Here is a 57,280-nt window from a genome sequence, read left to right as displayed (position 1 = left end):
ATAACATTATTGGTTGCCACTTTTAACAGATAATTGAGGCAGCCGTTTCTTAGCCTGACTACTCTCTCCCCCTGGAGAACCAGTGCGCTTCACTGCACCCTGCGACTCATCATCCATAGAAGATTCTGTACTCAACAAGTCCCATTCATCATCTGACAGGACCCCAAACTTATTTGTCAAAGGCAAAACCTCAGGACTGTGGGTAGCTGAACACTTTTTTTTCCTTCTTTTGCCCTTCTTTCTTTTCTCCTCCAACCATTCCACATCCCCCTTGGACAAATTGGAAATAACAGTTTCCCCACTCTCACCCTCCCCTTCACCCCCACTCTCCCTTACCTGATCTACCACCAGGCCAGCCTCTTCACCATTCTCCCCACTCCTCTGCACCCCATGGTCCCTAATAGAAGCCCTGCAATGTCTAGGGGAAGGGACTGGCACTGCACTTGATGCCCCTGCCTCAGCACCTCTTGCCGCCTCTGCAATTTTGGAAGACATAGACACAGAAGGATTGGACACATTCTTAGTAACCAATACCTTACATACAGACTGGGAAGACACTGACACACTGGGCATTGGCACAGACTGGGGCACCACAGACTGAGAAGACACTGACACACTGGGCATTGGCACAGACTGGGAAGAGACAGGCACACTGGGTATTGGTACAGTCTCGGAGGGAATCGCAGGCACCCTAGCTGCTGAGCTCTGAGCATCCTCCATGTCCAGACGGAAGAACTCTCTCATGAGCTCAGGCTGGTTGTGCATTGCCTCAGGACACTGGCTATAAGGATGCCCAACTGCATTGCACAAGTTGCACCTTATAATATTGCAATCTTTTGCCAAATGCCCTAAATCCTGACACAGAGAGCATTTCATTACTGGACAGGAGGATGCAAAGTGCCCTTTATCCCCACACTTATTACACAGCTTTGGCTGGCCTGGATAGAAGATGGTCAGTCTGTTCCCTCCCCAGGAAAGCTGAGGATGGCAGATGCTGGATGACATTATCAATGACTCTTAGTTTTAGCTGCACAGACCATCCCCCCGTCCATATTCCTCGATCATCCATAATTTTGTGTAAGGGGCTCAGGATGTCTCCATATCTCCTCAGCCATACAGATAAATCCCCTTGTGGTATGGACTCATTGCGCACAAGAATCGTCACCATTTTAATAAGTGGCTGCCGTGACACAACTTTGGGGATGAGCCCTTTCCAGTCCGGCAGGCTCCTACACACATGTTCATATTTCTCCCAAAATATGTCCAAAGACTCCGGACGGACAAAGGACAAATCGTACTCATAGGAGCCGGTCGGACTGATCAGGGCAAAGATATCTGCAGGTTTAAAGCCCATCTGCAGAATCTTATCAACCACAGCTCTCCTATATGGCGGAATACCTTTGCCTTCCCATCTGAGCTGTACCACATTCCTCCTTTTAAATAATGAGGAAGATAAAACATTTCCATGCTCCTTCCCTGCTTGCACCCCCCTCCCAAACCCTTCAGCAGCACCAGCATAGGTTTTCCTCCCAGAAACATCAGCAATTACAGCATTGTCTTTAGACACAACCACACCTGATGACAAGGAGCCTGAATCAACCCTTGCAGTCTTTGGAGCAGCAGAGACAAGACCCACCCCCTCCCCCTTCCCCTTCTCTGAGCACTCAGCTGCTTTCCTGGGTTCAATCACAGACTTGTCTACTGCAGACTCCAAAAAAGTTATAGTACTACTGCTCCCAGCATCTCCTCCACCATGCTCAGGAACAGCCACTGTATTTGGTCCAGGCAAAGCCTCTGCAATGTCCGTGGTGCTCCTCTCTGCAGACTCTTCAACCAGAAACACACAGTTTTTTCCAATTTTCCCACCACTTGCATTTAAAAGTGGAATTTTTTCAGCAGGTGCATCAGGTTGCACTGCATGCTGCACATTGTCTATGGGTGTGGGCTGACAGCCCATAGCACTACAACCCTCAGCAAGCACATTGTCATTAAAGTTCACATCACCACCTTGCACACACACTGTACCTGCTTGCTGTGTTACCTCTGCAGTGTCATGGCTGATGGTGGGATCAAACTTCCTCCTGGTTGTTGCAGGCTTAATGGTGAATTTTCCTCTCTCCACAGGTCTCTCTCTCATAGGGCGAGGAACGGTATCCATCTCCTCATCTGGGGAATCTGCAGAAAAATTGAACTTTCTTCCATCCAGAGGGGATTCCAGCTCAGCGACGAACTCCAACATGCCAGTACCCCCCTCAACCTCCTGCTCAGATGTTCCACATTGCTGCTGCAGAGGGAGGGAGACAGAGGCCTCCGCCATTGGGGGCTCAGCAGATGTGTGAGGTGTCGGAGAGCTGGGCTCATCCTCCGGGCCCACTTTCTCACTCTCTGCTGACTCTGTCGGTACCTGAATCTCCTCACTGACTGGGTCACTCTCCATGCTGGAAACGGCTCCTCTCCTCATACGGCTGAAACGCTCCTCATTCCTGTATTTCTCCTGAAGTGCTTCACAGCTTTCCTTCAGAGAGCTCACCAACTCTTTCTGCTTCCTCAAAGCTTGCTCCAAGTCCTTCAATTCAGGCCTCAGAGCCGGTCTCTTCTTACTGTACAGTTTGGCACAATACAACTTTTTCTTTTTAAATTCTACTTTCAAAGTTGCCAATTTCTCCTCCTCTTTCTCAATCCGCCTCAGCTTTTCAACGGTCCTTCGTCTAAAGGTAGGCAGGGATTCACCCCTCTTTGGGCCGAGCTCCATGTCTTCCATAGTCTCAGGCCCATCCAGGGGGCTCCCGCCAGGGTCCTCCCCAGGATCCAGCATCCTTCCTGGGGCAGAGAAGCAACTCTAGCCCCTGGCTTCTGGAAGCACACGAGCTAAGGAACCAGCAACCTCACACCTCGCTGTCAGGGAGTGGAATGGCAGTTTCCCACCATCCCTGTGCTGAGTTCCCAGGTCTGTACACCCGCTGTGCCCATTATGAGGGGTTAATTTTGTTTATTGAAAAATCTTACAAACAACAACTTATATACAATAAAAGCATAATAAATAAATTAATAAATAACATATTTACAAAATAATTGAATATATCAAAAATATATTTTATCTGAAAATCTAGGGGAGTGAAGAAAGGACAGAAAGAAAAGCCGCAAACCCCGAGATCAACAGACAGCAGCTACAGAGTCCTGATATTCCTCCACGCCTTTATCCAGGCCTCCTGCTGCCACCTGTCTTTCTCAAGACCCCGAATCTTCCCAACCTCACCCAGAATGTTCTGCACCACCACCTCAACAGGGAGGATTTTACTCTGTAAGGATACCTGGCACCGTGCACTCCATGTGAAATAACGGACTACTAGACTAACTAAAAAAAGTGTTTCCAAATCATAATCCCGGAGAGTCTGGAATGCCCCATACACCCACTCTGCATAACTCATATGGGGGAGGAAGGGTACACTCAGAGCCCTCCCTACCCTCTTGTACACCTCTATATTAAAAGGGCACTGAAGCGGAAAATGATCCATGGACTCCACCGCTCCTCCACACTCTACTCTCGGGCAGCCCCGATCACTCACATAAAGAAACTTCAGGTTGCCCTTCACATATAGTTTTCCATGGAAAGCGAGCCAAGCCTGATCCCTAAACTTCATTGGGATTCTCTCCAAATTAATCAAACGCAAACCCTCCCCCAAAACCAGGCTTGGGCAATCCCTTAAGGCCAGTGGTTTGCAAAAAACAGAGCTCATGATCCGCTTCTCAAGAAGTTTCCTTGGAAGAGATCTGATCTCCCCTGCCGTTACTTGCCACTGCCGAAGTATTTTCAAACACGGGACAACATAAGACGGGAGCTTATCATGCTTGACCCTCAGGCTTTTCACTGGCCCACCATTTTCCCAGTTTCGCAGAAAGGGCCTAAACCAGGACTGGAAAATACCCACCCACCCAGGCGGTCTCTCTGCCAACACGTTACCCAGGTTGTACTTTACAAACATTAGAGAGAAAAAGACTACAGGGTTGATCATTCCTAGAACACCCTCCCACCTAGGAAGATAAGTCTCATTCCTTTTGACAAGGTTTATTCTGTTCCCCCATAACAGCTGGAAGAAACCACTATAGATCCTGGTATAGAGAGACACTGGCAAAATGCAGACAAAATTACGAATTAGAATCAGGTAACCTTTGATCAGATCAACTTTTTCCCTTAAGGAAAACCGCTAACTTTTCCAGCTCGCCACCTTGACATTGGAATTCTCCAGCCTGATCACCCAATTTGCATGACCATAATCACATGGGCCAAATTCAATGCCTAGAACTCTAATTTTTTGTTGGGGCTCTGGAAAAACATCTGGGAGAACAAAGCTCTCACCTTCCACGCCCATCCAGAAAGCTTCACACTTGTCCTGGTTGACCTATGAACCTGATGCTTCCGCATACTGCCTTGTTGCTTCCCCAGTCCCAGAGACAAAAAACGAAACTTCATCAGCATAAGCCACAACCTTAAAAGGAGGCTCACCAGCGATGCCTAAAGGTACCCCACACAATGGTCCACTCTCTAGCCTTTTAATTAAGGGGTTGATTGCAAACGCATGTAGCAGAGGACTCAAAGGACACCCCTGACGCACACCTGAGCCAACCACAAAGGGCTGCCCAACCCAACCATTAACCAGAGGAAAGCTTTCAGCCCCTTTGTACAAAATCTTGAGCCAATCAATGAAACCCCCCTCCAGGCCATACTTGCCAAGAAGGAGCCATAGGTACTCATGATTAACCCTATCAAAGGCCTTAGCCTGATCCAATGTCAGCAGATATTTACCCCAACCAGCAGCCCTACAACGCTCCAAGGCCTCCCGGACAGCTAACAGAGCTGAGAAAGTGCTTCTACCCTGGACCGAGCAGTGCTGGTGATGGGATAACAAATCGCCTGCCACTGATGATAATCGCCAGAAACAAATGTTTGGCAGTATCTTTCTATCGACATTAAGAAGGCTAATGGGGCGCCAATTCTCAATCATTGAAGGATCTTTGCCCTTTGACAGAAGAATCACCGCAGATTGCCTCATGGAGGGAGGGAGAGAACCCTCATGCAAACAGCCATTAAAAACCTCTGCAAGGTGTGAAGCCAGGATCGTCTTAAAACATTTATAAAATTTGGCTGTCAAACCATCTGGCCCTGGCGTTTTCCTGATGGCTAGTTTATCAATAGCCTGGATCACCTCATCTGCAGTGATTTCATCTGTCAAATTCATCAAAGGAACAATATTTTCCAGACCTGGTGTAGAGTCCAGAAAACTCAACATCCCTGTCCGATCAAGGTTCTTTCCTCCCAGGATATCAGCATAGTATGACCTGACGACCTCCAGGATCCCTGACCTAGACTTCGTCAGAGAGCCCGTACTGTCCTTCAGGCCATTGACCGTCTTAACTGCTACGCTCTGTTTACAGTTCTGGTAAGGGTGAGGCGAATGGTATTTTCCATAGTCTCCTCAGGAGGAGCTTCACCTCAGAGATCGCCCCAGAATCTTCTCCATTCGAAACAAGGCGGTCAAGTTTCCTCCGCAAACGCTGGTAGGTGATATACTTATCTTGCTGTCTCTTTCTCCCTATGGCCTTGAAAAGCCTAACAGTCCGCTGTTTTATAAGCTCCCACCATTCTGACTTACTGTTGCAAAAGTCTAGGATAGTTACCTGTGCCTGAAAAAATTCCTCAAAGAATTGTCTTACTTCCTCGTCATCCAGGAGGGCCGAATTCAATCTCCAGATACCCCTCCCCCTAGGTGGCACGCCTGAGGCATTCAGAGTCACAGAAAGAATACAGTGATCGGAAAACTCCACTGCCCGACACACAGGTGCCGAAAAAGTAGAGTCCTCCTTTAAAAAAAACCTATCTATCCTACTCTGACTATTACCTCACTGAAAAGTGAACCCCGTGCTGTCTGGGCATCGCTTAATGTGCACATCTACCAGACCTGCTTCCCTAACCATTGCATTCAGGAAAAGGCTGTCATAGCCCAGCTTATCTCTGAATCCTCTCCTGTCTTTAGGCCTAGTAATGGTGTTGAAGTCACCTCCAAAGATAACATGCTGAGCCGTAAAAAGGCTTAATCTTTGTAAAGAGGCATTTCCTGTCCCATTTCGTCTGGGGACCATAGATGTTAATCAGGCGCAGGTCCTGCCCCCTCACAGAGACATCCAAAATCATGCATCTCCCAATCTCTACCTCAATTACCCGTCGGCACGTTACCATACCGAAAAAATGGACTGCAACCCCACTGTAAGACCCGGTTCACACTTCTGCGTGTGCCGGGTTCGCATGTCATGTCGGAGCGCACTGCTCCGACATGACATGCGATCAGCTGTGCGGTGCGAGTTTAGCCATACAGTTTGTATGGCTAAATTCGCACCGCACCCGCAGCAAAGACGCACAGGAGGCATTTTTGCTGCCGCATCAGGATCGGATCGCACAGCGGTTCACACTTGTGCGATCCCATCCTGTGCGAACTGCACGATCGCACTGCGATATGCGATCAAACTGGGGGTGTCATTAAGATTACATTGACACCCCCAGCGGATCGCATATGGCAGTGTGAACTGCCGGGGGTGCGTGTGCGATGCGGGAACAGGCTGCGAATTCGCAGCCTTCCCGCATCGCAATAGTGTGAAACGAGCCTAAGGCTCGGCTGCAAAAGACCAAAAGGAGGGACCACGCTTCCACTCCTTCTTTGCCAGATGTATATCAGCCAGACTACTCAGATGGGTCTCTTGCAAAAACAAAATGTCAGCATCAAACTCGCTGAGCAAAAATAAGGCCATATGACGAGCACTCACTAATTTTAAGCTGGCAACATTAATGGTTGCCACTTATAACAGAGTGGGAACTGCCATTAGGATAATTGAGGCAGCCATTTCTTAGCCTGACTACTCTCTCTCCCTGGAGAACCAGTGCGCTTCAATGCACCCTGCGACTCATCATCCATAGCTGTACTCAACGAGTCCCATTCATCCTCATCATCTGACAGGACTCCAAACTTATTTGTCAAAGGCAAAACCTTAGGACTTTGGGTAACTTAACATTTTTTTCCTTCTTTTGCCCTTCTTCCTTTTCTCCTCCAACCAATTCACATCATCTTTGGACAAACTGGAAATAACAGTTTCCTCACTCTTACCCTTCCCTTCACCCCCACTCTCCCTTACCTTATCTGCCACCAGCCCAGCCTCTTCCCCATTCTCCCCACTCCTCTGCACCCCATGGTCCCTAATAGAAGCCCTGCAATGTCGAGGGGGAGGGGGGCTGGCACTGCACTTGATGCCCCTGCATCAGCGCCTCTTGCCGCCTCTGCAATTTTGGAGGACATAGACACAGAAGGATTAGACACATTCTCGGTAACCAATACCTTAGATACAGACTGGGAAGACACTGACACACTAGGCAAACGCACAGACTGAGACGCCACAGACTTGGAAGATACTGACACACTGGGAATTGGCACAGGCTGGGGCATCACAGAGTGGGAAGACACAGGCACGCTAGGCAAATGCACAGACTGGGGCACCACAGACTGGGAAGACACAGGCACACTGGGCATTGGCACAGACTCAGAGGGAATCGCAGGCACCCTAGCTGCTGAGCTCTGAGCATCCTCCATGTCCAGACGGAAGAACTCTCTCATGAGCTCAGGCTGGTTGTGCATTGCCTCAGGACACTGACTATAAGGATGCCCCACCGCATTGCACAAGTTGCACCTTATAATATTGCAATCCTTTGCCAAATGCCCTAAATCCTGACACAGAGAGCATTTCATTACTGGACAGGAGGATACAAAGTGCCCTTTTTCCCCACACTTATTGCAAAGCTTTGGCTGGCCTGGATAGAATATGGTCAGTCTGTCCCTCCCAAGGAAAGCTGAGGATGGCAGATGCTTGATGACATTGTCAATGAGTCTCAGTTTCAGCTGCACAGACCATCCCCCCGTCCGTATTCCCCGATCATCCATAATTTTCTGTAAGAGGCTCAGGATATCTCCATATCTCCTTAGCCATACAGATAAGTGCCCTTGTAGTATAGATTCATTGCGCACAAGAATTGTCACCATTTTAATGAGTGGCTGGCGTGATACAACCTTGGGGATGAGCCCTTTCCAGTCCGGCAGGCTCCTACACACATGTTCATATTTTTCCCAAAATATGTCCAAAGACTCAGGACGGATAAAGGACAAATCGTACTCATAGGAGACAGTCGGACTGATCAGGGCGAAGATATCTTCGGGTCTAAACCCCATCTGCAAAATCCTGTCCACCACAGTTCTCCTATATGGAGGAATACCCTCACCCTCCCATTGAAGCTGCACAACATTCCTCCTTTTAAATAGTGAGGAAGATAAAACATTTCGATGCTCCTTCCCTGCTTGCTCCCTCCTCCCAGATCCTGCAGCAGCACCAGCATAGGTTTTCCTCCCAGAAACACCACCAGCAATTACAGTATTGTTTTTAGACACAACTACACCTGCTGACAAGGAGCCTGAAACAACCTTTGCAGTCTTTGGAGCAGCAGAGAAAAGACCCACCCCCTCCCCCTGATCTGAGGACTCAGCTGCTTTCCTGGGTTCAATCACAGTCTTGTCTACTGCAGACTCAAAAAAAAGTTTCTTTTTAAATTCAGCTTTTAAAGCTGACAATTTCTCCTGTTTCTCAATCCGCGTCAGCTTGTCTACAATTCTCCTAGTCTAAAGGCAGACAGGGAGTCATCTCTCCTTGGGCCAGACCCAATGTCTTCCACAGACTGAGGCCTAGTCTCAGGCCTATCTATGGGGCCCCTGCCGGGGTCCTCCCCAGGATCCTGCATCCCTCCTGGGGCAGAGAAGCAACTCTAGCCCTCGGCTTCTGGAAGCACATGAGCAAAGGAACCAGCAACCTCACTGTCAAGGAGTGGAATGGCAGTTTCCCACCATCCCTGCATTGAGTTCCCGGGTCTGTACACTTGCTTTGCCCATTATAAGAAGTACCCACCATCCCTGTGCTGAGTTCCCAGGTCTGTACACCTGCTGTGCCCAATATGAGGGGATCCCACCATCCCTGTGCTGAGTTCCCGTGTCTGTACACCCGCTGTGCCCATTATGAGGGGTTAATTTTGTTTATTGAAAAATCTTACAAACAACAACTTATATACAATAAAACCATAATAAATAAATTAATAAATAACATATTTACAAAATAATTAAATATAACGATACAAAACCAAAAACCAAACAAGAACATAATAAATAAACCAAATTGCGCACAGCATAAACCCTGCGAGAGAGCCAGACTAAGGAACATCACCGTCACCATGCATGGAGCCTTTTATCAAAAATATATTTTATCTGAAAATCTAGGGGAGTGAAGCAAGGACAGAAGAAAAGCCACACACCCCGAGATCAACAGGCAGCAGCTACAGAGTCCTGATATTCCTCCACGCCTTTATCCAGGCCCCCTGCTGCCACCTGTCTTTCTCAAGAGGGGTTCCCACCATCCCTGCACTGAGTTCCTGGTCCCAGGAGCCCAACAGACATTTCTACCATGGGGTCATTGTGGACCTGTATATACCCGTATACAAGGTGGCCAAGACTAGGGTTGGAAATGCAAAAAAATTAGGATGACAGGTAGAGATGAAGCTAGAGGATGAGAATGATGGGTGGAGATAAAGCTGGAGGATGATGGGTGGAGATGAAGCTGGAGAATAATGGGGTTGAGATGAAGCCAGAGAATGAGGATGATTTGTTGAAGATAAAGCCAAAGGATGAGGATGGTGGGTAGAGATGAAGCCAGGGGATGATGAATGGAGATGAAGGCAGAGAATAAGGATGATGGGTGGTGATGAAGCCAGATGATGAGGATGATGGGGTGGACATGAAGCCAAAGGATGAGGATGATGGGTGGTGATGAAGCCAGATGATGAGGATGATGGGGTGGACATGAAGCCAAAGGATGAGGATGATGGGTGGAGATGAAGCCAGAGGATGAGGATGATGGGTGGAGATGAAGCCAGAGGATGATTACTAGAGGAAACCTGGCAAAAAAATGCAAGGAGCCATTTACAGAGCAGGAGGTGTCTGGGCCAATTATCAAGAATAAGGTTACAGAGGACGGCTCATCCCAACCGAGAGGCAGCTGCCTGCAGGGGGGAGATGAGACACCTCTACAGGTAGAGACACGAGTCACCCGCAGGTGCTGCACACATTAGAAACCTCCCACTGACACCAACACACTCAGTCGCTTCACAGAGGACGCCGCACTCACTGGAGGTCCGACTTCCAAGTATACAGAGAAGATTGGAGGTCCATCATTGCTATATACAGAGAAGGTGGGGGATCTGTCATCGCTATATACAGATAATTTTGGGGTCTGTCATTGCAATATAATAAGGAGTTGGGGGTTTATCATCGAAGTATACAAAGTTGGAAGTCCATCGTCGTAGTATACAGAGAAAGTTGGAGGTCCATCGTCGCAGTATACAGAGAAGATTGGAGGTCCATCATCTCATTATACAAAGATTGGAGGTCCATCGTCGCAGTATACAGAGAAGATTGGAGGTCCATCATCTCATTATACAAAGATTGGAGGTCCATCATCTCATTATACAAAGATTGGAGGTCCATCATCTCATTATACAAAGATTGGAGGTCCATCATCGCAGTATACTGAGAAGGTTGAGGGTCTATCATCAAAGCACACAGAGAAGGTTGGAGGTCTGGCATCGCAGTATACAGAAAAGGTTGGAGGTCCATCATTGCTGTATACAGAGAAGTTGGGGATCTGTCATTGCAGTATATTAAGAAGTTGAGGGTCTATCATTACAGTATACAGAGAAGTTAGGGGGCTATCATCACTGTATACAGAGAAGTTAGGGGGCTATCACCACTGTATACAGAGAAGTTAGGGGGCTATCATCGCTGTGTACAGAGAAGTTAGGGGGCTATCATCGCTGTGTACAGAGAAGTTGGGGGGCTATCATCGCTGTATACAGAGAAGTTAGGGGGCTATCATCGCTGTATAAAGAGAAGTTAGGGGCTATCATCACTGTATACAGAGAAGTTAGGGGGCTATCATCACTGTATACAGAGAAGTTAGGGGGCTATCATCGCTGTATACAGAGAAGTTAGGGGGCTATCACCACTGTATACAGAGAAGTTAGGGGGCTATCATCGCTGTATACAGAGAAGTTAGGGGGCTATCATCACTGTATACAGAGAAGTTAGGGGGCTATCATCGCTGTGTACAGAGAAGTTAGGGGGCTATCATCGCTGTGTACAGAGAAGTTAGGGGGCTATCATCGCTGTGTACAGAGAAGTTAGGGGGCTATCATCGCTGTGTACAGAGAAGTTAGGGGGCTATCATCGCTGTGTACAGAGAAGTTAGGGGGCTATCATCGCTGTGTACAGAGAAGTTGGGGGGCTATCATCGCTGTATACAGAGAAGTTAGGGGGCTATCATCGCTGTATACAGAGAAGTTAGGGGGCTATCATCGCTGTGTACAGAGAAGTTAGGGGGCTATCATCGCTGTGTACAGAGAAGTTGGGGGGCTATCATCGCTGTGTACAGAGAAGTTAGGGGGCTATCATCGCTGTGTACAGAGAAGTTAGGGGGCTATCATCGCTGTGTACAGAGAAGTTGGGGGGCTATCATCGCTGTGTACAGAGAAGTTGGGGGCTATCATCGCTGTATACAGAGAAGTTAGGAGGCTATCATCGCTGTATACAGAGAAGTTAGGAGGCTATCATCGCTGTGTACAGAGAAGTTAGGGGGCTATCATCGCTGTGTACAGAGAAGTTAGGGGGCTATCATCGCTGTGTACAGAGAAGTTGGGGGGCTATCATCGCTGTGTACAGAGAAGTTAGGGGGCTATCATCGCTGTGTACAGAGAAGTTAGGGGGCTATCATCGCTGTGTACAGAGAAGTTGGGGGGCTATCATCGCTGTGTACAGAGAAGTTAGGGGGCTATCATCGCTGTATACAGAGAAGTTAGGAGGCTATCATCGCTGTATACAGAGAAGTTAGGGGGCTATCATCGCTGTGTACAGAGAAGTTGGGGGGCTATCATCGCTGTATACAGAGAAGTTAGGGGGCTATCATCGCTGTATACAGAGAAGTTAGGGGGCTATCATCGCTGTGTACAGAGAAGTTAGGGGGCTATCATCGCTGTATACAGAGAAGTTAGGGGGCTATCATCGCTGTATACAGAGAAGTTAGGGGGCTATCATCGCTGTGTACAGAGAAGTTAGGGGGCTATCATCACTGTATACAGAGAAGTTAGGGGGTCTTTCATCATTGTATACAAGGAAGGCTAGATATCTAACATTACCTATATAGAGTAGGCTACGAATCTCGAATTGGAGAACCCAGAAATGCCATCATGATGTCTGGACTGGGAGCTCCTAGACCTACCTGACCAGTTCTGCCTCAAAGAATAGATGCCTAGACCCTCCTAACTGGTTCTGCCCTAAAGAAGAGACAACTAGACCCTCCTGACCGGTTCTGCCCAGAGAGAGAGATATTTAGACCCTCCTGACTGGTTCTGCCCTGAAGAAGAGATACCTAGACCCTCCTTACTGGTTCTTTCCCAAAGAAGAGATACCTAGACCCTCCTGACCGGTTCTAGCCTGAAGAAGAGACACCTAGACCCTCCTGACCGTTTCTAGCCTGAAGAAGAGACACCTAGACCCTCCTGACCGTTTCTAGCCTGAAGAAGAGATACCTAGACCCTCCTTACTGATTCTGCCCTGAAGAAGAGATACCTAGACCCTCCTTACTGATTCTGCCCTGAAGAAGAGATACCTAGACCTTCCTGACCGGTTCTGCCCTGAAGAAGAGACGCCTAGACCCTCCTGACCGTTTCTGCCCTGAAGAAGAAACGCCAAACCCTCCTGACTGGTCGAAGAACGAGGACCTAGTGGACCTTCTATGAGGAGGAAGTCCCTCCATACTCTTCAGGTGCGGTTACTGGTCCTCCTGTCCTGCAGACATTACTGCTCTGTCTTGTAGTAGTATTTTTATCTTTAATCCAGTTATTTTTCCATAGTCAGGTTCCCCTCGTCCTCAATGGAAGATGCTTCTCCTGCTCCTGGCTCTTGTCCTCTATGTGCGGGGTGAGGCCTCCCCCCCAGGTGTGTACCGAGGGTCTTTTTACCATGTAAAGGGTTAAGTTTGCTTGTATTTGCACCATTGTTTTCTTGCTCTCTCTCTTGATAGACACAGGTTGATCCCATGTCTTGTCCCTACATCACATTCCTGCCTGGGGCTCCTGACGTGTTGGGGCGGCTCCTGGGCCCCCTTTGAAGTGGGATTGATAGGAGGATGTTATGGGTCTCGGTGGGGGGAGGGTCGGGCCAGCTGTGCAGATGAGATCAGCCTTTGAAGTTTTCACTCTTTTGAAGTTAAAGCTAAGAAGAGTTATTACAGTGTCATCATAGTACATATGAGATGATAAAGCCTGGCCCGGGGAGCTGACAATCTAATCCCTATGGACCATCTTGTCATATTAGAACATTCGGAATGTTTCACGGTGAATGGGAGGGACTATCGGGGTTCCATGAACCGTGCCGGAGTGGAAAACGTCCCGTGTCTTTACTGGAACCAGACCGTCCAGCACCGCTTCAACACCCATTCCGACCCATCCGGAGAACTGGGACTCGGGGACCACAACTACTGCAGGTAAGTCCACCTGTGGGGGATGGGTTATGGTGGGGGGGCTCCAAAACCTTCTAAAAAAGGGCCAGTTTACTTTACTTCAGATTTTAGGCTGGTGGGCTGTGGCCAGGGGTAGAAGAAACCAACCCAGAATCAGTGGGAAGAATAGTGCCCCATCATTGGTGTCAGTGGGGGGGAATAGTCCCCCATCATTGGTATCAGTGGGAGGAATAGTGCCCCATCATTGGTGTCAGTGGGAGGAATAGTGCCCCGTCATTGGTGTCAGTGGGAGGAATAGTGTCCCATCATTGGTGTCAGTGGGAGGAATAGTGCCCCATCATTGGGGTCAGTGGGAGGAATAGTATCCCATCATTGGTGTCAGTGGGGGGAATAGTGCCCCGTCATTGGTGTCAGTGGGAGGAATAGTGCCCCATCATTGGTGTCAGTGGGAGGAATAGTGTCCCATCATTGGTGTCAGTGGGAGGAATAGTGCCCCATCATTGGGGTCAGTGGGAGGAATAGTATCCCATCATTGGTGTCAGTGGGGGGAATAGTGTCCCATCATTGGTGTCAGTGGGAGGAATAGTGCCCCATCATTGGTGTCAGTGGAAGGAATAGTGCCCCATCATTGGGGTCAGTGGGAGGAATAGTGTCCCATCATTGGTGTCAGTGGGGGGAATAGTGCCCATCATTGGTGTCAGTGGGAGGAATAGTGCCCCATCATTGGGGTCAGTGGGAGGAATAGTATCCCATCATTGGTGTCAGTGGGAGGAATAGTGCCCCATCATTGGGGTCAGTGGGAGGAATAGTGTCCCATCATTGGTGTCAGTGGGGGGAATAGTGCCCATCATTGGTGTCAGTGGGAGGAATAGTGCCCCATCATTGGTGTCAGTGGGAGGAATAGTGCCCCATCATTGGTGTCAGTGGGAGGAATAGTGCCCCGTCATTGGTGTCAGTGGGAGGAATCATGCATCCCCAATGGCCTCCATCTTCTCCCAACTCTTCAGATGTGGGTGTAGATTTGGAAGGAAAGGTCGGGACGGTCCAGGAAATAATGGGGTTTTCTTGCAGGAACCCAGACTCTGATGTCCAGCCTTGGTGCTACGTATCGGAGACGGAGGATGGACAGTACTGGAAGTTCTGCGATATCCCGACATGTCACAGTGAGTAGCGCGTTCCCCCGGGATAGATCGGCGGAATGTTGGGTATTTGTAGAACGTTCCCTGGTCCCCGGTGAACTCAGCACATGGCGGCATTGCCAATGTATCACCCGGGTGAGGGGCGGAGCCTGGCAAACAATGGCCATCATTGGTCACCTTTGTAGGAACTTTTCCCTCCAAGTCCCTGTCCTGTGTGAGGTGACGTGATTGGACAGCCACGCACTCCTACATGCTTGTCATCAATCGATCCTAGATGGAAACGATCGTGTAATCACCGGAGTACTTACCTGTACATACCTGTTCATTACCAGACCACTTTTCAGTGCTGTCATAGTTTGGCTGACAATTACTCACTCATGCCACACTGTGCCCAGATTTGTTTTATATCCTTTATTGGTGACAAAAAGAGCTTTTTTGGTCATATTTAGTAATAAAGGAAATACATTTGGGAAAAAAACAATGTTTTGTCCCCCATCGTATTTCTTGAGGCGCCCAAATGCCAGGACAGTAGAAACACCCCCAGAAGTGTTTAGGAGAAGGCAGGGGTCAGAGTGCAGGGGTCATACTACAGGGGTCAGAGTGCAGTGGTCATACTACAGGGGTCAGAGTGCAGTGGTCATACTACAGGGGTCATACTACAGGGGTCAGAGTGCAGTGGTCATACTACAGGGGTCAGAGTGCAGTGGTCATACTACAGGGGTCAGAGTGCAGTGGTCATACTACAGGGGTCAGAGTGCAGTGGTCATACTACAGGGGTCAGAGTGCAGTGGTCATACTACAGGGGTCATACTACAGGGGTCAGAGTGCAGTGGTCATACTACAGGGGTCATACTACAGGGGTCAGAGTGCAGTGGTCATACTACAGGGGTCATACTGCAGGGATCAAAGTGCAGGGGACAGACTGCAGGGGTCAGGTGAGCGGCCCATTCTTATGGTGGTAAGTAGTGAGCGCCCCCTTCTGGTGGTGGTCAGTGGTGAGCTCCCCCTTCTAGAGGAAGTCAGTGGTGAGTGCCCCATTCAGGTGGTGTTCAGTGGTGAGCGCCCCCTTCTGGTGGAGGTCAGTGGTGAGCGCCCCATTCAGGTGGTGGTCAGTGGTGAGCGCCCCCTTCTGGTGGAGGTCAGTGGTGAGCGCCCCCTACTGGTGGAGGTCAGTGGTGAGTGCCCCCTACTGGTGGAGGTCAGTGGTGAGCGCCCCCTACTGGTGGAGGTCAGTGGTGAGCGCCCTCTTCTAGTGGTGGTCAGTGGTGAGTGCCCCCTTCTGGTGGTAGTCAGTGGTGAGTGCCCCCTTCTGGCCGTGGCCAGCGGTAAATGCCCCCTTCTAGGAGTGGTCAATGGTGAGTGCCCCCTTCTGGTAGTAGTAAGTGGTGAGTGCCCCCTTCTGGCAGTGGTGAGTGCCCCCTTATGGTGGTGGTAAGTGGTGAGTGCTCCCTTATGGTGGTAGTAAGTGGTGAGTGCCCCCTTCTGGCAGTGGTGAGTGCCCCCTTATGGTGGTAGTAAGTGGGGAGTGCCCTCTTCTGGCAGTGGTGAGTGCTCCCTTATGGAGGTAATAGATACAATTGGAGGGGCAAAGTGGGACTTTAAAGGTGCAAATGATGGAGAAAAATCTGGATTTTCATAAAAAATATCACATTTTATTTCACATAGAGTACAAAGGACATAACAAAAAATACTTTTAAAATGGTAAAAGCACAAGAAAGCACTCGATTATGTCAACTCTACATGTTTCGCCATCTTCATAATAGCTTCTTCAGGAGTTTGATAGACATTTCTCGAGAGTGAACATTCTAAATTTACAAAAGAAAAAAGTGAAAATAACAAGACAAAAAAGCAACAAAAGGGCATTTATCAATGGTCCTATATTGAATGCCCAAAAATCTCATTTTAACATAATTGACATTTATACGTGAACAAAGTATATATTGTACCTTGAAAAAGCCTGGACCCTTAAATGCCGGGGATAGCAATGACGTGGATACAAGGACAGGAGTGAGTGAAAGGGAGGGGAGGCGGAGAAACCTGACCTCTAACGTTGACCCATAGAGGAGATGTGAGCCGAGCCAAAAATGATAAAAAGGAGACTGCGGCTGAAAAATGGGAAAAATTACATAAATTTCATAGACACATAGAGTATGAACGAGATATATTCAAATTTTGGATTCACAGTAAATTTACCCTTTACTTCAAAGTTTGAAGAGACAATAAACTTGAAGGGGCCTTTTTGATGATCATATAGGAATTAAAACAAGCCCCCTGTCAGACTAGGGGAGGATGATCCCATTAGGAAAAGGTTCAATATTTCCTAAAAAAATTTGAACAGAGAAATAAGGGAGAGGAAAAGGAATCTTTAGGTATACAATCCATAGGTAAAATACCTATGGTAACGCATGATAAAAAATATATGTGTACAAGATATTTACCCTTATAGTCCGGTGTTACAAAAGCATTGGCACAGATATAGCATAGGAAAATCCCATATAGGTTGCCTGAATGAAAAAGGCCCCCTCCGGTATTCACTCCAACAAGGAGCTAAAAGAGGAGAGAAAGGCAAAATTTATCCTTAAAAAGTTGGTGGATAGCAGTCAGAGTAAATGCTTGAAGTAGAAGAGAATCGCCATTACGGCATGTATCTCAGGGATGTGGTGCTCCCAACATTTCTCATCTCTGGCAATATATCCAAAAGAATTATGGTGGTAGTAAGTGGTGAGTGCCCCCTTCTGGCAGTGGTGAGTGCCCCCTTATGGTGGTGGTAAGTGGTGAGTGCCCCCTTATGGTGGTAGTAAGTGGTGAGTGCCCCCTTCTGGCAGTGGTGAGTGCCCCCTTATGGTGGTGGTAAGTGGTGCGTGCCCCCTTATGATGGCAACATCCCCACCACAGAGGTTCCCAGAAATGTAATGTTGGATATGTTTTGGTGAGGATCCGTCCTTCCATGTCCTCTTTATATTCTGGGTGCCGCCAAGTATTGGGTTTTTAGGAGGTGGCGCTGCTAGGCTGAATTAGCACGGGGTTACTCTGCTGTTTATACAGACATCGGTGCAACAACCTTTCTCATACATCATATTATGGAGCTGGTGATAGCAGATGCTGTGACAAAACCACCGCCAACGCCAAATTATGAAGTGGTTGTTGAGTGTGGGTGTTAGCATGCAGTTTATACAGACATCGGTGCAACAACCATTCTCATATATTACAATGTGATTTCTAGTTCTGCCACTAGGTGGTAGTGTTACTTCAGTGCTTGTATAATGCAATGTTCTTCCTATTTGAGCTTCATGGCTATGATGTAATTTCCTGTCCTGTGTCCTCCTAGAATTCTGTCAGGAATATGCCGGAAAGGTGTCGTAAAATGCTGCTTCCCAGGCTGCCATGGCTAACCCCTCGCTCGTAAAATACCCCTTCCCAGGCTGCCCCCTCCCTCGTAAAATGCCCATTCCCAGGCTGCCATGGCTGACCCCTCGCTTGTAAAATGCCCATTCCCAGGCTGCCATGGCTGATCCTTCCCTTGTAAAATGCCCCTTCCCAGGCTGCCATGGCTGACCCCTCCCTCGTAAAATGCCCCTTCCCGGGCTGCCATGGCTGACCCCTTCCTCGTAAAATGCCGATTCCCAGGCTGCCATGAGCAATAGATGTTACTTTCCTGGAGAAAATGCTCCAACACTCCCCGGCACTGACTGACATTTGGTCATGTGATCCATGCAGGATGGAGAAGTGCAGCTCACATTTCCTGACCCCCCCCCCCACATGATATTGGTCATACGAGCAGCACTTCCCCGGGAGGGGGTATTTCAGCGATTGCATGTCGGGGAGGAGGGGGAGGGGATGTCTGTGTATGAAGAAGCGGGGATGAGGATGACGGTGGAATTTCTCCCGCAGTGCCCGGATACATCGGATGCTTTACGGATTACGGGACTCCTCCGGCTCTCTCCGGGACCGGCGGGACCTCCGGAAAACTCACCATCCAAACCTGCATCCAGTTCTGCCGCGTACGGGGGTATCAGGTACTCTTCCCATAATACTCTGCAATCTGACCCCCCAATACACAATCCCCTCCTCCCCCCAATACACACCGCTGTCCCCTCAATACACTCCGCAGTCCCCCAAGTACACTCCGCAGTCCCCCAAGTACACTCCGCAGTCCCCCCCAATACACTCCGCAGTCCCCCCCATTACACTCCGCAGTCCCCCCAATACACTCCGCAGTCCCCCCTATACACTCCGCAATCCCCTCAAGTATACACCGCAGTCCCCCCAAGTACACACCGCATGTCTCCCCAAGTACACACCGCAGTCCCCCCAAGAACACACCGCAGTCCCCCCAATACACACCGCAGTCCTCCCCAATATACTCTGCAGTCCTCCCCAATACACACCGCAGTCCCCCCATACACTCTACAGTCCCCCCAATACACTCTGTTGTCCCCCCAATACACTCAACAGTCCCCCCTCAATACATTTTGCAGTCACCCCAATAAACCCCGCAATCCCCCCCAAGTACACACCGCAGTCCCCCCCCCTAAGTACACACCGCATGTCCCCCCAATACACTCTGCAGTCCCCCAATACACTCTGCTGTCCCCCCCAATACACTCAACAGTCCCCCCAATACACACCGCTGTCCCCCCCAATACATTTCGCAGTCACCCCAATACACTCCGCAGTCCCCCCCAAATGCACTCCACAGTCCCCCCAATACACACCGCAGTCCCCCCAATACACACCCCAATCCCCCCAATATACTCTGCAGTCCTCCCCAATATACTCTGCAGTCCCCCCAATACACTCTGCAGTCCCCCCCAATACACTCTGCAGTCCCCCCCAATACACTCCGCAGTCCCCTCAAGTACACACCGCAGTCCCCCCAATACACTCTGCAGTCCCATCAATACACTCCGCTGTCCCCCCCCCAATACACTCAACAGTCCCCCCCAATACACACCGCTGTACCCCCCAATACATTTTGCAGTCACCCCAATACACTCCGCAATCCCCCCAAGTACACACCGCAGTCCCCCCCCAAGTACACACCGCAGTCCACCCCCAATGCACTCCACAGTCCCCCCAATACACACCGCAGTCACCCAGTACACTCCGCAATCCCCAAGTACACACCGCAGTCCCCCCAATACACACCACAATGCCCCCAATATACTCTGCAGTCCTCCCCAATACACTCTGCAGTCCTCCCCCAATACACTCTGCAGTCCCCCCCCAATACACAACGCTGTCCCCCCAATACACTCCGCAATCCCCAATAAGTACACACCGCAGTCCCCCCAATACACAGTCCCCCCCTCCCCCCAATACACTCTGCAGTCCTCCCCATACACACCGCAGTCCCACCACCTTCCCAATACACACCGCAATCCTCCCTAATATACTCCGCAGTCCCACCCCCGCCCCAATACACACTGCAGTACCACCACCCCCCCCCAATACACACTGCAATACCACCCCCCCCCCAATACACACTGCAGTACCACCACCCCCTCCCCCCCAATACACACTGCAGTCCCCCCAACACACTCCGCAATCCCCCCAATACACTCTGCAGTCCCCCCAATACACTCCGCAGTCCCCCCAATACGCTCTGCAGTCCCCCTAATACACTACGCAGTCTCCCCCAATACACTACGCAGTCCCCCCAATACACATTACTGTCCCCCCAATACGCTCCGCAGTCCCCCCAATAAACATCACAGTCCCCCAAATACACTACGCAGTCTCCCCAATACACTACGCAGTCTCCCCCAATACACACCACAGTCCCCCCAATACACATTACAGTCCCCCCAATACGCTCCGCAGTCCCCCCAATACACATCACAGTCCCCCAAATACACTACGCAGTCTCCCCAATACACATCACAGTCCCCCCTAATACACTCCGCAGTCCCCCAATACACTCCGCTATCCCCACCAAGTACACTCCGCAGTCCCCCCAATACACAGTCCCCCCTCCCCAAATACACTCCCCAGTCCCCCCCAATAAACTCTGCAATCCCCAATAAGTACACACCGAAGTCCCCCCAATACACACCGCAGTCCCCCCAATACACTCTGCAGTCCTCCCCATACACACCGCAGTCCCACCACCTTCCCAATACACACCGCAATCCTCCCTAATATACTCCGCAGTCCCACCCCCGCCCCAATACACTCCACAGTCCCACCCTCCCCCCAATACACACTGCAGTCCCCCCAACACACTCCGCAATCCCCCCAATACACTCCGTAGTCCCCCCAATACACTCCACAGTCCCCCCCAATACACTCCGCAATCCCCCCCCCCCTCCAATACACACCGCAATCCCTCTAATACACTCCGCATTTCCACCCTCCCCCCATACACTTCACAGTCCCACTCCCCACAATACACACTGCAGTCCCACCCCCCCCCCCCAATACACTCCACAGTCCCCCCCCCCCCAATACACACCGCAATCCCTCTAATACACTCCGCATTTCCACCCTCCCCCCATATACTCCACAGTCCCGCTCCCCCCAATACACACAGCAGTCCCACCCCCCCCCCCAATCCACTCCACAGTCCCCCCCCCCCAATACACACCGCAATCCCTATGCTCTACGTGAATGGAGCCCTATGCGCTATGTGAATGGAGCCCTATTCTCTATGTGAATGAAGTCTTGTGCTCTGTGTGAATGGAGCCCTATGCTCTGTGTGAATGGAGCTCTATGCTCTATGTGAATGGAGCCCTATTCTCTATGTGAATGGAGCCCTATGCTCTGTGTGAATGGAGCCCTATGCTCTGTGTGAATGGAGCCTTATGCTCTGTGTGAATGGAGCCCTATGCTCTGTGTGAATGGAGCTCTATGCTCTATGTGAATGGAGCCCTATTCTCTATGTGAATGGAGCCCTATGCTCTGTGTGAATGGAGCCCTATGCTCTGTGTGAATGGAGCCCTATGCTCTGTGTGAATGGAGCCTTATGCTCTGTGTGAATGGAGCCCTATGCTCTATGTGAATGGAGCCCAATTCTCTGCGTGAATGGAGCCCTATGCTCTATGTGAATGGAGCCCTATTCTCTATGTGAATGGAGCCCTATGCTCTGTGTGAATGGAGCCCTATGCTCTATGTGAATGGAGCCCTATGCTCTGTGTGAATGGAGCCCTATGCTCTATGTGAATGGAGCCCTATGCTCTGTGTGAATGGAGCCCTATGCTCTCTGTGAATGGAGCCCTATTCTCTATGTGAATGGAGCCCTATGCTCTGTGTGAATGGAGCCCTATGCTCTGTGTGAATGGAGCCTTATGCTCTGTGTGAATGGAGCCCTATGCTCTATGTGAATGGAGCCCAATTCTCTGCGTGAATGGAGCCCTATGCTCTATGTGAATGGAGCCCTATGCTCTGTGTGAATGGAGCCCTATGCTCTGTGTGAATGGAGCCTTATGCTCTATGTGAATGGAGCCCTATGCTCTCTGTGAATGGAGCCCTATTCTCTATGTGAATGGAGCCCTATTCTCTATGTGAATGGAGCCTTATGCTCTATGTGAATGGAGCCCTATTCTCTATGTGAATGGAGCCCTATGCTCTATGTGAATGGAGCCCTATGCTCTGTGTGAATGGAGCCCTATTCTCTATGTGAATGGAGCCTTATGCTCTATGTGAATGGAGCCCTATGCTCTCTGTGAATGGAGCCCTATTCTCTATGTGAATGGAGCCCTATTCTCTATGTGAATGGAGCCTTATGCTCTGTGTGAATGGAGCCCTATTCTCTATGTGAATGGAGCCCTATGCTCTATGTGAATGGAGCCCTATGCTCTGTGTGAATGGAGCCCTATTCTCTATGTGAATGGAGCCTTATGCTCTATGTGAATGAAGCCCTATGCTCTGTGTGAATGGAGCCCTATGCTCTGTGTAAATGGAGCCCTATGCTCTGTGTGAATGGAGCCCTATGCTCTGTGTGAATGGAGCCCTATGCTCTGTGTGAATGGAGCCCTATGCTCTTTGTGAACGGAGCCTTATGCTCTATGTGAATGGAGCCCTATGCTCTATGTGAATGGAGCCCTATCCTCTGTGTGAATGGAGCCCTATGCTCTGTGTGAATGGAGCCTTATGCTCTGTGTGAATGGAGCCCTATGCTCTGTGTGAATGGAGCCCTATGCTCCGTGTGAATGGAGCCCTATGCTCTTTGTGAACGGAGCCCTATGCTCTGTGTGAATGGAGCCCTATGCTCCCTGTGAATGGAGCCCTATGCTCTATGTGAATGGAGCCCTATGCTCTGTGTGAATGGAGCCCTATGCTCTATGTGAATGGAGCCCTATGCTCTGTGTGAATGGAGCCCTATGCTCCGTGTGAATGGAGCCCTATGCTCTATGTGAATGGAGCCCTATGCTCTGTGTGAATGGAGCCCTATGCTCTTTGTGAACGGAGCCTTATGCTCTATGTGAATGGAGCCCTATGCTCTGTGTGAATGGAGCCCTATGCTCTGTGTGAATGGAGCCCTATGCTCTGTGTGAATGGAGCCCTATGCTCCGTGTGAATGGAGCCCTATGCTCTTTGTGAACGGAGCCCTATGCTCTGTGTGAATGGAGCCCTATGCTCTTTGTGAACGGAGCCTTATGCTCTATGTGAATGGAGCCCTATGCTCCGTGTGAATGGAGCCCTATGCTCTATGTGAATGGAGCCCTATGCTCTGTGTGAATGGAGCCCTATGCTCTTTGTGAACGGAGCCTTATGCTCTATGTGAATGGAGCCCTATGCTCTGTGTGAATGGAGCCCTATGCTCTGTGTGAATGGAGCCCTATGCTCTGTGTGAATGGAGCCCTATGCTCCGTGTGAATGGAGCCCTATGCTCTGTGTGAATGGAGCCCTATGCTCCGTGTGAATGGAGCCCTATGCTCTTTGTGAACGGAGCCCTATGCTCTTTGTGAACGGAGCCCTATGCTCTGTGTGAATGGAGCCCTATGCTCTGTGTGAATGGAGCCCTATGCTCCGTGTGAATGGAGCCCTATGCTCCGTGTGAATGGAGCCCTATGCTCCGTGTGAATGGAGCCCTATGCTCTGTGTGAATGGAGCCTCTTACCCATCTACAGACTGGCTGTGAGAAGTGGGCGGTTCCTGATATTGGGTCTTTGTGTCAGTATGCAGGTCTGGAGGCGGGCTACGCCTGTTTCTGCGGCGGTCCGTCCGATGTGGCCTCATTGCAGAGGGTTAGCAGCTCCCAGTGTGACCATACATGCTTTGGGAAGGCCAGCGAGGTGTGCGGTGGAGACGGGAATCTCAGTGTCTATAGCAGTAAGTATGGTGACATAGATTGGGGGTTCCATGCATATAGGGCCCGTATATAAACTATTTCCAGTTACTCCCGCCAATCTCTGCATGTTCCCATAGAGGTGAAGATAATCCATGGATTACAGAGAGATCTATTATTACGTGTCCAAAGAATATTCATCAGAATGTTGCAGATCATTTCAGGGATCACCATTCCCTTCACTCCCGGGTAAGAGTCGGGCCCCGATATGTGGGAGATCCTCTCTGTATGGATCACCACTCCCTTCACTCCCGGGTAAGAGTCGGCCCCCGATATGTGGGAGATCCTCTCTGTAGGGGTCACCACTCCCTTCACTCCTGGGTGAGAGTCGGCCCCTGATATGCGGTAAAACCTCTCTGTAGGGGTCACCACTCCCTTCACTCCCGGGTGAGAGTCAGCCCTTGATATGCGGTAAAACCTCTCTGTAGGGGTCACCACTCCCTTCACTCCCGGGTAAGAATCAGCCACAGATATGCAGGAGATCCTTTCTGTAGGAGTCACCATTCCCTTCACTCCTGGGTAAGAGTCGGCCCCCGATATGTGGGAGATCCTCTCTGTATGGATCACCACTCCCTTCACTCCCGGGTAAGAGTCGGCCCCCGATATGTGGGAGATCCTCTCTGTATGGATCACCACTCCCTTCACTCCCGGGTAAGAGTCGGCCCCCGATATGTGGGAGATCCTCTCTGTATGGATCACCACTCCCTTCACTCCCGGGTAAGAGTCGGCCCCCGATATGTGGGAGATCCTCTCTGTAGGGGTCACCACTCCCTTCACTCCTGGGTGAGAGTCGGCCCCTGATATGCGGTAAAACCTCTCTGTAGGGGTCACCACTCCCTTCACTCCCGGGTGAGAGTCAGCCCTTGATATGCGGTAAAACCTCTCTGTAGGGGTCACCACTCCCTTCACTCCCGGGTAAGAATCAGCCACAGATATGCAGGAGATCCTTTCTGTAGGAGTCACCATTCCCTTCACTCCTGGGTAAGAGTCGGCTCCTGATATGCAGGGGATCCTTTCTCTAGGGGTCACCATTCCCTTCACTCTCGGGTAAGAGTCGATCCCCGATATGTGGGAGATCCTCTCTGTAAGGGTCACCATTCCCTTCACTCCCTCCTAAGCGTCGGCCCTTGATATGTGGAAGATCCTCTCTGTAGGGGTCACCATTTCCTTCACTCCCGGGAAAGAATCAGCCCCTGATATGCGGGAGATCCTCTCTGTAGGAGTCACCATTTCCTTCACTCCCGGGTAAGAGTCGGCCCCTGATATGGGAGAGATCCTCTCTGTAGGGGTCACCTTTCCCTTCACTCCCGGGAAAGAATCAGCCCCTGATATGCGGGAGATCCTCTCTGTAGGAGTCACCATTTCCTTCACTCCCGGGTAAGAGTCGGCCCCTGATATGCGGTAAAACCTCTCTGTATGGGTCACCATTCCCTTCACTCCTGAGTAAGAGTTGGCCCCCGATATGTGGGAGAGCCTCTCTATATGGGTCACAATTCCCTTCACTCCCAGGTAAGAGTCGGCCACTGATATGCAGGAGATCCTTTCTCTAGGGGTCCTCATTCCCTTCACTCCTGGGTAAGAGTCGGCCCTTGCTATGCGGGAGATCCTCTCTGTAGGGGTCACCATTCCCTTCACTTTTGGGTAAGAGTCAGTCACTGATTTGTGGGAGATCCTCTCTGTAGGGGTCACCTTTCCCTTCACTCCTGGGTAACAGTCTGCTCCTGATATGCAGGAGATTCTTTCTGTAGGGGTCACCATTTCCTTCACCCCCGGGTGTGAGTCGGCCATTGATATGTGGGAGATCCTTTCTGTAGGGGTCACCATTCCCTTCACTTCAGGGTAAGAGTCGGCCACAGATATGCAGAAGATCCTCTCTGTAGGAGGTCACCATTCCCTTCACTCCAGGGTAAGAGTTGGCCCTTGATATGCGGGGATCCTCTCTGTAGGGTGTCACCATTTCCTTCACTCCAGGGTAAGAGTTGGCGCCCTTGATATGCGGGGATCCTCTCTGTAGGGGGTCACCATTCCATTCACTCCCAGGTAAGAGTCGGCCCTTGATATGCGGGGATCCTCTCTGTAGGGGTCACCATTCCCTTCACTCCAGGGTAAGAGTTGGCCCTTGATATGCGGGGATCCTCTCTGTAGGGTGTCACCATTCCATTCACTCCCAGGTAAGAGTCGGCCCTTGATATGCGGGGATCCTCTCTGTAGGAGGTCACCATTCCCTTCACTCCAGGGTAAGAGTTGGCCCTTGATATGCGGGGATCCTCTCTGTAGGGGGTCACCATTCCCTTCACTCCAGGGTAAGAGTTGGCCCTTGATATGCGGGGATCCTCTCTGTAGGGGGTCACCATTCCATTCACTCCCAGGTAAGAGTCGGCCCTTGATATGCGGGAGATCCTCTCTTTAGGCCTCCATGGTGTAACGTTCGTGTTGTGCTCTCTCTGCAGCGTGGATCGGGGCCTGCAGCGGGAACTTCTCTTCTCTCTCCGGAGTCCTGTACTCTCCGGATTATCCCGATGAATACAGTCCGGGCAGCTCCTGTTCCTGGGATATTTACACCCCAGGAGCCACCGCCATGGAAATAACCTTTCATCTCTTTCTTGTGGAAGATCCAAACGACGTTCTCCAGGTGCGAGATCAACAAACAGGAAGTCTTCTCATCCAAATCAAAGGAGGTCAAGATCCTCCCAACACCGTCACCTATCCAACCGGATCTCTCCACCTCACCTTCACATCTGATGGTGCACGCAACGGCCAGGGATTCGTCATTATTTACAAAGGTAAGACGAGGTGGGCGGGATCTCCTACCCATTACAGGGGGCTCAGGAGTGTGTCGGGGGTTACAGACATGCACAAATGGAATGATTTGTTTTTTTGTAATTCGTTTCTTCTTTTATTTTCGTTATTTTCAAATCAATTTGAAATTAGAATTTCAGAAGATGGCTAAATTTGTTCTATTCTATTTTATTATATTATTTTCTAGTCTATTCTGTTATAATCAATTCTTTTCTATTCTAATATTTTATTTTCTATTCTGTTATATTTTATTATATTCTACACTATTCTATTATATTCTGTTTTGTTCTATTCTTTTCTATTCTATTCTATTCTATTCTATGTTATTCTCTTCTTTTCTATTTCTTTTAGTTTTAGTCTATTCTTTTCTTTTTCTATTCTATTCTTTTATTTTATATTCTATTCTATTTTATTTTCTATTTTATTATATTCTTTTCTATTCTATTCTTTTTTATTCCATTCTGTTACATAGTTTGTGAGGTTGAAAAAAGACATCCGTCCATCCAGTTCAACCTATGATGTGTGTGTTTGCTGTTAACCGTACATTGTATACCCCTGTATGTTGTACATTGTATACCCCTGTATGTTGTACATTGTATACCCCTGTATGTTGTACATTGTATACCCCCTGTATGTTGTACATTGTATACCCCTGTATGTTGTACATTGTATACCCCTGTATGTTGTACATTGTATACCCCCTGTATGTTGTACATTGTATACCCCCTGTATGTTGTACATTGTATACCTCTGTATGTTGTACATTGTATACCCCTGTATGTTGTACATTGTATACCCCCTGTATGTTGTACATTGTATACCCCTGTATGTTGTACATTGTATACCCCTGTATGTTGTACATTGTTTACCCCCTGTATGTTGTACATTGTATACCCCCTGTATGTTGTACATTGTATACCCCTGTATGTTGTACATTGTATACCCCCTGTATGTTGTACATTGTATACCCCCTGTATGTTGTACATTGTATACCCCTGTATGTTGTACATTGTATACCCCTGTATGTTGTACATTGTATACCCCCTGTATGTTGTACATTGTATACCCCCTGTATGTTGTACATTGTATACCCCCTGTATGTTGTACATTGTATACCCCCTGTATGTTGTACATTCTATACCCCTGTATGTTGTACATTCTATACCCTTGTATGTTGTACATTGTATACCCCTGTATGTTGTACATTGTATACCCTTGTATGTTGTACATTGTATACCCCCTGTATGTTGTACATTCTATACCCCTGTATGTTGTACATTCTATACCCCTGTATGTTGTGGTCTTTAAGGTGCCCATCTAATAGTTTTTTGAAACTATCGATGCTCCCTGCTGATACGACTGCTTGTGGAAGAGAATTCCACATCCTTACTGCTCTGACAGTGAAGAACCCCCTGTGTATTTTAAGGTTAAACCGCTTTTCCTCTAGTTTTAGTGAGTGGCCACGTGTCTTATTTTATTCCCTTTCTCTGAATAGTTTGTTCCTTATGCTAGGGTCGTCAGTACAGTATTTGTACATTGATATCATATCCCCCCTCAATCGTCTCTTCTCCAGAGAGAAAAGGTTCAGTGCTTGTAGTCTTTCCTCATAGCTGATGTCCTCCATTCCCCTAATTATTTTTGTTGCCCTTCTCTGGACTTTCTCCAGTTCCAGCACATCCTTCCTGAGGACCGGTGCCCAGAACTGGACAGCATACTCCAGATGTGACCGGACCAGAGTCTTGTAGAGTGGGAGAATAATCTCTTTATTTCTGGAGTGAATCCCCTTTTTTATACATCCCAGTATTCTGTTGGCTTTGCTTGCAGCGGCTTGGCATTGCATGCAATTGCTGAGCCTGTTGTCTACCATTACCCCCAGGTCCTTTCCATCCTAGACTCACCCAGAGGTTCCCCCCTAGTGAGTAGCTTGCTTTCTGGTTTTTGACACCCAAGTGCATTACTTTACATTTTTCAACATTAAACCTCATCTGCCATGTAGTTGCCCCCCCCATAATTTTGTTCAGGTCTGCTTGTAAGGTTTCCACATCCTGCATAGAAGATATTGGCATGCTTAGTTTTGTATCATCCGCAAATACTGAGATTGTACTAGATATCCCCTCCTCTAGACAGGGCTGGATTAAGAGCATCATGGGCTTGGTGCTGAGGATTTTGAAGGGCCTTAAGGGCCGTGCCTTGCCATGCACCCAGAGGAGGAAGGGTGCAGCCATGCATGCCTAATTCAACATGGGATGCTGTCTCTGAAGCCCATAAACACATCCATGCATCGGCAACTGTCCCTCCTTGTCCGGCCTTCGTGCTGTGTGGGGAGGTTCTGAGGGAGCTGCCTGGGAAAGCGAGCATAGAAGCCAGACTTCTGTGTTTACAAGTGACAGAAGAGAGGTAACAGTGAATATGGCCAACCCGGGGCCTATATTAAGGTAGGGGCCTGGAGCTGCAGCTCCAATAGCCCCTAGGTTAATCTGGCCCTGCCTCTAGATCATTTATGAATAAATTAATCAGGATTGGCCCCAGGACAGAACCTTGGGGGACCCCACTTTCCATACCCACCCAATCTGAGTACTCCCCATTAATCACCACCCTCTGTACTCTCCCCTGGAGCCAGTTCTCTATCCAGGTACTCACCTTATGGTCCATACCTACCTTCCTTAGTTTGTACAGTAAGCGTTTGTGGGGAACGGTGTCAAAGGCCTTTGCGAAGTCCAGATACACCACATCCACAGGCCTTCCTTTATCTAGGTGGCAGCTCACTTCATCGTAGAAGGTTAATAGATTGGTTTGGCACGAACGATTTTTCAGGAATCCATGCTGATTGCTACTAATAATACAGTTTTCATTACTAAAGTCTTGTATGTGGTCCCTTAACATCCCCTCCAAAATTTTGCAGACTACAGATGTTAGGCTGACCGGCCTATAGTTACCCGGGATATATCTCGGCCCTTTTTTGAATATTGGTACCATGTTGGCTTTTTTCCAATCAGCTGGCACCATACCAGTCTGTAAACTATCCTTAAAATTCAGGAATAATGGTCTGGCAATCACCTGGCTGAGCTCTTTAAGAACCCTCGGGGGCAAGACATCCGGACCCAGTGTTCTGTTTTATTATACTCTATTCTACTCTGTTTTTTCTATTCTTATATATTCTATTCTTTTATATTCAATTCTATTCCATTCTGTTATATTCTATGCTATTAAGCAGCCTTAGTAGGAATCATCATCTTTTTTCACTTTTATACCTTACTGTATTCATTGCCATACGTTTGCATTATGAATTTCAATAATTAATTTTGTTATAATTTATTTTGGGTTCCTTAGATACAATTGAGTTATGTCCGGGATTCTTTTTTTTTAATTTGGACTAACATACAATTTTTCATACAAATGTCCCCTATATTGGATGTTATTGCAAATAAAAAAAGGATCACGGACAGAACTCAATTGTTTCTGTCGCTAGTGCAGTAATGCGACTACAATCAGCTCAAGTATTTTGGGTTCACTGAAATTTGTTACTATTGTGATTCAGAAATTCGGATTCGTCTGAATCTCCGAATAACGAAAATTGAATCCAAATTTTGATTTGTAACAAAATGAGCCACACATTGGGTTCCTTCATTCATAACCACTGAGGAGTCAGCATGACAGGTGCAGGTAGATGAGGATAGAAGAATACGCTGACCAACCCATTGCTCAGAAGAAGTCTTCACTGAGCTGCCTGACCTTCAATGAGGTGAGTGACCTTCCAGGCAGAGTTTTGTACCATCACCATACGTTGAGTCATGGTGGGCCAGGACCTTCTTCCTGCTGGTGGACCTTCTGCAGGTGACACTCACTTACAGCTCTTTGCCTAAGTTACCAATTAGGGATGAAGAACAGAGATGGACCTAACAAAGTTATGTGATCACCAGATTCGCGCTGACATAGTGATCACATGGGATTTGGTATTAAACAAAGCAAAGTCACACTGTGACAGGTTAGGTGAGGATGCAGAGAAGGTGTAATACAGGAAATAACTGGCTTCTCACCTTGTGTTCTAGGTATGATACCCGACTCTGAAAATTCTACCACTCCAGTCGAAGTGAAGACCAAGAACAGTGAGTTCCACTGCCAATAACCTTCAATGCATGGTGCTGTCCAGTGAGGGCTGACAGCTGCGGGAAGTTGGGTCTGGCATGCTTGTGGGTTGGGTTGTGGTTTTGTTGGAGCTGGGCCTGGCATGCTTGTGGGTTGGGGTTTTGTTGCAACTGGGTCTGACATGCTTGTGAGTTGGATTTTTGTTTGGAGTTGGGTCTGGCATGCTTGTGGGTTGGGGTTTTTTTGGAGCTGGGTCTGGCATGTGTGTGGGTTGGGTTGGGTTGTGGTTTTGTTGGAGCTGAGTCGGTTTTGTTGGAGCTGAGTCTGGCATGCTTGTGGGTTGGGTTGTGGTTTTGTTGCAGCTGGGTTTGACATGCTTGTGGGTTGGGGTTGTGTAGGAGCTGAGTCTGGCATGCTTGTGAGTTGGGTATTGGTTTTGTTGGAGCTGGGTCTGGCATGCTTGTGTGTTGGGTTGATATTTTGTTGGAGCTGGGTCTGGCATGCTTGTGCGTTGGGTTGGGGTTTTGTTGAAGCTGGGTCTGGAATGCTTGTGGTTTGGGTTGGGATTGTGTTGGAGCTGGGTCCGGCATGCATGTGGGTTGGGTTGTGGTTTTGTTGGAGCTGGGTCTGGCATGCTTGTGCGTTGGGTTGGGGTTTTGTTGGAGCTGGGTCCGGCATGCATGTGGGTTGGGTTGTGGTTTTGTTGGAGCTGGGTCTGGCATGCTTGTGCGTTGGGTTGTGGTTTTGTTGGAGCTGGGTCTGGCATGCTTGTGCGTTGGGTTGTGGTTTTGTTGGAGCTGGGTCTGGCATGCTTGTGCGTTGGGTTGTGGTTTTGTTGGAGCTGGGTCTGGCATGCTTGTGGTTTGGGTTGGGATTGTGTTGGAGCTGGGTCCGGCATGCATGTGGGTTGGGTTGTGGTTTTGTTGGAGCTGGGTCTGGCATGCTTGTGCGTTGGGTTGTGGTTTTGTTGGAGCTGGGTCTGGCATGCTTGTGCGTTGGGTTGTGGTTTTGTTGGAGCTGGGTCTGGCATGCTTGTGCGTTGGGTTGTGGTTTTGTTGGAGCTGGGTCTGGCATGCTTGTGGTTTGGGTTGGGATTGTGTTGGAGCTGGGTCCGGCATGCATGTGGGTTGGGTTGTGGTTTTGTTGGAGCTGGGTCTGGCATGCTTGTGCGTTGGGTTGTGGTTTTGTTGGAGCTGGGTCTGGCATGCTTGTGCGTTGGGTTGTGGTTTTGTTGGAGCTGGGTCTGGCATGCTTGTGCGTTGGGTTGGGGTTTTGTTGGAGCTGGGTCTGGAATGCTTGTGGTTTGGGTTGGGATTTGTTGGAGTGGCTGTAGATCTGAAGTGATCTTAGAACTATGTGACCTCATACCATAGTGATCTGTATTATGTGAACCATTATATGTCTGTGTTACAGCCTGGTTCTTCCTGGCAGCTGGATTGTCTCTCATGGCTCTCGGGATCGGCTACTTCATATGGCAGTAAGTTGACCTGGAAAAAAGGAATTTGGTGTGTAATGGGTGAAGCCATTTTTTCGGGGTTGTGTTGTCATAGAATGCTGGGGAAGCAGACAGTTTATCTCAGGAATAAGTTTGTGAAGCCAAACAATCCCACAGGAAATATACATAACTTAGGTGGTGACCTGTCTGCAATAACATCCATCACACACTTCTCTTCCAATCGACTTTTGACCTGAAAGTATCTAAGCCTCGTACACACGAGTGGAAATTCGGACAGGAATTTTCGTCCGACGACCGATCGGCCGATTTTCGGCTTGTTAGTATGATGCTTCCGACAACCGACTCCGACTTTTTGGCCGAAAAAATCCTGGTGTGCAGGCTATATAATTTTTGTCGACCATCAAAACACGTCCGATTTTCGTCTCATTAGTACAGATTTAGATGGGGAAAAAATCTTATGAGCAAGACTGGGCATGCTCAGCGAAGAAAGAACACATAGAAAGCAATCCAACACATGACATCACTTCTATCACATGACATCACTTCTGTCACAAGTGATGTCATGTGATAGAAGTGATGTCATGTGATAGAAGTGATGTCATGTGTTAGAAGTGATGTCATGTGATAGAAGTGATGTCATGTGATAGAAGTGATGTCATGTGTTGGATTGCTTTCTTTGTGTTCTTTCTTCTCTGAGCATGCCTAGACTTGCTCATCAGATTTTTCCCTGTCCAAATCTGTACTGACTGCATGAAAATCGGACGTGTTTTGACGGAGGACAAAAATTTTATAGCCTGCACACCAGAATTTTTTCGGCCGAAAAGTCAGAGTCGGTTGTCGGAAGCATCATACTAACAAGCTGAAAATCGGCAGATCGGTCGTCGGACGAAAATTCCCGGCCGAATTTTGACACGTGTGTACGAGGCTTAAGTGTGGAAAGGTTATAGCCCATCAGGTTTTTTGTTGTCCTGTTGGGGAGATCCTGGAGTTCAGAGGTCTCCAAACTCTCTAAGCAAAGGGCCAGTTTACTGTCCATCAGACTTTAGGAGGGCCAGACTGTGGCCCATAGGAGTAGAAAATGTCCCAGCATTAGTAGGAGTAAACAGTGTATCAGGCTTGGTGGACAGTGGGAGTAAAGCAATTACATAGTGAATGCGGTGAGTAGGAGCAGGTATAGTGCCCAGAATAGTACCTCATCATTGACATTAGAGGGAGGAATAGTGCCCATCCTTGGTGTCAGTTGAAGGAACAGTGCCCCAGCATTGGTGTCAGGGAAAGGAATAGTGCCCCATCATTGGTGTCAGTGGGAGGAATAGTGCCCCAGCATTGGTGTCAGTGGGAGGAATAGTGCCCCATCATTGGTGTCAGTGGGAGAAATAGTGTCCCATCATTGGTGTCAGTGGGAGAAATAGTGTCCCATCATTGGTGTCAGTGGGAGAAATAGTGCCCCATCATTGGTTGTCAGTGGGAGGAATAGTGTCCCATCATTGGTGTCAGTGGGAGAAATAGTGTCCCATCATTGGTGTCAGTGGGAGAAATAGTGCCCCATCATTGGTGTCAGTGGGAGGAATAGTGTCCCATCATTGGTGTCAGTGGGAGGAATAGTGTCCCATCATTGGTGTCAGTGGGAGGAATAGTGTCCCATCATTGGTTTCAGTGGGAGGAATAGTGTCCCATCATTGGTGTCAGTGGGAGGAATAGTGTCCCATCATTGGTGTCAGTGGGAGGAATAGTGCCCCATCATTGGTGTCAGTGGGAGGAATAGTGCCCCTATCATTGGTGTCAGTGGGAGAAATAGTGCCCCATCATTGGTGGGTGTCAATGAAAGGGATAGTACCCCATCATTGATGTCAGTTGGAGGAATAGTTCCTCATCATTGGTTTTAGTGAAAGGGATAGTGCCCGATCATTGGTGTCAGTAGAAGGAATAGTGTCCCATCATTAGTGTCAGGGAAAGGAATAGTGCCCCATCATTGGTGTCAGTAGGAGGAATAGTACCCCAATATTGGAGTCAGTGGGAGGAATAGTACCCCATCATTGGTGTCAGTGGGAGGAATAGTACCCCATCATTGGTGTCAGTGGGAGGAATAGTGCCCCATCGTTGGTGTCAGTAGAAGGAATAGAACCTTGTACCAGTGGAAGAAACATTACACAAAGAGCGGAGTAAAGGCAAGCAAAGGGCTGCAGTTTGGAGACCACTGCTATAGACACAACAGGTAGTAAGACGATATCCCCCCAGAGTGAGGTAGAATCCCCTCTTAGACAGTTGTCACTGGAGTAAGTGTCCCCATTGGAAGATTTCCCGCCCTCTTGTTTGAATTTCCCATCACTTTCCAACCAATTAAAATGGTCGCCAGGACCAGGATTGAGTTTTACTATAAATAATGAGAGAAGGTAAGTGTATTGTAATCTGCATCATTTTCCTGCCCACGCAGACCATGACAGGTCACATGACCAGGACCAGAGTTTGTTCTCCATAGAATCCTCTGAGATACTTCACTTCTATAGAACGTCCAGATCTCCACCCTTATATATGGCAGATCTAGTTTAGGCAATGAACCGGTAAACTTCATCCGGGACAGAAGTGGGAGTTGAGGAACGAGGCGTCGTGCTGAATGTCAGGTCTAATAGGGCAGATAAGGTTCGGTATCAGACATTACTCTTATTCATAAGGTTATGCTCTTTCTCAGGTACGCCCCCTGTGGACGGCAGACCCTGGTTCAGGGAACAGATGGTGAGCGTCCATACTGCTTCCTGCTCTGCAAGCAAACAAAGGGGCCAACTGGGGATCTGGCCAGCGTCAACCAGTCTTCAATGAAATCTCTGATCTGATGGTCCAAAACTGACCACTCTGAACTTTGTAATTACTGGCAATGGGCCATTGAGGCCCCCTGCAGACCAGCGGTGAATGAAGCCTGCAATCAGCACATGGTGGTCACTCAGCCAATGTGGTGGGTTATTAATGGACACTCATAAAGTGCTGGACACTGTGAGGACTGAACAGACTTCTCCGACTCTGTGCTGGGTCTACTTCCTGCTGTCAATGTAGCTGGACATACTTTATGAAGGTAAAGGGGGTAATGCTGAGCATGCTTTCAGACTATGAGTCACAGAATGAGACCTGAAACAAGGCCATAGCATCCGGGAAGTTCCAGGAATGCAAAATCCTCCCAAGGATTGTCTAAGTAGACCAAGGACTGCAAAATCCTCCCAAAGATAATCCAGAAAGTTCAGAGACTGCAAAATCCTCCCAGGGATAGTCTGGGAAGGTCCAGGACTGCAGAATCTACCCAAAGATACTCTGGGAAGGTCCAAGACTGAGGAACCCATGCAAGGATAGTCTGGGAAGGTCCAGGACTGAGGAATCAATGCAAGGATAGTTTGGGAAGGTCCGGCACTGAGGAATCCATGCAAGGATAGTTTGGGAAGGTCCGGGACTGCAGAATTTACCCGAAGATACTCTGGGAAGGTCCAAGACTGAGGAACCCATGCAAGGATAGTCTGGGAAGGTCCAGGACTGAGGAACCCATGCAAGGATAGTCTGGGAAGGTCCAGGACTGTAGAATTCACCCAAAGATACTCCGTGAGGTCCATGACTGTGGAATACACCCAAAGATATTCTGGGAAGGTTCCAGGACTGCTAGTCAATCCTCAAGCAGAGTTCAACCATCCTCTGCTTCTCTGGAATGGGTGGTGCCGGCAGCCGGTTTTGTTTGGAATTAACTCCTGGCAGCCCAAGACTCTCCTGGAATCAATTGTTAAAAAAACAAACCCAAGCAAGCCAATCAAATCTTGTCCGATTGATGACCCTGCATGCTCAGGGTTTGGTTTTAAAGCTCCAGAAACGAAAATAGTGATGCTGAGCACCCTGCTCCTGCGCTCAGAACCAGGTCCTCAGGTTGCCTCTATCACGGAACTCACACTTGGCATCCACTATGGCTAAGCTTTGCTGCCCTCTACGACCGGGGTGGTCAACCAAACACTGCAAATAAAAAACAAAGAAAGAGGTGCACCAGCCTAGCGCATTATCCTCAGCAGGCTTTTAATAGCATAAGTTTAAAATCAGCTACTCACAAACATGCGTAATAATCCAGCATTTCCATTCCATAGAGCAGCATCTTTGTGAAAGTCCAATGTCTCGTAAAGACAGAGGGCTGACGCGTTTCAAGGCCGTGCCTCTTCCTCAGAGCCTTATGCTATTAAAAGCCCGCTGAGGATAATGCGCTAGGCTGGTGCGCCCCTTTCTTTGTTTTTTATTTGCAGTGTTTGGTTTTAAAGCTCCATGTGCCCTCGGCAACCCCCCCCCCCTGCTTGTTCTCCCCAGTTTTCCACCACAGTGAAATTGAACCCAACAGCAGATTCTCCACCGATTTACAGACTTTCCAGCATATTTTGTGTTCATGTATTTTGCCCAGAATTTTCACCTTGTTACATATAGCTGAAGAAGAGGCTTATCTCAGCCGCGTTCAGCTTTTATTTATTTTTTGCTGAACTACAACAAGCTTTATTGATACCAGATTAGGTCAGACAGACCGTTTCTGCCTTTTTAGATGTGAAACTGACGCACTTCACCTGTATTATGTGCTTAACCACTTGCCGACCGCCGCACGACTATTTACTGCGGCAGTCAGCCCCGTAGAGGCAAAACGACGTAGGGCTACGTCGCTCGCCTACGAGCCTCTAGGGGGCGAGTGCACGCCGCCGGAGGCGCGCTCCTGCCCCCGCTCGTTCCCTGACATGCCCGCGCGAGTGACCGGCGGCTCCGATGTCCGCTGGTCACTCGCGATCTTCCACAGGAGAGGGAGAAATGCAGGCGGCTGATGTAAACAAAGCCGTCTGTCATTCTCCCTGGTGTAACTGCAGAGATCATACGATCCTGCTATGTAGGATTGTATGTCTCTGTGGTTACATCAAAAGCCACGCCCCTTTACAGTTAGAAACACGCCCCTAGGGACACACTTAACCCCTTGATCACTAATGAAGTTAACCCCTTCCCTGCCAGTGTCATTTTTACAGTAACAGTGCATATGTATAGCACTGATTACTGTAGTGATGTCACTGGTACCCCCAAAAGTGTCAAAAATGTTAGTTAGGGGTTCCGATCTGTCCGCCGCAATGTCGCAGTCCCGCAAAAAATCACTGATCGCTGCCATTACTAGTAAAAAAAAAAACCAATAAAAAATTACATAAATCTTTCCCGTAGCTAGTAAACGCAATTACTTTTCTAAATCCGCTTATTGCAATTTTTTTTACCACAAATATGTAGCAGAAAACAAATTGGCCTAAAATGTTAAAAAATTTTGATTTTTACTTTTTTTGGGGGAATTTCATATAAAAAAATGTGAAAAATATTGTTATTTTTTTTTTCAAAATTGTCGCTCTTTTTTTGTTTATAGCGCAAAAGTAAAAATCGCAGAGGTGATCAAATACCACCAAAAGAAAGCTCTGTTTGTGGGGAAAAAAGGACGTAAATTTCATTTGGGTACAGCATCCCACGACCGCGCAATTGTCCGTTAAAGTCACGCAGTGCCGAATCACAAAATAGGCCCTGGTCATTGAGCAGCCAAATCCTCCGGGGCTTAGGTTGTTAATGGTAGGGGTTCTCCGCTATCAAGCCTTTATTACAGGCAAAATGTGTTTTGGTGGAGTCACCTTTCACGAAAGGAGAGAACGTCTGTTTGACCTAATCTGGTCTCAATAAAGTTTGTTTTGGTTCAGCAATATAATAAAATAAAGCAGAGTGTGCCTGGAGGGGAGAAGGCGGATCACCGGTTGCTAAGCACCTGCAGTCGGTTGCTGCGTGACTTTGCCCGGAGTGCAACCTTCAAAGACCTTTGTCTACGAGAAGCTGCCGAAGGAATTTCCACCATGTGGCGTCGCTCTGTCGGTTATTTTCTCTGTGGTCCTCTTGGTGGAAGGAGACGACTCACATGGGATATTTCTATAAAAGGACCCGAGAGCCCTGAAACTCATGGAACCCCAAAAATCATCATTGTCTCCTGCATCCATCCGGTCCCCCACCAAGAGCTTCTGGAGATTGATGGCTCTTATGAAAGGTCTACTGCTTATGATGTGTCATGGTGGAGGCGGTCTTCTATCGTGTCCTTCAGAAGAGCGTTCATGGTTGGTTCCATAGTGATAAACCAAAGAATGGTGTCCTTGTGTCAATCAGAAACATAAACCCGTCCTGTCCTCCGAAAAAGGAACAGCTAAACTTGGTAGAGGAAGAGCGATGAACTCCCAGCCCCCTATGTGAGGCATACAATGTGAATAATGTATATACAATGATGTGTATAAAGGAACTCCATACATAGAACCCTTCGGTGTCTTCTCTATTGCTTTATCTACGCGTTTCATTCTCTGCATTTTCAGCTGGCAATCCAACTGTCCAATCATTGGCCGGCCTCCTGTAGATTTACCAGCACTGTGTGATATGAAGACAAACCTAAAACTACCGATATTAGATGGGGGAGGGGACTTGGAGGTACAATATCAAAGATTGTGGGTGGGTGGGGGGTACCTCTCCCCTGTACCTCTCCATTGTACCTCTCCACTGTACCTCTCCCCTGTACCTCTCCCCTGTACTTCTCCCCTGTACCTCTGCACTGTACCTCTCCCCTGTACCTCTGCACTGTACCTCTCCCCTGTACCTCTGCACTGTACCTCTCCCCTGTACCTCTGCACTGTACCTCTCCCCTGTACTTCTCCCCTGTACCTCTGCACTGTGCCTCTCAAATGTACCTATCCCCTGTACCTCTGCACTGTACCTCTCAAATGTACCTCTCCCCTGTACCTCTCCCCTGTACCTCTGCACTGTACCTCTCCCCTGTACCTCTCCCCTGTACCTCTGCACTGTACCTCTCCACTGTATCTCTCCCCTGTATCTCTCCCCTGTACCTCTGCACTGTACCTCTCCCCTGTACCTCTGCACTGTACCTCTCCCATGTACCTCTCCACTGTACCTCTGCACTGTACCTCTCCCTTGTACCTCTCCCCTGTACCTCTCCCCTGTACCTCTGCACTGTACCTCTGCACTGTACCTCTCCCCTGCACCTCTCCCCTGTACCTCTCCCCTGCACCTTTGCACTGTACCTCTGCACTGTACCTCTGCACTGTACCTCTCCACTGTACCTCTCCCCTGTACCTCTCCACTGTACCTCTCCACTGTACCTCTCCCCTGTACCTCTCCCCTGTACCTCTGCACTGTACCTCTGCACTGTACCTCTGCACTGTACCTCTGCACTGTACCTATCCCCTGTACCTATCCCCTGTACCTCTGCACTGTACCTCTCCCCTGTACCTCTCCCCTGTACCTCTGCCCTGTACCTCTCCCCTGTACCTCTTCCCTGTACCTCTCCCCTGTACCTCTCCTCTGTACCTCTGCACTGTACCTCTCCCCTGTACCTCTGCACTGTACCTCTCCCATGTACCTCTCCACTGTACCTCTGCACTGTACCTCTCCCTTGTACCTCTCCCCTGTACCTCTCCCCTGTACCTCTGCACTGTACCTCTGCACTGTACCTCTCCCCTGCACCTCTCCCCTGTACCTCTCCCCTGCACCTTTGCACTGTACCTTTGCACTGTACCTCTGCACTGTACCTCTGCACTGTACCTCTGCACTGTACCTCTCTACTGTACCTCTCCACTGTACCTCTCCACTGTACCTCTCCCCTGTACCTCTCCCCTGTACCTCTCCCCTGTACCTCTCCCCTGTACCTCTGCCCTGTACCTCTCCCCTGTACCTCTTCCCTGTACCTCTTCCCTGTACCTCTCCCCTGTACCTCTCCCCTGTACCTCTCCCCTGTACCTCTCCCCTGTACCTCTTCCCTGTTCCTCTCCCCTGTACCTCTGCCCTGCACCTCTCCCCTGTACCTCTCCCCTGCACCTCTCCCCTGCACCTCTGCACTGTACCTCTGCACTGTACCTCTCCACTGTACCTCTCCACTGTACCTCTCTACTGTACCTCTCCCCTGTACCTCTCCACTGTACCTCTCCCCTGTACCTCTCCCCTGTACCTCTGCCCTGTACCTCTCCACTGTACCTCTGCCCTGTACCTCTGCCCTGTACCTCTCCCCTGTACCTCTCCCCTGTACCTCTCCCCTGTACCTCTCCCCTGTACCTCTCCCCTGTATCTCTTCCCTGTACCTCTCCCCTGTACCTCTGCCCTGTACCTCTCCCCTGCACCTCTCCCCTGTACCTCTCCCCTGCACCTTTGCACTGTACCTCTGCACTGTACCTCTGCACTGTACCTCTCTACTGTACCTCTCCACTGTACCTCTCCCCTGTACCTCTCCCCTGTACCTCTCCCCTGTACCTCTGCACTGTACCTCTGCACTGTACCTCTTCCCTGTACCTCTTCCCTGTACCTCTCCCCTGTACCTCTCCCCTGTACCTCTTCCCTGTTCCTCTCCCCTGTACCTCTGCCCTGCACCTCTCCCCTGTACCTCTCCCCTGCACCTCTGCACTGTACCTCTGCACTGTACCTCTGCACTGTACCTCTCCACTGTACCTCTCCACTGTACCTCTCCACTGTACCTCTCTACTGTACCTCTCCCCTGTACCTCTCCACTGTACCTCTCCACTGTACCTCTCCCCTGTACCTCTGCACTGTACCTCTCCCCTGTACCTCTGCACTGTACCTCTGCACTGTACCTCTGCCCTGTACCTCTCCCCTGTACCTCTGCCCTGTACCTCTGCCCTGTACCTCTCCCCTGTACCTCTCCCCTGTACCTCTCCCCTGTACCTCTCCCCTTTATCTCTTCCCTGTACCTCTCCCCTGTACCTCTCCCCTGTACCTCTGCCCTGTACCTGTGCCCCACACCTTATCTCCCCACTATATTTCCCTTTTCTCTTCAACCCTGTACCTCCTCGTCATCCTAACACCATACCTTCCCACCATCCCTCACAGCATACTCCTCTCCTCCACCATCTCTGACCTCCCCTCCTCTGACCATCCCCTCCTTTCTTGCCCCATTCCTGACACCGTATCCTCCTCTCCTCCCCATCTCTGACACCATACCCTCCTTTCTTGCCCCATTACTGACACCGTATCCTCTTCTCCTCTGCCATCTCTGAAACCGTACCCTCCTCTCCTCCCCCCATCCCTGACACCGTACCCTCCTCTCCTCCGCCATCCCTGACACCGTATCCTCCTCTCCTCTCCCAACCCTGACACCGTACCCTCCTCTCCTCGCCCATCCCTAAAACCGCACCCTCCTCTCCCAACCCTGACACCGTACCCTCCTCTCCTCCCCCCATCCCTGACACCGTACCCTCCTCTCCTCCGCCATCCCTGACACCGTATCCTCCTCTCCTCTCCCAACCCTGACACCGTACCCTCCTCTCCTCGCCCATCCCTAAAACCGCACCCTCCTCTCCCAACCCTGACACCATATCCTCCTCTCCTCCGCCATCCCTGACACCGTATCCTCCTCTCCTCCGCCATCCCTGACACCGTATCCTCCTCTCCTCCGCCATCCCTGACACCGTACCCCCCTCTCCTCCCCCATCTCTGACACCGTACCCCCCTCTCCTCCCCCATCTCTGACACCGTACCCTCCTCTCCTCGCCCATCCCTAAAACCGCACCCTCCTCTCCCAACCCTGACACCGTACCCTCCTCTCCTCCGCCATCCCTGACACCATATCCTCCTCTCCTCCGCCATCCCTGACACCGTATCCTCCTCTCCTCCGCCATCTCTGACACCGTACCCCCCTCTCCTCCCCCATCTCTGACACCGTACCCTCCTCTCCTCCCCCATCCCTGACACCGTACCCTCCTCTCCTCCACCATCTCTGACACATTATCCTCCTCTCCTCCCCCATCCCTGACACCGTACCCTCCTCTCCTCCACCATCTATGACACCGTACCCTCCTCTACTCCCCCTTCTCTGACACCGTACCCTCCTCTCCTCCACCATCTATGACACTGTACCCTCCTCTCCTCTGCCATCTCTAACACCGTACCCTCCTCTCCCCCTAAAATCACATAAGAGCCAATATAGTGGTGTTGGGTCTTATAAAAGTGCACAGTGCATGTGAAAGGTGTTCAGTGCTGGATTTGAAATTCTGGTGTTTTGTGGGGAAATTGCTTAGACCCGGTATGAAATGGTCCTTATGGGATAGGTCCTTTACCCTGCCAGTGACTCCTGTCTCAGCACCGACTACTGGGGCATTTTCGGGGGAATATCGGTGAGTGGGGATTTTTCTCTAGTCAAAACCTTCGGCATGAAGATAACAAAGAGTTATTTGCTCTCAGGTCTTCTGTTGGGGGTGCGTTGGAAAGAAGTAAACTCTGCTTCTCCATGGTGAACAATGATTGGTTGTGTCTTTCTTGAGGCACGGAATGGCAGCGGTGCCACCCAGTGCTGGAATACTTCTGATAGAACTCCTTACTCATAGATTTTAGGAACTCCGTGTCTTCTATGGTGGATAGAGATGGGATCGGGTGAGTTCAGGTTCTCATGCGCCGATCCCCCCTGGAAGCCAACACTCCGCTAATCACAGGGACTGAGACACTTCCCGATCTGTGCAGGTGTGGATGGGGAAATGTCTCAGTCCCTGTGATTAGCGGAGTGTCGGCTTCCTGGCGGGATTGGGCACATGGGAACCTGAACTCACCCAATCCCATCTCTGATGGTGGCTGCCGCCTCATTAGCTTTTTTTTTTTTTTTTTTTATACAATCATTTTTTTTTTTTTGCTTTTGGACATTTCTTTTACAATACCAACACTCATGTAATCCAATTTCTCAGCTACAATTAAATGTCAATAAAATAATAAACCTTCCAGAAATGTAATTATCCAAATAACATCCTAAATTATTATTATACAAGTAAAAAAAATCTATATAAAAACACTAAAAGAAGAAAAAAGCTGATGGTGTTCAGTTGTTACATCAGACATTGTAGTGCTGGGATTCGGATCCCAGAAATGAGGGGTGGTATCGCCCTGCTGCCGCCCTTTACTGCAAAGTCTTTCCTTGGCACGGTACAAAGCAGTGTGACCATTTGGCAGAACACGTGTCTTGTAAGAATAAACCGTGGAAGACCTCCTGCCCATACCCAGACAGAGGCTGCCTGTGATGGCCCAGGTGTATATGGCGCGTCATGTGGCCCATTGATTTGTTGGTGAACCTTGTGTACCCCTGGCATCGGCATGTCTCTACCAAGAAGCAGGAGGATATCGGCATTTCTGTCAGGAGCTGGTACATGGTTAGTATTGGTATGTGGTATGGAATGTGGTTAGTATGGTATATGGTAAGTATGGTATGAAGTTAGTATGGTATGGTATGTGGTTAGTATGGTATGGTATGGTATGTGGTTAGTATGGTATGGGGTCAGTATGGTATGGTATGGTATGGTATGGTATGTGGTTAGTATGGTATGGTATGGTATGGTATGTGGTTTGTATGGTATGGTATGGTATATGGTTAGTATGGTATGGTATGTGGTTAGTATGGTATGGTATGGGGTTAGTATGGTATGTGGTTAGTATGGTATGGTATATGGTTAGTATGGTATGGTATATGGTTAGTATGGTATGGTATGTGGTTAGTATGGTATGGTATGGGGTTAGTATGGTTGGTATGGTATGTGATTAGTATGGTATGTGGTTAGTATGGTATGGTATGTGGTTAATATGGTAAGGTATGTGGTTAGTATGGTATGGTATGTGGTTAGTATGGAATGGTATGTGGTTAGTATGGTAAGGTATGTGGTTAGTATTTTATGTGGTTAATATGGTAAGGTATGTGGTTAGTATGGTATATGGTTAGTATGGTATGTGGTTTGTATGGTATGGTATGGTATATGGTTAGTATGGTATGGTATGTGGTTAGTATGGAATGGTATGTGGTTAGTATGGAATGGTATGTGGTTAGTATGGAATGGTATATGGTTAGTATGGTATGTGGTTAATATGGTAAGGTATGTGGTTAGTATGGTATGGTATGTGGTTAGTATGGTATATGGTTAGTATGGTATGGTATGTGGTTAATATGGTAAGGTATGTGGTTAGTATGGTATGGTATGGTATGTGGTTAGTATGGTATGGTATGTGGTTAGTATGGTATGGTATGGTATATGGTTAGTATGGTATGATAGGTGGTTAGTATGGTATGGTATGTGGTTAGTATGGTATAGTATGGTATATGGTTAGTATGGTATATGGTTAGTATGGTATGTGGTCAGTATGGTATGGTATATGATTAGTGTGGCATGGTATGTGGTTAGTATTGTATGGTACGTGGCTAGTATGGTATGTGGTTAGTATGGTATGGTATGGTATGGTATGTGGTTAGTATGGTATGGGGTTAGTATGGTATGGTATGGGGCTAGTATTGTATGGTATGTGGTTAGTATGGTATGGTATGGTATGTGGTTAGTATTGTATGGGGCTAGTATGGTATGGTATGTGGTTAGTATTAGGGATTGACCGATTATCAGCAATGCCGATATATATCGGGGACTGATATGCACTTTCCCCGATATATCGGAATTGGCCCCGGAGGTTACCGATATTGCCGATATTTTGAGAAAGTGCCATACTGGAGTGATGCCTGCAGCTAGAGGCATCACCCCGGTACCGGGGTCCATAGCTGATGGTCGACTGTCGTGTAATGACAACCGATGCGGCTGAGAAGCCGCTCGGCTGTCATTTCAAGGAGCGGGAGGGGACGTCCCCCCTCCCGCTGCCTTCCGCGACTCACCCGGATCTCCCGTCCCACCGGGAGACCCGGGCAACCAGCCTGCACGGCCGCCGAAGAGAAGACCCGATCAAAGCCGCATCCTGTTCTGATCGGTTCTCCATGTAAAGAACCTGGAAGTGATGTCATGACACACTTCCGGGTACTCTGTGGCAAATTAAAAAAAATGACAGCATTCAAGACAGCCAAACTTGGCGTTTTGAATGCTTTTAAAGCGGAGTTCCGGGCACAAAATTGATCTTTTTTTTTTTTGTGCCTGTCCTCTAGTTCTCCTTCACCTGAAAAGGAATTGGATAGTTAGGTTTTTTTTTTTTTTACTCACCTTGTAATTGAAGATCGAAAATACTCACCTGTCTTGCGATGATTCCTGGGAGCTGAACGTCATCGCTCCCAGGAATCAATGCGACGGCACCGGCCCCGCTCGTCACTTCCGGGGCGACGCCGCATTCCCCTGCTAAACAGCTTCTGGGCATGCCCAGAAGCTGTGGAGGAATGTGGCGCCGCACTGGAAGTGACGAGAGGGGCCGGTGCAGGCGCATTCTGGGAGAAGAGGACGCGGAAGAAGACGCAGAAGAGGACCGCGCCGGCTTCAGCTGCCCACAAGAGAGATGGCAACGCTGTGGAAGAAATTTTATAAGTGACTATTTCATCTTGCAGGTAAGTGCGAACCGGGACAGATCAGAGGCTAGCCATTGTGGAATGTAGTAGCCCTGACTGTCCCGGGGGTATGTTCACTGAAAAATGTTTTCTGTGCCCGGAACTCCGCTTTAAGTGCAGGGGAGGGGTTGGGTTGTAGACGCAATAACCAATCAATATACGCATATTGAGATTTTATTTACCAAAAATATGTAGCAGAATACAAATTGGCCTTAATTGATGAAGAAATTCGATTTTCTTTTTTTTTTTTTTTAAATTCCTACAAACAGGAAAAAAATCAACATGACGAAGTAGTGAAATACAAGCGATGACCGTCTGCGGTAGACAACAAGATATGGATGAAGCCCGTCTATGAGTGCATACCATCGCAGCAAACATGGCAAATGCATAAAAAAAAAAGGGGGGGGGGAGTAGAGACGACCCGCTGCAAAATGAGTGTGAGTTCAGGTAACGAGATTCCTGTACTCCGCAGAGTACACAAATTCATGCCAATAAAACCACTGATCAAGAAACTGGTCCCTCGTGCCCTTCTCCGTGGCAGCAAGATCTTCCATTTCATTAATGTGGGAGACCTTTTTCAGCCACACGCCACCGAGGGGGGGGGGGGGTGGGTTGGGTCTGCTTCCAGAAAAGGGGGATACAGCTCCGAGCCATTGTTATCAGGGGGATACAGCTCCGAGCCGTTGTAATCAGGGGGATACAGCTCCGAGCCCTTGTAATCAGGGGGATACAGCTCCGAGCCATTGTTATCAGGTGGATACAGCTCCGAGCCGTTGTAATCAGGGGGATACAGCTCCGAGCCGTTCTAATCAGGGGGATACAGCTCCGAGCCGTTCTAATCAGGGGGATACAGCTCAGAGTCATTTTAATCAGGGGGATATAGCTCCGAGCCATTTTAATCAGGGGAATACAGCTCCAAGCCGTTGTAATCAGGGGGATAAAGCTCCGAGCCTTAGTAATCAGGGGGATACAGCTCCGAGCCGTAGTAATTAGGGGGATAGAGCTCCAAGCCATTGTAATCAGGGGGATACAGCTCCGAGCCGCAGTAATTAGGGGGATACAGCTCCAAGCTGTTGTAATCAGGGGGATACAGCTCCGAGCCGTAGTAATCAGGGGGATACAGCTCCGAGCCATAGTAATCAGGGGGATACAGATCCGAGCCGTTGTAATCAGGGGGATACAGCTCCGAGCCCTTGTAATCAGGGGGATACAGCTCCGAGCCATTGTAATCAGGGGGATACAGCTCCGACCCATTGTTATCAGGGGGATACAGCTCCGAGTCCTTGTAATCAGGGGGATACAGCTCCGAGCCCTTGTAATCAGGGGGACACAGCTCCGAGCCGTAGTAATCAGGGGGATACAGCTCCGAGCCGTAGTAATCAGGGGGATACAGCTCCAAGCCGTTGTAATCAGGGGGATACAGCTCCGAGCCCTTGTAATCAGGGGGATACAGCTCCGAGCCATTGTAATCAGGGGGATACAGCTCCAACCCATTGTTATCAGGGGGATACAGCTCCGAGTCCTTGTAATCAGGGGGATACAGCTCCGAGCCCTTGTAATCAGGGGGATACAGCTCCGAGCCGTTGTAATCAGGGGGATACAGTTTAGAGCCCTTGTAATAAGGGGGATACAGCTCCGAGCCGTTGTAATCAGGGGGATACAGCTCTGAGCCGTTGTAATCAGGGGGATACAGCTCCGAGCCATTGTAATCAGGGGGATACACCTCCGACCCATTGTTATCAGGGGGATACAACTCCGAGCCCTTGTAATCAGGGGGATACAGCTCCGAGCCCTTGTAATCAGGGGGATACAGCTCCGAGCCGTTGTAATCAGGGGGATACAGTTTAGAGCCCTTGTAATCAGGGGGATACAGCTCCGAGCCGTTGTAATCAGGGGGTTACAGCTCCGAGCCATTGTTATCAGGGGGATACAGCTCCGAGCCGTTGTAATCAGGGGGATACAGCTCCGAGCCATTTTAATCAGGGTGATGCAGCTCCGAGCCGTAGTAATTAGGGGGATACAGCTCCAAGCCGTTGTAATCAGGGGGATACAGCTCCGAGCCGTAGTAATCAGGGGGATACAGCTCCGAGCCGTAGTAATTAGGGGGATACAGCTCCAAGCCGTTGTAATCAGGGGGATACAGCTCCGAGCCGTAGTAATTAGGGGGATACAGCTCCAAGCCATTGAAATCAGGGGGATAAAGCTCCAAGCCGTAGTAATCAGGGGGATACAGCTCCAAGCCGTTGTAATCAGGGGGATACAGCTCCGAGCCCTTGTAATCAGGGGGATACAGCTCCGAGCCATTGTAATCAGGGGGATACAGCTCCGACCCATTGTTATCAGGGGGATACAGCTCCGAGCCCTTGTAATCAGGGGGATACAGCTCCGAGCCGTTGTAATCAGGGGGATACAGTTTAGAGCCCTTGTAATTAGGGGGATACAGCTCCGAGCCGTTGTAATCAGAGGGATACAGCTCTGAGCCGTTGTAATCAGGGGGATACAGCTCCGAGCCATTGTAATCAGGGGGATACAGCTCCGACCCATTGTTATCAGGGGGATACAACTCCGAGCCCTTGTAATCAGGGGGATACAGCTCCGAGCCCTTGTAATTAGGGGGATACAGCTCCGAGCCGTTGTAATCAGGGGGATACAGTTTAGAGCCCTTGTAATCAGGGGGATACAGCTCCGAGCCGTTGTAATCAGGGGGATACAGCTCCGAGCCATTGTTATCAGGGGGATACAGCTCTGAGCTGTTGTAATCAGGGGGATACAGCTCCGAGCCATTTTAATCAGGGTGATACAGCTCCGAGCCGTAGTAATTAGGGGGATACAGCTCCAAGCAGTTGTAATCAGGGGGATACAGCTCCGAGCCGTAGTAATCAGGGGGATACAGCTCCGAGCCGTAGTAATTAGGGGGATACAGCTCCAAGCCGTTGTAATCAGGGGGATACAGCTCTTAGCCGTAGTAATTAGGGGGATACAGCTCCAAGCCATTGAAATCAGGGGGATACAGCTCCGAGCCGTAGTAATCAGGGGGATACAGCTCCGAGCCGTAGTAATCAGGGGGATACAGCTCCGAGCCGTTGTAATCAGGGGGATACAGCTCCGAGCCCTTGTAATCAGGGGGATACAGTTTAGAGCCCTTGTAATCAGGGGGATACAGCTCCGAGCCGTTGAAATCAGGGGGATACAGCTCCGAGCCGTAGTAATCAGGGGGATACAGCTCCGAGCCGTAGTAATCAGGGGGATACAGCTCCGAGCCGTTGTAATCAGGGGGATACAGCTCCGAGCCGTTGTAATCAGGGGGATACAGTTTAGAGCCCTTGTAATCAGGGGGATACAGCTCCGAGCCATTGTAATCAGGGGGATACAGCTCCGAGCCGTTGTAATCAGGGGGATACAGCTCCGAGCCATTATTATCAGGGGCATACAGCTCGGAGCCGTTGTAATCAGGGGGATACAGCTCTGAGCCGTAGTATAAGGGGGATACAGCTCCGAGCCGTCGTAATCAGGGGGATACAGCTCCGAGCCATTGTAATCAGGGGGATACAGCTCCGACCCATTGTTATCAGGCGGATACAGCTCCAAGCCCTTGTAATCAGGGGGATACAGCTCCGAGCCCTTGTAATCAGGGGGATACAGCTCCGAGCCGTTGCAATCAGGGGGATACAGTTTAGAGCCCTTGTAATCAGGGGGATACAGCTCCGAGCCGTTGTAATCAGGGGGATACAGCTCCGAGCCGTTGTAATCAGGGGGATACAGCTCCGAGCCATTGTTATCAAAGGGATACAGCTCCGAGCCCTTGTAATCAGGGGTATACAGCTCCGAGCCGTTGTAATCAGAGGGATACAGCTCAGAGCCGTTGTAATCAGGGGGATACAGCTCCGAGCCATTGTAATCAGGGGGATACAGCTCCGAGCCGTTGTAATCAGGGGGATACAGCTCCCAGCTGTTGTAATCAGGGGGATACAGCTCCGAGCCGTTGTAATCAGGGGGATACAGCTCCGAGCCACTGTAATCAGGGGGATACAGCTCCGAGCCGTTGTAATCAGGGGGCTACAGCTCCGAGCCGTTGTAATCAGGGGGATACAGCTCCGAGCAATTGTTATCAGGGGGATACAGCTCCGAGCCATTGTAATCAGGGGGATACAGCTCCGAGCCGTTGTAATCAGAGGGATACAGCTCCGAGCCGTTGTAATCAGGGGGATACAGCTCCGAGCCGTTGTAATCAGGGGGATACAGCTCCGAGCTGTTGTTATCAGGGGGATACAGCTCCGAGCTGTTGTATTCAGGGGGATACCGCTCCGAGCCGTTGTAATCAGGGGGATACAGCTCCGAGCCGTTGTTATCAGGGGTATACAGCTCCGAGCTGTTGTAATCAGGGGGATACAGCTCCGAGCTGTTGTAATCAGGGGGCTACAGCTCCGAGCCGTTGTAATCAGGGGGATACAGCTCCGAGCCATTGTAATCAGGGGGATACAGCTCCGACCCATTGTTATCAGGGGGATACAGCTCCGAGCCCTTGTAATCAGGGGGATACAGCTCCGAGCCCTTCTAATCAGGGGGATACAGCTCCGAGCTGTTTTAATCAGGGGGATACAGCTCCGAGCTGTTGTAATCAGGGGGATACAGTTCCGAGCCGTTGTAATCAGGGGGATACAGCTCCGAGCCGTTGTAATCAGGGGGATACAGCTCCGAGCTGTTGTTATCAGGGGGATACAGCTCCGAGCCGTTGTAATCAGGGGGCTACAGCTCCGAGCCGTTGTAATCAGGGGGATACAGCTCCGAGCCGTTGTAATCAGGGGATACAGCTCCGAGCCATTGTTATCAGGGGGATACAGCTCCGAGCCCTTGTAATCAGGGGGATACAGCTCCGAGCCATTGTTATCAGGGGGATACAGCTCCGAGCCCTTGTAATCAGGGGGATACAGCTCCGAGCCGTTGTAATCAGGGGGATACAGCTCCGAGCCGTTGTAATCAGGGGGATACAGCTCCGAGCCGTTGTAATCAGGGGGATACAGCTCCGAGCTGTTGTTATCAGGGGGATACAGCTCCGAGCTGTTGTAATCAGGGGGATACAGCTCAGAGCCGTTGTAATCAGGGGGATACAGCTCTGAGCCGTTGTTATCAGGGGGATACAGCTCCGAGCTGTTGTAATCAGGGGGATACAGCTCCGAGCCGTTGAAATCAGGGGGCTACAGCTCCGAGCCGTTGTAATCAGGGGGATACAGCTCAGAGCCGTTGTAATCAGGGGGATACAGCTCTGAGCCGTTGTTATCAGGGGGATACAGCTCCGAGCTGTTGTAATCAGGGGGATACAGCTCCGAGCCGTTGAAATCAGGGGGCTACAGCTCCGAGCCGTTGTAATCAGGGGGATACAGCTCCGAGCCGTTGTAATCAGGGGGATACAGCTCCGAGCCGTTGTAATCAGGGGGGATACAGCTCTGAGCCGTTGTAATCAGGGGGATACAGCTCTGAGCCGTTGTAATCAGGGGGATACAGCTCCGAGCCGTTGTAATCAGGGGGATACAGCTCCGAGCCGTTGTAATCAGGGGGATACAGCTCCGAGCCGTTGTAATCAGGGGGATACAGCTCTGAGCCATTGTAATCAGGGGGATACAGCTCTGAGCCGTTGTTATCAGGGGGATACAGCTCCGAGCTGTTGTAATCAGGGGGATACAGCTCCGAGCCGTTGAAATCAGGGGGCTACAGCTCTGAGCCGTTGTAATCAGGGGGATACAGCTCCGAGCCGTTGTAATCAGGGGGATACAGCTCCGAGCCGTTGTAATCAGGGGGATACAGCTCCGAGCCGTTGTAATCAGGGGGATACAGCTCTGAGCCGTTGTAATCAGGGGGATACAGCTCCGAGCCGTTGTAATCAGGGGGATACAGCTCCGAGCCGTTGTAATCAGGGGGATACAGTTCCGAGCCGTTGTAATCAGGGGGATACAGCTCTGAGCCGTTGTAATCAGGGGGATACAGTTCCGAGCCGTTGTAATCAGGGGGATACAGCTCCGAGCCGTTGTAATCAGTATCGGTAAGATAGATTTCTTGTAGGACGCCCTCAGGAATCGCTGGTGTTGTAACAGAAATTCGATTTTTTACATTTTTTTATTGGATGTTTTATAGCAGAAAGTAAAAAATATTATTTTATTTTCAGAATTGTCGCTCTTTTTTTGTTTATAACGCAAAAAAAAAAAAAAAAACGCAGAGGTGATCAAATACCACCAAAAGAAATCTCTATTCATGGGGAAAAAGGACGTCAATTTTATTTGGGTACAGCGTCGCACGACCGCGCAATTGTCTGTTAAAGTAATGCAGTGCCGTATCGCAAAAAATGGCCTGGTCATTAAGGGGGGGGGGGGGTAAATCTTCTGGGGCTGTTGGTTCTAAAGGCTCATCTTTTTTTACATATTATAATTCCGTGCTGCACGTAAATCCTAAATCCTTCTTTCCTTTTACAAAAATAAATAAATAATTTGTCGAAGTCATTTCTTGACCATTCGTCCGCTCTGCAACTTCCGCTCCTCAGAGCGCGCGCCTGACATCTCCCTCATAGAGCTTTCCGGACTACATGTCCCCAAGATATGTAGCACTGTTGCCCATCGCCTCACTGTCAGAGCCACTTGCTCAAGGAGGAGCCAAGTTCTTGGCAGCAGCTCCACCCACAGCAATGCCCAGTCCTGCCATCTTCTTCTGGACACGGGACGGGGCAGAAGCGGGGTTGGAGTTCTGAGCTCCGGTTTCCCATGTCAATCAAAGGACATGGGAGGCGGAGCTGCAATGTCCCCCATGCATGCAGGCGCAGCCAGCGTGCCTCCTCAGGGTTATAGTTCCACAGATGGTGCCCCCATGAGATCGGGGCTGCAAAGGGGGCACCCATCAAGAACAACAGGAAATAGGGAAAATGGACCAAAAAAGCATATAGAAGCAAAAATGGAGACAAAGGTTAGACCCTTTATGCATCCTTTCTGAGGCGGATACACTTCCCAAGTGGGTGTGGTTTGTTATGCATTTGACATTGGGAATTTGGGTTTTTTTTAGGCACTGGAAAGGGTTCAGGTGAAGTACCAGTCCTTCTCCCAGTCAGTGGAGCTCTGTGATCCCGATGTGAAATGTGTGAGCTTGTAGGCCTTGGAGAAGATGGACACCGGGGCCGATTTACTAAGAGTTAACTACCGGCAAAGAAAACGCGGTAAAATTCGGCATGTGGTAAATCAGTTGTGAGAGTTCACTGAGAATTTACCGGAATGCGGCATTTGTTCCATTTAGCGGTAATTACCACATTATTGTATTTACAGCTGGTTGCTGAGGAACGGTCTGAGATTTGTCCAAAAACAGCCGGGGGGGCCGGGGAACCCCGCCCTGTTTTTTGACAATGCTAGTTACTAAGGAGTGGGCCGGGAAACCGGCTGCCACATCCCTAACAACCGATAGCTCATCAGCTGGCAGCGGGCTTCTCAACCGACAGCTGATTGTAAAAAACAAAAGCAGCCAATTAAAAAGTGTGAATAAAAACAGCGTGCCCCCCCCCCAATCCATACCAGGCTCTTCAGGTCAGCCCACGCCAAATAAAAAAACCCAGTGGGGTCCCCCCAAAAATCCATACCGGACCCTTATCCCAGCATGCAGCCTAGCAGGTGGGGAAAGTGGGGGGGAGTGCCCTTCCCTCCCGAACCATACCAGGCCACATGCTGCCAACATGAGGGGGTGGGTGCTTTCGGGCCGGGGGTTGCTGCCCCCCCCAATTCAAAGCACCATGTCCACATGTTGATGGGGACAAGGGCCTCATCCCCACAACTGTGGCCAGTGGTTGTGGGGGTTTACGGCAGGGCTCATCGAAAGCTGGAGGCCCCCTTTCACAAGGGGGCCCCTAGATCTTGGCCCCTCCCCACATGAATATGAGGTACTTACCCATTTACCAAAAAAGTGTGACACTTTTGACCCTTTTTTTGGTGAATGGGTAGGGGTACCCCATACTCATTAACACGGGGGGGGGGGGCTGGGATGTGGGGATCTACCAGATTCTGATTAGCCCCCTGCCTGTAGACCCCTACAACCACCGACCAGGGTTGTGGGGATGAGTCCCTTGTCCCGATCAACATGGGGACAAGGTGCTTTGAACCCACTCTCCCCTCTTGAAGGCATGTGGCCAGGTATGGTTCAGGAGGGGGGCGCTCACTCGCTTCCCCTACCTTTCCTGATCTGCCGAGCTAACTGGATAAGGGTCTGGATTGGGTTTTGGGGGGGGGTCCACACCATCTTTTTTTTTTTTTTTCACTTAGTCGTGGGTCTGCTATGGACTGGGGGGGGGGGGACCCCACATTGTTGATTTTTCATCCTTTTTAATTGTCAGCATGTTTTTTCCTTACAATCAGCAGTCAGCGGGGAACCTGCTGATGAGTCATCTATTGTTAAGGATGCATCAGTCGGCTTCCTGGCCCGCTCCTTAGCAACCGGCATTCACTATATCTGATCCCCCCAGGACTCTGCATTCACTATATCCGATCTCCCCAGGACTCTGCATTCACTATATCTGATCTCCCCAGGACTCTGCATTCACTATATCCAAACTCCCCAGGACTCTGCATTCACTATATCTGATCTCCCCAGGACTCTGCATTCACTATATCCGATCTCCCCGGGACTCTGCATTCACTATATCTGATCTCCCCAGGACTCTGCATTCACTATATCTGATCTCCCCATGACTCTGCATTCACTATATCTGATCTCCCCATGACTCTGCATTCACTATATCTGATCTCCCCAGGACTCTGCATTCACTATATCCGATCTCCCCAGGACTCTGCATTCACTATATCTGATCTCCCCAGGACTCTGCATTCACTATATCCGATCTCCCCGGGACTCTGCATTCACTATATCTGATCTCCCCAGGACTCTGCATTCACTATATCTGATCCCCCCAGGACTCTGCATTCACTATATCTGATCTCCCCAGGACTCTGCATTCACTATATCCGATCTCCCCAGGACTCTGCATTCACTATATCTGATCTCCCCAAGACTCTGCATTCACTATATCCGATCTCCCCAGGACTCTGCATTCACTATATCTGATCTCCCCAGGACTCTGCATTCACTATATCCGATCTCCCCGGGACTCTGCATTCACTATATCTGATCTCCCCAGGACTCTGCATTCACTATATCTGATCTCCCCATGACTCTGCATTCACTATATCTGATCTCCCCATGACTCTGCATTCACTATATCTGATCTCCCCAGGACTCTGCATTCACTATATCCGATCTCCCCAGGACTCTGCATTCACTATATCTGATCTCCCCAGGACTCTGCATTCACTATATCCGATCTCCCCGGGACTCTGCATTCACTATATCTGATCTCCCCAGGACTCTGCATTCACTATATCTGATCTCCCCATGACTCTGCATTCACTATATCTGATCTCCCCATGACTCTGCATTCACTATATCCGATCCCCCCAGGACTCTGCATTCACTATATCTGATCCCCCCAGGACTCTGCATTCACTATATCCGATCCCCCCAGGACTCTGCATTCACTATATCTGATCTCCCCAGGACTCTGCATTCACTATATCTGATCTCCCCCGGAACTCTGCATTCACTATATCCGATCTCCCCAGGACTCTGCATTCACTATATCCGATCTCCCCAGGACTCTGCATTCCCTATATCTGATCTCCCCAGGACTCTGCATTCACTATATCTGATCTCCCCAGGACCCTGCATTCACTATATCTGATCCCCAAAGAACTCTGCATTCACTATATCTGATCTCCCCAAGACTCTGCATTCACTATATCCGATCCCCCCAGGACTCTGCATTCACTATATCTGATCCCCAAAGAACTCTGCATTCACTATATCTGATCTCCCCAAGACTCTGCATTCACTATATCCGATCTCCCCAGGACTCTGCATTCACTATATCTGATCTCCCCCGAAACTCTGCATTCACTATATCCGATCTCCCCAGGACTCTGCATTCACTATATCTGATCTCCCCAGGACTCTGCATTCCCTATATCTGATCTCCCCAGGACTCTTCATTCACTATATCTGATCCCCCCAGGACTCTGCATTCACTATATCTGATCTCCCCAGGACTCTGCATTCACTATATCTGATCTCCCCAGGACTCTGCATTCACTATATCTTATCCCCCCCCAGGACTCTGCATTCACTATATCTGATCTCCCCAGGACTCTGTATTCACTATATCTGATCTTCCCAGGACTCTGCATTCACTATATCTGATCTCCCCAGGACTCTGCATTCACTATATCTGATCTCCCAGGACTCTTCATTCACTATATCTTATCTCCCCAGGACTCTGCATTCACTATATCTGATCTCCCCAGGACTCTGCATTCACTATATCTGATCCCCCCAGGACTCTGCATTCACTATATCTGATCCCCCCAGGACTCTGCATTCACTATATCCGATCCCCCCGGGACTCTGCATTCACTATATCTGATCTCCCCATGACTCTGCATTCACTATATCTGATCCCCCCAGGACTCTGCATTCACTATATCTGATCCCCCCAGGACTCTGCATTCACTATATCCGATCTCCCCAGGACTCTGCATTCACTATATCTGATCTCCCCAGGACTCTGCATTCACTATATCCGATCCCCCAAGGACTCTGCAGTCACTATATCTGATCTCCCCAGGACTCTGCATTCACTATATCTGATCTCCCCAGGACTCTGCATTCACTATATCTGATCTCCCCAGGACTCTGCATTCACTATATCCGATCCCCCCAGGACTCTGCATTCACTATATCTGATCTCCCCAGGACTCTGCATTCACTATATCTGATCCCCCCAGGACTCTGCATTCACTATATCTGATCTCCCAGGACTCTGCATTCACTATATCTGATCTCCCCAGGACTCTGCATTCACTATATCTGATCTCCCCAGGACTCTGCATTCACTATATCTGATCCCCCCAGGACTCTGCATTCACTATATCTGATTTCCCAGGACTCTGCATTCACTATATCTGATCTCCCCAGGACTCTGCATTCATTATATCTGATCTCCCCAGGACTCTGCATTCACTATATCTGATCTCCCCAGGACTCTGCATTCACTATATCTGATCTCCCCATGACTCTGCATTCACTATATCCGATCTCCCCAGGACTCTGCATTCACTATATCTGATCTCCCCATGACTCTGCATTCACTATATCTGATCTCCCCAGGACTCTGCATTCACTATATCTGATCTCCCCAGGACTCTGCATTCACTATATCTGATCCCCCCAGGACTCTGCATTCACTATATCTGATCTCCCAGGACTCTGCATTCACTATATCTGATCTCCCCAGGACTCTGCATTCATTATATCTGATCTCCCCAGGACTCTGCATTCACTATATCTGATCTCCCCAGGACTCTGCATTCACTATATCTGATCTCCCCAGGACTCTACATTCACTATATCTGATCCCCCCCCAGGACTCT

The 57,280-nt window shown here is 49.4% G+C and overlaps 1 protein-coding gene across 1 annotated transcript; it reads left to right on the top strand.

Annotated features, from left to right (window-relative positions):
* Positions 1–13,028: 13,028 nt before the first annotated feature.
* KREMEN2 (kringle containing transmembrane protein 2) lies at positions 13,029–35,805 on the top strand. Its single transcript, XM_082260542.1, has 10 exons — positions 13,029–13,127; positions 13,506–13,674; positions 14,722–14,813; positions 18,681–18,805; positions 23,909–24,062; positions 26,529–26,861; positions 30,927–30,983; positions 32,377–32,440; positions 35,109–35,603; positions 35,644–35,805. The coding sequence occupies exons 1-9, from the start codon at positions 13,070–13,072 to the stop codon at positions 35,248–35,250; spliced, it is 1,194 nt and encodes a 397-aa protein (XP_082116668.1). The 5' UTR covers positions 13,029–13,069; the 3' UTR covers positions 35,251–35,603; positions 35,644–35,805.
* Positions 35,806–57,280: the final 21,475 nt, after the last annotated feature.

The sequence above is a fragment of the Pelophylax lessonae genome (genome assembly GCF_965119305.1).
Source record: "Pelophylax lessonae genome assembly, chromosome: 6".
Taxonomy (NCBI): Eukaryota; Metazoa; Chordata; class Amphibia; order Anura; family Ranidae; genus Pelophylax; species Pelophylax lessonae.
This window is presented reverse-complemented; position numbering and strand designations above follow the sequence as displayed.

Excerpts from the sequence above, each read along its gene's own strand:
- KREMEN2 (XM_082260542.1), top strand. The coding sequence starts at position 13,070 with ATGCTTCTCCTGCTCCTGGCTCTTGTCCTCTATGTGCGGGGTGAGGCC. Across the intron at positions 13,128-13,505 it reads GGGTGAGGCCTCCCCCCCAG|AACATTCGGAATGTTTCACG; the intron begins GTGTGTACCGAG and ends TTGTCATATTAG. Across the intron at positions 13,675-14,721 it reads GGGGACCACAACTACTGCAG|GAACCCAGACTCTGATGTCC; the intron begins GTAAGTCCACCT and ends GTTTTCTTGCAG.